This window comes from Vigna unguiculata, chromosome 3 (assembly GCF_004118075.2).
Source record: "Vigna unguiculata cultivar IT97K-499-35 chromosome 3, ASM411807v1, whole genome shotgun sequence".
In the NCBI taxonomy this organism is placed as follows: domain Eukaryota; kingdom Viridiplantae; phylum Streptophyta; class Magnoliopsida; order Fabales; family Fabaceae; genus Vigna; species Vigna unguiculata.
In genome coordinates, this window is record NC_040281.1 from 48,512,579 (window position 1) to 48,584,667 (window position 72,089).

Below are 72,089 nucleotides of genomic sequence, written 5' to 3' on the forward strand. Positions count from 1 at the left end.
TTTTAAATTTCTTTATTTAAATATTTTTTATAAAATAAATTAACTCATCTAAATATAATTTTAGATTACTTTTAACATCAAGGACAATTTGATAATCTTATTTTCATTTCAATTAAACTTAATTTTTAATTTATCACATTAATCAAATCAATCAAAAAATTTTGCAAACTTTACAGTAAACATTCGCTTAAGTCCACATTTTGATCTTGAAAGTTTAATGCAGATTTAATTGGGTTGCGGATTTATGAAATTTTAAGAGTCATAATACAATTTAAAATATTATGAGTCATATAATTATAATATGGAATATTATGCATGTTGGGAATTTATAGGGATTGTGAAAAGATGAGAGATATGATAGATATAAACAATATGTTACTGGACGAACTTATTATTTTATTTTATTTTATTCATATACTTTCTCTATATATAACAACTTTTTATTTTATTCATATACTCTTTCTCTATATATAACAAAATATAAAATATAAGTAATTGGTTTGCATGAAGTAGGAGTTGGCCCAACGCGATGTTATTTTCAAATCATTAGATAGTATTATCTATCTTAATGTTAATGAATGAGTTGACCAACGCGATGTCATCTTCAAATCATTAGATAATGTTATCTATCTTAATGTCAAAGAATGCACCCTTAACTTTTTATGTTTCATTATGTTTTAATTTTTAACAACATTAAAATATAATTATTTTATTATTTATTTTTTTTGTCAAATAAATTATCAATTACAAAATGAATAATACTTATGAATATTTTTATCTTCTAAATAAAGTAAAAGTGTAATAATAATTATTAAAATTAAAATTATGATTCATTTAATATTACAATTATTTATAAACTTTTACAAAATTCAATATTTATTAACTTATCTTAAATACTGTCCTTAACGCACCAGTTAGCGTAATGGATAACATGACCTATTTTTGAAACATGCAAGTGCTAACATTTTACATTACGTGAATTCCCAATGACAAAGTTGTATTCCCAACAATCCAATTTGAAGTTATATGAGAAATTGTTCCGATTGGATCCTGAAAAAATCTTCCGTGCTCATTAATCAACGGTCATCAATCGAGAACCTCCAATCTGGAAGATGTGAATAGCAATTCTGGATTCTGTTTTCAAAATGTGTAGTGATTTTTTTGATTTTGAAAATAATTTTCTAAAATATATATAAAAAAAGAAAAGGTTCTATAGTACCTATTTCAAAATGCACAAACAGTTTTCCTAGTAGATTAACAAAAGTTGAGGAATATTGGACTTAATATCAGATGAGGTGGACATGTTTTTAGGTATGAATGTTAGTGATGGAGTTTATCTGTGTCAAATACGACCCATCCAAAAATGAAATAATACAAAGGGATTATAATGATACCTTCACAGAATGAGGTAAAGTATATTTTTTATAATTATTTCATACATTTGAAAAAAGAATAGTATTTAATTATGTTGTAATCTAATTTTAAAAGTCTTTGCTACCCAAAATGACTTATTTATAGGAGTTCAAGGGATTTACTTTATGTTTGGCTTTGTTATTGTGATATGAAGTCAGATACATTAAATAGCAAATGATAAATAAATATGTATTGTAAAGTTGTGAAAAAGAGGATAAGTATAGAAGATACTAGTCTTTGCAAACAATAAGTAGTGAATTTAGGAGATGTGATTGTACATTTATACCGTGAAGAAAGGAACATGTGTATAATATAAAGTGTGATATTGAAGAACCAAAAGAGGTCTTAAAATTGAAATGTCACATCTAAAGAAATTTATTTGAGTGTAACATGCATATTCATTGTCTTAAATCCAATTATAGTTCAAAGGCATATATTTTTGGAAACACCTTAAATTAGTTAAATCATTAAATATAGTATTGTTGATCGATAGTATATGCCACACTAAAAGGTATAGGTTGTAGGATGAATTCTTTGTTGAATTAATCTTATTGGAATCTAAACATGAAAACAAATGTGTTTGTGCTCTTGAAAGACATGGAAGATTCTATTTTAGAGTTGTTTCACTCCGTGAAGTTTTGGTCACCGATAAAGATGCAACGTTAATAATGCAATTGTAATTGTGTTTCTTGGGGAACCTTCTATGTTACCTTTACATACACAAAAATGTCAATGTCAAAGCAAAGTGTAAGGTCGGTGAAATACTTAGAGGTGTCGGAGCAAGTGAAGGATGTGCGCGGAAAGACAACAGGGTGTACTTTGAAAGTACTCATATTATTAAAGAATGTATTTTGGCAAATGTAGATCTTTACACGTGTCCAATTCGATATATATCAAAAACATAGAAAATCACTTAAATGGCCTAGTTTTACTCCCGATGCATCTCATATGTTGACCTTAACTGGACTCGTGATAAATTGGAAACAAAATTATTGGAAATGCAATAAGTAAAACTCCTCTTAGTATAAGTCATGTAAAGGAAGAAGGAAGAATCTGTACAAAATATGTACGACTACGCACAAAATGTTTGGTGAAAATAATTCAAAGAGAGATTGTTTACTGATTTATTAGAATCTTGTTCAATACATAGAGTACAATGTTCCATTATAAAAAGAAAAAAGTAAAACATGATAAAACAGAATATTTGATAATAATAAAAAAGAATCAAATATATGATATTTTTATCAATATAATTAAAAGTAGAAGATATATAATATCTTTATCACCTCCTCTCAAGGTGAGCATGAAAATTGTAAAGTCTCAACTTGGAAGTAACAATCTGGAAAGCAGAAGGATGTAATGACTTAGTAAATATATCAGCAGATTGACTTGTAGAAGGAACATGGAGAAGATGGATAAGGCCATCAACAAGCTTTTGTCAAATAATGTGACAATCAAGTTTTATATGTTTGGTTCTTCCATGAAAAGTGGGATTCTTAGCAATGTGAATAACATAATTATTGTCACAAAAGGGCAGTGTAGGAAGTGGGAACAGAAAAATACAAATCCTGAAGAAGGTATTGAATCCATTATAGTTCACATGTCATGGATTTCAATGCACGATACTCAGCCTTAGAAGAAGACCGTGAAACAGTGGTTTGTTTCTTAGACTTCCAAACAACTAAAGAGGTGCCTAAGAAAACACAATATCTAGAAACAAAGCTTCAGGTAGTGGCACATGTTGCCCAATCAGAACAGAAAATGCCTGAATTTTAAGAGATGTGTTGGATTTGTACAAAACGTCATAGCCTAGCCATGAGCATGTTTTAAGTACCGAATGATCTGTAAAGCTTGTTGCATATGTGGTCACACAGAGAAGAAACAAACTAGTTGAGTTGTTGGACAGCAAAACTAATATCAGACTTGGTGTTAGTCAAGTAAAGTAATCATCCAATTAGATGCCGAAGGAAAATGGATCTAGTAGAAGAGCTCCCTCATCGGCATGAAGTTTGATAGAAGGATGAGATGGCGTTGGTGCAGGTTTACATCCAAGGATCCCTGCCTCTGAAATAAGATCCAAACAATATTTCATTTAGTTCAAAACTAATCCATCAAGAGAACCAGTAACTTCAAGGCCCAAAAAAATTATTTGAGAGGGTCAACTCAAGATCTTTAATATGAAATCTAGAATGAAAATGAGTTTTTATAGTATTAATTTCAGTAATGTTATTATCAGTGAGAACCACATCATCGACATAAACCAATAAATCAGTAATAACAAAGGTAGATTTCTTGAGACAAAGTAGTCAGTAGAGCTTTGTATGTAGCCAAGAAGAAATAACTCTAAAGTTAATTTTTTATTCTAATTATGACTGGCTTGTTTTAAACTATATAGAGACTTGTTAAGCTTACAAACAAGATTTGCCGGAGGAAGAGAAATACCATGTGGAGACTTCACATAGATCTTTTCATGTAACTCTCCATTGGGAGAAGTGTTGTCAACATCCAACTGATGAATAAACCAATCACTAGCAATGGTCAAGGCTAAAAGGATGTGTATAGTAGTAAGTTTGACAACAAGGGAGAAGGTTTCAAAATAATCAAGCTCCTCGGTTTGAGTAAAACCCTTAGTCATCAATTGTGCTTTAAAACTATCAATTGTGCCATTTGGTTTATGTTTGAGTTTGTAAACCCAGTGGCAACCAATTGGCTTGATGCTAGAAGGAGAGGGAACTAAAGTCCAAGTTTGGTTTATGTCAAGAGCATGTAAATCAGCATCCATAGCTTATTTCCAGCAATCATGTTGAACAACTTTTTTGAAGGAGAAAGGTTTCGTTTGGGCAAAAATATCATGACAAAAGGCAGTATGGTCAAGAGAACAATTATCATAAGAAATAAAAAAAATGCATTGGATAAGGTGTGGAAAAAGTAGAGCATGAAGTGGAAGCAACACCAATATAATATTGATCTAAGTATCGAGGTCTATTTTTCACTCTGTGAGAAGTTCTAAGACCAGGATCAATAACTTCAACATTATTAGAAACAAGACTAGTAGTAGGGTCCGTAGTAAGGTCATTGGCATGTGAAACAGGTAAAGCTGAAAAATCATACATGCTAATATCACAGGAATGAGAATCATCTATGATGCACCGATACTTAAACTTGGGTCACGTATCCGTGTTTGACATGTATCGTGTCCGATACTTTACCGATACTTATCAATGAAGTATCTAATTTATAAAGTCGTAGTACAATACAATAAAATCTTTGAATAATGACCAATTTTAGTGAAAAAGTAATTATTCACTATATAGTGACCAAATTGAGAACTAAAATGGTTCAAAACAATTATAATTGGTCTCTAAATTGATAATTAAAATAGTTTCAATTATGAATTGGTTTCTAAATTGGTCACTAACATTAGCTATCAGGTTTTGACTACCAAAATAATTAATCTCTAATTAGGAAATTTGGATTTACACAATAACAATCATATATTTATTTGTTTGTAAGAATTATTGTACACTTTTTCAATATTCATATATCACGTATCTATCACGTATCCTATTATTTTGAAAAAAAATGTATCAACGTATCAGATACTATCATATCCGATACATGTATCATATATGTGCATCATAGAGAATCATAAATAGGAGCAATAGAGTTATCAGATGACAAAGAGAATGAGTAAGAAAAAATATTTTCATGAAACATAACATTCCTAGTCACAAAAATAGACTTGGCGTGAAGACTATATAAAACATATCCTTTTGTTCCAGATTTATAACCAAGAAAAACACATTTTAAGTTTCGGAAATCCAATTTAGTTCGTCCAGTAGTGGCAGAACTAGCATAAGGCAGACAACTAAAAACTTTTAGATTAGAAAAATCGGGTTTAGTAGAATAGACCAATTTATAGGGAATTATTGAGAAAAGGAGTGTGTTTAAAAATAACAACTTTATAAATTGAATTATAAAATTTTAAATAAATATATTTATTTTAAATTGTTTTAAAATTTTATATTTAAATTTATAAAGTTTTTATTTTTAATATAACTCTAACATTTATCTATAAATTTTATATATATATATATATATATATATATATATATATATATATTTAAATAAATTTTAATGCAAAATATACATTTAAATAAACTTAATTTTGTAAATTTTATATTTAAATTTATAAAGCTTTTATTTTTAAAACAACTCTAACATTTATCTATAAATTATAGATATATAAATATTTAAAAAAAATTTAAATAAATATTAATGCAAAATATACATTTAAATAAACTTAATTTTGTTAAAAATACCAATTATAATAAAAATATCATTGTAAAATTTATATAAAAAACAAATTTGGTACTGGGATGAAATTAATTCAGTTTTGAAAAAATTTGGACCAAATTGAGACAAAATAACAGGGACTATATTGAGACTTTTCACATCCAATAGAGACATGTGGCACAAAGTCAGCTTGGCACGTGTCAATTTTTATTTTTTAAAAAATTATGAAAAAAAATTAAAATTAAAAAAAAAAAAAAAACACTTGCTGACACGTGGTACATAGTTAACCATGTTAGTATACTACTAAGGAAAAAATGATTTAACCAAAATTTTAATAATATCTTTGTCTTTTCTTGAAGGAATGTCAAAATAATAAACAATGTATAGTGGTTTTTAGGAATCTAATATGTTTATAACCATATAATTGTTCTTTGATGTTCCTATTTACTTGTATAAAATAGAATTATCCTTTAATTATCACATGTTAAAAAAAATTGAAATTAACCTCTTTCTGAAATGTTAGTTTAATTTAGCCCTCCAACTTTAAAAACGCGTGAATTTAGTCATTTTAACTCAATTTTGTTCAGTTTATGTGATGTTTCAAATACATTTCATGATAATATTTGATTTGTTTACACTGTTTGCACATTTTTGCTTCAATATTAGTTGAGAAACGTGTCTGAAACGTAAAATAAACTTAATAAATTCATGCATTTTTTAAGTTGAAAGACTAAATTGGACAAAAATTTTGAAGAATAACTAATTCCAATTTTCATTTACATAACTGTATATAAATTATAGTTTAATAGTATTTTTGTCCTTATATTTGTAGTTGTTGATGAGATTAAGGGACTATTATGGTCTTCAGTTTCAGGAAGGATATTGACGTCATACTAAAAAAATACGAGAAGGTGAATGATAAGTCATGGGTATGATCATCACAGGTTACCCTACTAAGATCAAATTTGAGATTCATATAACTCAAAACTTCACAAAACTCTCACAAAGAGAAAACTCAATATTTGGATAGAATTCTAACATATCAATTGAGGTCCTCCTAACTAGTGTCCTTAGAACACTAGTTAAGGATAATTAATATTGAATTTTACAAAAGTGCATAGTTAATATTAAATGAATCTTGACCTAATTATTATAAATGCAATTTTACTTTATTTAGAGGACAAAAATGTCCATAAGTGATACATCGTTATAATTAAAAATATATTTAAAGCACATCTATAAAAATTTAAAAAATAATTAAATAATAAAATAACTATATTTTAATATTGCTAAAATTTAAAATATAATTAAACATAAAAAATGAAAAATAATTTGAAGTAGTGGCAAAAGATATTATGAAGAAAGAGAACATTTTTTCACATGAAAGTGCAATATTTTCATCACAAAAAATTTTCAAAAAGACTATAAATTTCAAAGAATTGTTTTTTTTTTTTTGAAAAATTGAACACAATACCTTTCAAACGTTTCAAGATCCTTTCATTCTAGTAGAGGCCATAGAAAGTCTGAGATGTTTATTTTATATTAAAGATATTGTTCAGAAATTATAAAGAATACTTTTATCTTTAAATTAATTATTTTAATTTTCAAATGTAAAAATGATAAAATCAAATATCATTAATTATATCTTAATCAGTTACCGCCGATTAACATTCTCCTATCAATTATATTACAAGTATTTCCTTCTATAACATGAATTCCAACACGATTGTCTACATTCCAAATTAATTTTTAATAATTAATATTTAATACTCATTAATGCCGCATTATATGAATCATTATTTTATATATTTAATTAAAAAAATTACAAAGAAAATTCAAAACTCCCTTCAAATATCAGTAAGGATTTACTACTTTTATTTATATTTTACTTCCAATATTTTTTAAAAGATTTAAATGTGATTTTTTTAATTGATTTGCATTAACATCATTCTTCCCATTTCGTTCTTGAAATTGAAAAATAAAGACGTAAAAATAATGGTGACGGTATTAACAAATGTCAATTCATCATTTCTAAATAACGTGACGTTAATATAAGGGAAGAGATGTAAAATATTTAAAAATAAATAAATAACCACATTAAATAAAAAATATTGAATGAGTGTTACAAATATAAGACTAAAAATGCTATTAAACATAAATTGAAAAGAATATTTTTTCATGAAAAATGTTATTTTGTGATATGCATGCAAAAGACGTGAATCTTATTATTATTTTTTAAATATATAAAAAATAGAAAGTCTAGAAATATTTGGATAAGCATTTTTTTTTTAGAATTTTAGCTCCAAAAATTATTTTATTAAATTAACATCATATATATATATATATAATATACTTTTAGATAAAGATCATTGAATATTATACAAAAGTGAAAGTTGCTTCCACCAACAGTGCTTCTTTTTTATTAAATTACTCACATTAAATTCTGGAAATATTAAACCATAAGAAATATATATTTATTGTTTGGCTCAAAGTAAATATTGATGATGTAGATAGGAGTTGTTTTGATTTGCCTTCATGTATTAATATATTAATATGTGAGTAATTTTTCAACTTTTTTGAGATGCAAACTTTTATTTATACTGAATTTACGAGGACAATTTATATTTTAGAGCATGTTTAGAGTAATTTTTCTTATGTCATGTGATTTAGATAACGAGTGATTCCTTAAAGTCTATAAGAGTGATGTTATGAGATAGAACTTTATAAGGCTTAACATGACTTTGGTAAGGTGAAAGCTGCTTCTATCAACATTGCCTTTTTTTATTAAATGTAGTCAAATATTAAATCATAAAAACTATAAATATTTTATACATATTTAATGTTTGAAATAATATAAAAATAAAAGTGTTGAGTGTTAAAAAAGACTAAATAAAAGTAGTAGTATTATATATATTATAAGGCTATTTTAAGGAGAGAAATAATCAGAGATTGGAGCCTTGGAAGGTGGTATTCAGCCTCGGGAGGAGGTGTGGACCCTCACAAAATACTCTTCAGTTGGATTAAGTTTTAAGAAAATGATTTTTGACTACTAAATTTTGATAACTTTCTTTTACAATCTTAGGTGTTATCTTTTGAATGGTTTTTCATTTGTCTTTTTCTCATTTTTAATATTTCAAAACCACTTAGAAGATGATACCTCATGTTATAAAAGAAAATTGTTAAAATTTAATAGTCAAAATTCATTGTCATAAGTTTTAATCAAAGGTTGCACCTTTAGTTGATTCATAGTTAACAGAAGGGACAAGATAATCATGCAATCATAATTGGATACTGATATTTTAACTTATTTTTCTATTTATTTTTAACTCATTATTTCAATCACTTTTAATTTATCACATCATATCACAAAAAAATTAAAATAATTAATCTAAGAGTGATAAGTTAAAAGTAAATAAAAAAATGGGTTAAAATATCATTATCCAATTGATAATAAGCAGAAAGACATATAGGATGCACCTTTGCGATAAAGGAATTTGTGCATCATCAGTATGCTACCCAATATATGTTAAAAGGTCTTGTTAACAGTGCCCTAAAGACACTGGTTAAGATAATTAATATGCATTGAATTCTATAAGAAATACATAGATAAGTGTAATATTAAATTAAATCTGACCTAATCACCATTAATGTAATTTTATTTTATTTAAAAGACAAAAATGTCCATAATTGTTATATATGTGTTTCATATTTTATTTAATATTTATCGATAAAAATTAAAAATAATAAAATAACTATGTTTAATGTTGTTAAAAATTAAATATAAATTAAATTAACAGTACAACCATAAAAAATAGTGTTAAACATCTACAAAATTTATAAAAAACAAATGAAAATAAAATATTTTAGTAAAAATTTCAAAACTTTCAAAGTCATTCTTATGTATATCAATAGGTTATTGTCTAAAATTTTAAAAAGATATTTTTATCTTTATAAAATTTGTTATATATATTTATTAATTAATATATTTAATTATTTTAATTTTTAATATAAAAATAAAGAAATCGATAAAATTAATTATTCTTAAGTGATCATTCTCCTCCATTAAATGCTAATATGCTCCCCCAACATGTTCCGCACACTCTTCAATGTTTTTAAACTTCTCTCTTAGTTTATTCATAATGCATTCAATCACCTCAATATTATGTATAGAACAATTTACCCTTATGATTCGTAGGTCCAATTTCACAAATCTTGATTGGACAAGGATAAAACAACTCTTTCTCAGTTGGGCTAACATCCATAAATATATAATTACTCTTTAATATAATGTAATTAAATTTTTTCTCATGCATTGACACGTAATGAACATTCTTTTTTTGACAATCTTTACAAATATTCTTTTAAACATGTTATTTTGAGGGAGTATAATATTCAAAGGGAAGGAAAAGTAAGGCATAGAAGGTGAACACCAGTGGCGGAACTTGCTCGATTTTATGAGGATGCCAAAATATACTTAAAATTTATATATTTAATTATGGATCCGTAAGATTATTTAACTTAATAATAATTGAATCAATACTAAAATTTTTAGTTATATTTTGTTTTTAATGTAAATAATCATATCGTCAGCAAAAAAAATCATCTTCCATATTATTTTGCAGTCTTATTTTGATAATTTTTATTGTAGAAAATTATCTTTTTGATATAGTTGTAGAAACAAGAAGAGTTAAAATAAGACGAGACAGATTAAAAAATCAATGAAATAGATATAATTGACTTCCTATTTTTGTCAAAGATTGATTTTTTCTATTTTCTTCCTCACAGTAGCTTCCATTTTATCACTTTTAAATAATTAATTTATTCTTTTATTTCTTCATCAATATACTTATGTTTTAAAAAAAATACTAAAAGATAATTTATCATAATCTAAATAAAAATTGTGATATGTAATTAATAAAAGAAAAATATATGATAATCAAGTCACAATTAAAAACCAGTTATTAAAAAACACTTAGTGCATTGCTTTTTCTTGATATTTATAAAAATGAATATACCAAATGCTCGTGAGATAAAAAATAATATTAATTATTAAACTAATATTTCACTATCAATTGAGAAAAAAAGAATTACTTTTCTCTTCAATAATAGAAGAAAGCATACAAAAATGAGAGCACAAAATAATGAATTTGTGTTCAACTTTCTTTTTTTCTTCATAAACAAAAGAAAACAAAATAAGTAAAAGTCTAAAGTGGATACAATATGTGAGAAACTCAAAAAACAGTGAGAGACAAAATAAAAAATATCTTAATAAATTTATTTATTTTTTATTAAATTTAATTTTATGTTTTATTATTTATTAACATTAAATGTTATATTTTATAAAATAAATAAAAAGATACCTATTTTAATATTTATCAATTCCTAATATATATTTTTATTATTTAAAAAATTCCAAAACATTAAATTTCTTATACATAATTTAAAAAATTAAAAACAAAAAAAAATCATATAATATAAATCAAAAAAAATCAAAAACGTTGGGGGGGCCACGGCTCCCCCCCTCCCTTCCTAGGTCCGCCACTGGTGAACACCCTCTTCTTTGTTAGGTGATGTAAAGGAATGACAAGCATAAAATAGAGGGGATATTAAAAAATTTCATCCTACTAATGTCTAAGAAATTAGAGGGTAATGGATAACAAATTATCACTTTATCTTCATTATATTTATTTTTTATCTCTCCTAACCTCCAATAAAATTTTGATTTCAAATATTTGTTAATCATTTAATGAAATGGTAAAAAAAATGATTTTAATTTATTCTAGTCTTTCAATTTTGATATGTTTTTTTCATGCCATGTGAAAATATTATTATTTTTTAAATGTTTAGATAATTTAATTTATTAATATTTACCAATTTTAATTTTGTAACAAATAAATATATGTAATTTTATTTTTAATTTATTATTCATTTTTTATAAATATTTTTTTATTATTTTAGACAATCAATAGAAATTAAATAAATTATTCTAAATGATTTATATAACATTTTATATTATTTTTAAGATATTTTGATAATCTCATTTTTTATTTATTAAAAAAAATTCAATATGTCAAATCAATCACAATTTTTCACGAATTTCACTCTCTAATCCACTCTAAAACCACGCCCTAATTTTTTAAAAAGAACAACATCAACTTCACCCTCTAATCTTTGTACAACCACTCTTCGTCTCCTTCTAATCTTCTTCTAGAAACACATAGCCTTAATGTTTATATATAATGGTTTATATATGATGGAGAACGGTTAAATACTACAGTAGCTGTAATTATATAAATATGTTTGTAGTTTCAGTTTATACACTTATTTACTAGTAAAACAACATACAATAATATTATAATAATATTATGAGTAAATCTAATTCCACAAACACCTCATTAGTTTATCCTTTTCTTAATTTATGTTAATATCCCAAATTTATAAATAGTTTATAAAAAAAATTGAAAAAGTAAATATATTGTATTTTATTTATTTTTTATTCAATTTTGTTTTTAATTTGTTTATTTAAATATTTTTAATAAAATAAATCTAACTTATTTAAATATAATTTTAGATTATTTTTAACATCAAGGACAATTTTGTAATTTTGTTTTTCTTTCACTTGAACTTAATTTTTAATTTATCACCTCAATCAAAACATATTTTCACAAACTTTACTTTTAAATTCACTCACTTTCAACTCCAAATTTCTTAAAAAGAACAACACAAACTTCACCATCTAATCCACTCAAATACATCCTTTCTCTAGGGCTGGCTAAAATGAATCGAACTGCACTGCATTATTAAGATTACAGTGAACTACAAAATAGTTCACTGAACTGAACTAAACTGAAAATTAGTTTAAGCAAACTAAACTGAATTGTTTTTTGTTCTAAAAAATTGAACTAACCTGTGGTGAACTAAATTGCATTGTAGTATGAATTGAATTGAACTGTTATGACTAAACTGTGTTTCGAAATGCACTATTTTTGAAATGAACTACACTATTTTTGAACTGAATTGTACTAATTTTGGACCGAACTTCACTATTTTTTAGTACTATTTTTTAACCGAATTGCACTCATTTTGAACCGAATTACACAATTTTTAAATTGAATTATACTATTTTTTAACCGAATTGCACTAATTTTTTTAAGCCTAACTCAACCTCACAAAATCGACTTTTAAGGTGAGGATTGCACCCACTTATATATTGTGAATTGGCCTTATCTCTAGTCGATGTGGGATTTCTAACACTCCAAAAATTGATATTTTTATTTAAATTTAATTAAAAATATTTTACAATATTACGTCATATGAATAATGGAATACCCAACATTAAAATATTCATCAACAAATAAAAATATAAAAGTTTAAGATTGATTAAAGATTAAAAGGATACTGTTCGAAAATATATTTTTATGAATAAAATAAAATAAAAATATAATTAGTACTGTAAGACCCACTTTTCTGGTATTATGTTAAAGGGGAAGGGCCTTAACTTTTGGGCCTAAGGGCTGGCCCATAGGGTACCCAAAACCCATAAACCAGCCTTACTCCTCTCATTCTCTACACCTATCAGAAAAACAGCAGTCTCACTCTCTCTTCTCCTTCTAACAAAGCTCTGCTAGGGTTTGGCTCTCATTCTTCGTTGAGCTAAGAGAACTCCATTTATTACACTGTCAGTATTCCAGCTTGCAAATCAGTTCTTGAATCTGTAGTAATCCTCTAATGTTTGCTTGTACCTTCCGCTAGCATTCGTCCAGGTAAGGGAAGCTAGAACCCTCTTGTTTGGTGCGATGGTTGTTATCTTGCTTGTGATTCGTGATTTCCAAGCTTATATGTTGCTATGAATGTATGGTATGGTTGGCATCATTGTTTGAATGTGGAAATATGGCTGTTTCAGGATGAACAGTGGCGAGACCTAACACTCTCGCCCAGGCGAGACTTGCAGAGACAGACTCAGACTCGCTCTCGAGCTCTCGCTCAGGCGGAGAGCTTTCGTTTGAGCGAGACACCATCTAGGCTTGCCTGAGCGAGGACGAGTGGGGGTTTGAGATTTGTACTGTAGGCGTAGCTCAGGCGAGGAAGTCTTTCTTTTGGGCGAGGGACATGCTCGCCCGGGCGAGTAGCGGCTCGCTTAAGCGAGAATCCGCGAGCCTCGCAGGGTTCCCTAATGACAGTCTCGCCTAAGCGAGATCCTGTGGCTTGAGCGAGACTGGCACATGATTTCTTTATGCAACTGTACCTTTTATGTTGTTGGGGCCTTAATTGTATGTTTGGCTTGTTATGCTTTATCTTGGGTATGAACTGATGAATTGAGTGACCCTGTATGAATGAGATGGAAATTATGATTCATGAGTTTTGGCATGTTGTGAGCATGATGTTTGTATGTGATTGGTTCACAAAATTTAACATGATGAGTGGTTATGGAGTGGATATGAAATATGGAGGGATTCATGGAAAATGAATGATGTTCCTTGGCATGGTATTGGCATGATGTACGATTCTATTTTCATGGCTTTGGGAAGGATGAGTTGTGGTTGACTAAATATGAGATACGAATGAGGGATGATTACAAAGATTGATATGATATTGACATATGTGGTGAATATTTCATGATTGATTGGATATGTATAGTATGTGGTCAGTACGTAAATCCTTGGGATCTCTAGGTGAGACTCTAGGATAGTGCTTCAATGGTCGGGACATAATTCCATGGCCCCTGTTAGTGAGTGCCCATGGTGGTGCCCCATCTATATAATTTGGTAAGGATTCAAGGTAAGGATTGCATCCTGACACTCTAAGGGGTCAGTTAGTCTCACTTAGAGTGGATTGACTCCTGTGGTGGGAGTAGCAGGAGGCCTGAAATTCATTAAGGGCCAACCTTGTGTGTGAGGGAATTGATTCATTGCAACATTTGTAACACTTGTAACACATAGCTTGGGGGTGAACAGCTCGGGGGTGAGCAGAGGTATCCACCACAAGTGCGAGCATCCGCTAAATTCGACCAGATTATATGTAGCCGGATGAGTCGAGTCGAGTCTTAGTGTATTGATTTGAAGAGTCGTAACATGATTGGATGACATGTGTATAATTGACTGTGGAAGTATATCTGTTTGCATGACAAAACCACTTTTGGCTCTAGCTTACCCTTTTGTTTTTGTTGTGTGTCCTGCTGTGTGGTACTCTCTTTTGCGATGATCATTAACTTGTTGATGTGAGCAGATGCGAGGAACACCCGTAGGCAATAGGGAGGTGATGGTTCCGCTGCATAGCATGCATGGGCTGGTTTTTAGTTTCTTTATTGGGCTTTTCTTTAGGGCTAAGGCCCATGTACTTGTTTGTCCTTGGATCTACATACTTTCTTTGTAAACTTTTTATCCAGTTTTCTTTTGGACATCGTGGTGTGTCTTGGATTGTAAGGAGTTGAGTTTTAAACTCCAGGACTGCGCTATTATATTATCTTTTTGTAATGCTTCCTTTAATTTCGTATATTAAATTAAATAGGGTGTTACAAGTACCATATCCACGTATCTATTTTTCTAATTTTATATTTATTAAGATAGTTTAATCAAACATTTATAATTTAACAATTAATAATATAGTTAAAAAACTTTCGGTTGAGTTACTGATTTTAAGCTACTGGCTGATTGGTTGGCTTCCAGTTACCCTTTTAACATTTATCTGAACTTTATAACTAACTTTAACAGTTAAATAATGTATAATATAATGTAAATTATATTTTTTTTTTGAAACTTTTTTTCTATTTTTAAAACTACTTTTTCATTGCTGTTTTTTTTTGAGAAAATTTGTTTAGCTCCCTTTTCTTTATAGAGAAAACCTTAATTATTAAGGCCAAACTATTTTATTCTGTGCGTGTTTTCTATAACATTTTAGCATTCACTATTATGAAGATAATCTTGTTCGAGAAAATTTATCAGGAAGTGTAGTGCACAGTATAATGGAGAGAAGGGGATCGAAGAGAAGAAAAGAAAAATAAATGAAACAGTTGGGTGCAGTTACTAGTTACTTAATAGTTAACTGAAATAAGTTCAATTTTTACATTTTTATTATAATAGTTAAGTTATTTTTAGTTTATATATAATGCAATTAAATGTAGTTTATTGTAGTTAAGATAATTTTGTAAGATAATTTTGTTCAGTTTTGGCTCACTTTTCGAAATCAATAACACATCTTTACTAGTTTTGCAATTGACTAAAAAGTGATTGATAAATATTCTGAAAAGATATTAATTAAGGTATAATTAATGAATACTGAATTTTGTAAAAATTTACAAGTAAATGTAGTATTAAATAAATTATGATCTTACTAATTATTAATATAATTTTATTTTATTTTGAGGATAAAAGTACACATGAGTAAGTGTTACATATTATAATTGATAATTTATTTGATAAAAAAAGTTAAAAAATAATAACAATTAAATAATTATATTTTAATTGAAAATACATAAATATTATGATGAGAAAATAGGCCAAAAGAAAAAACATGAGAATGATAAATCATGACAATACTCTGATGATACCGATTATTACAGTAAAAATTAAATTTAAGCCTTGATAAAAAATTATCATTTATATAACCTCGAATTTGTAAAGTTATTTATCAAAATTAAAAGGGAAAGCCTCCACAAATTCATACTAGATAGAGCAAAGCAACTTCACCTTCCAAATCAACGCGTACTCTTTGGTGTAGAAAATCTTAACCATATAGTGGTTTTTAGAAACCTAATCTATTTATAACCATATAAAATTGTTCTCTGATGTTTCTATTTACTCATAAAATGGAATTATTCTTTAATTATCACACATGTTAAAAACATTGAAATAACCTCTTTTTTAAATTTTAGGTTTAATTTAGCTCTCTAACTTTAAAAATGCGTGAATTTAGTCATTTTAACCAAATTTTATAAAGTTTATGTGACGATTCAAACACGTTTTATGATAATATTTGATTTGTTTACACCGTTTGCATATTTTCACTTCAATATTAGTTGAGAAACGTGTTTGAAACGTAAAATAAACTTAATAAAATTTTGTTAATAAAACTAAATTCATGTATTTTTAAAGTTGAGATACTAAATTAAACAAAAAAAATTGAAGAATGACTAATTATAATTCCTATATAAATTAAAGGTTTAATAGTATTTTTGTCCTTTGTAGTAGTTGATGAGATTAAGGAACTGTTATGACCTTTAATTTGGGAAAGGATAACGCCACACGAAAACCAACTAATATGAGGAGGTAAGTAATAAGCTATGATGCACCCATACTTCAATTTGTATAATGTATTTGTGTCTGACATGTATCCGTATTCAATATTTTATAATAATTTACCGATACTTATCAATAAAATATCTAATACATAAACCAATAATGTTTTATAATGACAATAATTTATAAATTTTTATGTTGAAAATGTTTAATACATTTGATTTTAATTTGGATTTACTCAAGAATAATCATATATTTCACATGTTTTTTAAAAATAAATTATATATTTTTTAATATGCATATATTATGTATTATGTCTTATTATTTTCAAAATTAGCGTATCCAATACACATATTGTATCTATGCATCATAGGTAATAAGTCATGGGTACGATGGTCACAGATTACCCTACCCTACTAAGATCAAAATTGAGATTCGTATAACTCAAAACTTTACCATACTTTCACAAAGAAAACTCCAATATTTTGATAGAATTAATATATATCAAGTAGAGTCCTGCTAATCAGTGTCCTAAAAACATTGGTTAAGGATAATTAATATGAAGTTAATTGTAATATTAAATGAATCTTGACTTAATCATCATAAATCCAATTTTATTTTATTTAAAGGACAAAAATATCGATAAGTGATATGTAATTCTAACTAATAATGTACTCGATGTACACCTACAAAAAGTTAAAAAATAATAAAATAATAAAATAACTATATTTTAATATTGCTAAAAATTAAAATATAATTAAACTTAAAAAATGAAAATTAATTTGAAGGAGTAACAAAATATATTATGAAGATTTCCTTTTTTTACATGAAAGTGCAATATTTTCATTACAAAAGAATTTGAAAAATATTATAAATCTCAAAGAGATTTTTTTTTTTTTTTACAAAGATTAAACATGGTACCTTTCAAACATTTCAAGCTTTCACAAATAGACTTTTCAAGTATGAAAGAGAATTTAAAAAATATCTCAATAAATTTGTTTTTCTATTATATTTAATTTTATGTTTTATTAATATATATATATATACTACTAATTTTTTTTTTTTAAATTTAGGGGGACATGACACCTACACTAACACTAATTATGTGTTTGGATTAAAAGATGGATATAGAGAAGTAAATTTGAATGAATTTGAAAGAAATTGTGGTGAAGTTGTGATTGTTTGAATTGGATAAAAACTGAATGAATCGAATAGATTTAAAATGAAAATTTGTGAAAATTTATATGATGTGATGAATATGATATATTAAAAAATATTTATGATGAATAATATTAAATGTTTATCGAATTACCTTAAAGAAAAATTGTGGTATAATTATAAGAATATTGAGTGAAAAACAAATTAAAATAAAATTTAAGTTTTTATTTAAAATTGAAAAATGTTATGCATAATAAAAAAAAATATGGGTATGAAATTATTGATCTTTTAACCACCGGAGCTTGTGCAGAAAAGACAACAAAAAAAACGATGAATTTCTTGAATTTTTATATTTTCAGGGGACGATGTATGTGGTTGAAGCACCCAATTAACTAGCTTTGGCCCTATTCTCTACATTGTTGGAAACGATAGAAGAACAACCAAATTTGCATATCCACACTGCAATTCATTTCATCTCTCACCACAATCCCGCTCCTTACCTGCAAATCAGCCTTCGTGAATAACGCTTCACACCTGCAAATCAGTCTTCGTGAATAGTATTCGGCAGAAGCAAACAGAGACGACGTAAGATGCGCCTCTGCGGTAAACGAATCGGTGCATCATCAGTCTGCTGCCCAATATATGTTCAATGCGAATGCGCTCCCCAACATGTTCCGCACACTCTTCAATGTTTTCAAATTTATCTCCTGATTCAGGTTATTCATCATACATTCAATCACCTCAATATTATCGTATTATCCTGCACAACAATTTACCTATGTAATTCTTAGTTACAATCTCACACAACGTTCATTGGACCAGGATAAAACAACTCTCCCTCTGGGCTAATATGGATAAATATCAAAATATTTTTAATATAATGTAATTAAATTTTTTCTTATACACTGACACCTAATGAACTCTTTTTTGTTTGGACAATCTTTACAAATATTCTTTTAACGTTTATATACAATGGAGAATAGTTAGATATTACCGTAGCTGTAATTATATAAATTATATAAATATGTTTATGGTTTCAGTTTATGTACTTAGTTAATTGTAAAAGAATATAAAATAATTTTATGAGTAAATCTAATTCCACCATGTAACTAACACCTCATTTGTTAATATCAGAAAGGTACCTCTCTATTTATCACTTATATAAAAGGGTAATTGTGTGAAAGTTCAAGAATTTTTATTTTATAAAAATAACGGTATTATACCTGCACCAGATAGAAACTAAATGCAAATTTCATTTTAGCTATCAAAACAGTCATGTTCATGATATGTTCATGTAACATTGCATTAGAATTAGAACAAAAATTACATATATTAATGTTTAAAAGAAGAAAAACTTAAATACTTTATTGTTTCTTAATAACCAACAATTAATATTTATTTTAGTACATAAATATTTTTCTAATAAAAAATATCACAATTAAATCCTTACAATACACAACACTTCCATCAAAAGTGTTTTAAAAAAAGATATTTAATATAATTGAGAAAAATATGAAACTAAAATATTTAAATTATATTTAATTTTTATGTATATTGAGATGATTTATAAAAAAATAAAATTTAATCATTCAATATTAATGTACAATATTAGTAAATTGAAGTAGCGAAGTAAATTGAAGTAGCCGCTTATGTAATTTGATATGATGGATACCATGTTTTGATGTCAAAATCGAAAAATCCAATTGAAATTAAATTTAATCATATCATTAACAAAATTAAGATATTAGATAAAAAAAATCAGTTAATTAAGTTGAAATCACTTTTTTTAATAAAAGAAAATATAATATTAGAATTATTTTGCTTAAAGTAAAATCTCCAGCATGCATGTCCATTTAATAGGAAATTTATTTCTAATGTAAGAGATGGAATAATAGTTGTAACTATAATATAAATAGTAATGTTATTCAATATAGCTCAATAAATATTTTCTTAAATTAATGTATTAATAATTATGTTATTCAATATAGCTGCATGAATATTTTCTTAAATCAATGTATTAATAATTATAAACTATAATTACAGGAGATTTTAATAGTTATGGCAAGATACAAAATTTAAATTACAAATATTTATAATCACATATATTATATATAATATTAATTGTATAAAGATAACAACTGATATAATTAGTATAAAATAAATGCCAATATTTATGTATATAATATGTAATGTACATTATGTATTCAATGTAAAAGCAAACTTAACAACAATAATAAATAATAAAAATATAACAGATAGTTTAATTAATGTCCTAAGTTCTTTAATTATTTATTATTCATACAAAAGAGTTATATTTGACTGTTCATGATAAGATTAAACAAAGATAGAATTCAATTTTAGTTGGTGGTGAATGTAAATATTTATATGCTCAATTTATTATTTTAAATTTTGTTTTTATAATGAATATTAGTAAATTTACCCCTTTATATAATAATATATGGGAACAAAAGATCTTACATTTGCAATTTAAAATACACTGCAAATGATTTTAATTTTTTTTAATTATTTGTACAATAAAATCATTAGTTTATAAAAACTACTTTAAAAATATATCATGATAGTTAGAAATATAAAAAATAAAATTTATAGATAAGAATGATATTAAGATTATTGTATAGATAAGAATGACATAGATGATTGAGTCACTTAGGAAAAATACATCAATGCCTAATTAATGAAATAATTAAATAAAGTAACTGTTAAAATATATCATAATGACTGTTACATTAGTTTGAGTGATTCAAGTCAAACAAAAAGTAATAAATGCCTACTTTATCTCTCTCTTACTTTCTCTCTCTTCCTTCTATAAAAATACATGCTCACTCAACTAATGCTGCATAACCATTGCATTCTCTTCTTTTGAGTTGAGTGACGCTTGACTCATTCAGTCACTCACATCTCTCTTTGCATTCTCTCCTTTGCAACCATGAATGCTCTAGCCGCCACCAACCGCAACTTTCAACGTGCGGCTCGTATCCTCGGTTTGGATTCCAAGCTTGAGAAGAGTCTTCTCATACCCTTCAGAGAAATCAAGGTATTCAACCTTCATATGCTCCCTTTTATGGATTTTCACTCCTTTTGTTTGCATGGCTTGTTTTCTCACTCACCCTCATCAAAAAATTTATGATCTTTTCATGTTATTGTTTCTGGGATGTGTGGAGAAGGATTTACCTGTTGTTTGTGTCTGATCTTTTCAGGTTGAGTGCACGATTCCGAAAGATGATGGAACTCTGGTTTCCTACGTGGGATTCAGGATCCAACACGATAATGCTCGTGGTCCAATGAAAGGAGGGATTCGATATCATCCGGAGGTCTGAATATATCATGTTTTTTTGTGTTTTCTCATTGTTTTGAATTTGATTTTGTGTTTAATTGAACTTTTGATGTTATGATTTATCTTTAAAGTGTGCATTTTGGCCAAAAGTATTTCATTTGAGTCTATACTGGAGTCGACATGTAAAAAGATTAGGTTATTATTTTATGAAATTTGTGTTGAACTGCGCAGTTCTATTATTATTATTATTTTTTTGAAAGTGATCTCTGTTTTATTATAATTATTATTTATGTGAAAGTGACGATATAGAACTGTGAACTATTGTCATTTTCTCTCTATAATTTAATAGCCATTGCAAATCATTATTGAAAGTTTCCATTTCCAATTATTTACTATTGAAGATTAATTGATGGTGTTGATCATTAATTGATGCATACAGAATAATTATTGCACCTGTTACAGTAACTTTGTAATGAAATTCCAAAAGTGTGTTTCAAATGGTACCTTCCTTCCACATAATCCAATCATGAGATCCACACGGAATTCAATCAGACAGAAATTTGCATGTTGAATGTGACCTTTTCCGTGGAGATCTGCGGATTCCAATCACAACATACATGCAGCATTTCTCAACCTGACGGATATGGATATGTTGAATGTGAAAATTTCCGTGTAGATCTGCGGAATCCAATCACAAATTAAAAAAAAAAAAATACATGCAGCATTTCTCAACCTGACTGAACCACAAGCAATTACAATTCAAAACCTTGGCTTTATCTACTTTTTGTAATGCAATGGTTTTGTTCTGTTTGCTAAATCTACATGCTTCTTGAATTGTTCACATCTCATAATGAGATTGCATGAATGCCTTTGAAAAAGTTTTTCCTCCATCACAGCAGAACAAATTTTTTTGGAATACTAAATAAACACTGCATCAGAGTTCTGATCTACACTTTGGTAGACTAAAAGAGATGGCTGATCTACACAGTTCTTTTGATGATCATTTTTATCATTTTTGCATTTTGATGCCAGGTTGACCCAGATGAGGTGAATGCTCTAGCTCAGCTCATGACATGGAAGACAGCTGTAGCAGACATTCCCTATGGAGGAGCAAAAGGTGGGATTGGCTGCAACCCTAGAGATCTGAGTATCAGTGAGTTAGAACGTCTTACTCGGGTCTTCACTCAGAAGATTCATGATCTCATCGGTGTTCAAAGGGATGTTCCTGCCCCAGATATGGGAACTAATGCCCAGGTACTGATAATAACATTTTTACCACTGATTGTATTTTATAGTTTCATATATCTCTAACTATTTCACTGAAACAGACCATGGCATGGATCCTTGATGAGTATTCAAAGTTTCATGGTCATTCACCTGCAGTTGTGACTGGGAAGCCTATTGTAAGTCTCAAATGCACAATACCCTTAGGAACTGTAAATAAATTTGACATTAGAGTTATTAGGAGATTTGCTTTGAATGCTAATGTCATTTTTCTATAGGATCTTGGAGGATCATTGGGAAGGGAGGCTGCCACTGGTCTTGGAGTGGTTTTTGCAACTGAAGCCTTGTTTGCTGAATATGGGAAGTCCGTTGCTGATCACACATTTGTTATCCAGGTAATAATTTCCATTGCCATGGTATGATGATTAGTGTGTACATATGAATCTCAGCTTCAAGATCTATTTGATTTTAATGACACCAGGGCTTTGGAAATGTGGGCACATGGGCTGCTAAGTCTATTTATGAGAGAGGGGGAAAGGTGATTGCTATCAGTGATATCAGTGGTGCTATCAAAAACACAAATGGAATCGACATCCCTGCTCTGCTGAAATACAAGGATGAGGGCAATGGAACCCTGAAGGACTTTCCTGGTGCAGAAGTCATGGATCCAAATGAGTTGCTTGTTCATGAATGCGACGTGCTTATCCCTTGTGCACTGGGAGGAGTTCTAAATAGGTATGAAATTCTATGTTTGTTTTAACATTGATCCATTTAACACCAACTTAATCGTAGTATATTATTTTTGAAGGGAAAATGCTTCTGACGTGAAGGCAAAGTTTATAATAGAAGCAGCAAATCATCCCACTGACCCTGAAGCGGATGAGGTAAGTTGATTACCCCAGGCTATATACGTAGGTGATAATGTAAAGATGTAATGAGTGATTTTCTTTTTTGCAGATTTTGTCTAAGAAAGGAGTCATTATCTTACCTGACATCTATGCCAATGCTGGTGGAGTGACTGTGAGTTACTTTGAATGGGTTCAGGTAGATAGATTCAACTAAGTTTAAGTTTATTTTGACACTGTTTATTGTGTATCTATTTTAATGTTTAACTTCTTCTGCTTCTGTGGTGCTTGCAGAATATTCAAGGTTTCATGTGGGATGAGGAAAAGGTGAATCATGAGCTGAAGAAATACATGACCAGGTCTTTCCAAGACATCAAGGCAATGTGCAAGATTCATAACTGTGGCTTGCGAATGGGAGCATTCACTCTTGGAGTGAACCGTGTTGCTCGTGCTACTCTTCTCAGAGGTTGGGAAGCTTAGGATCTGCACCTGCAAGAGCAGGGTTTATGGCTGTAATTTCTTTAATCTAGGTTTAATCTAGGTTTAGTCAGTCGAGTTAAGGCATTAGAGACTTGCCAATAAAACATTATTCTCGCCATTTGGTCTGTCCAATGCGTATGGTGCTTGTCATTTGGTGTTGATGATGCCATAGTTACAGCCATATTTGTGTTTCAAATGTTCTAGTTGTTCTAGTTTGATGTATTAGTGGATTGCAGTTTTTGAATCTATTGCTTTTTTATTTTCAAATCTTAGTCATGGGCTCATCTTCCTTTACTTCCTGCACCGTATCTGTTGGGTATTGGGCTCCCTTCCTATGTGGAGAAAAGGCCCAAAATTTGAGAAGCCCATGTCTCACTTAAACCTAGTGGAGAGGAGGCTATAAAATAAAGAGAGAGGCAGAACAATAGAGTCAGAATACACTGAAAGCCCTAACACATAGAGGGAGAGGTAGAGGGAAAATTCTGTTCACGTTTTTCATAGAGCTGTCGCAGTAAATTCGGCGCTGCGGATTCGTTCACCGTTGGATCGGGCTGAAATTTTTACAGCAGGTTCGGAACTCATTGCTCTTCATTCTGACCGGTCGGATCTTTGATACGAGGTCTGAGTTGGGAGATATTAATTTCGCACTGCAGCAGTGATTTGTAGAGGTTTTCCCCTCTTGTTCTTCTCTATTTGAAAGCTTTGTTGTTTTGTTATTTGGTTGAGTGTTGGCACTAATTTGTGCTATTGATTGAGACTCTTTTGTACTCTTGTTGATCATAGTGAAGCTATTTCTTTGGTCTGGACGACTCGTGGTTTTTACCCTTGATTTGAGGGGTTTTCCACGTTAAAAATCTTGGTGCCTTTATTTGTGCTTTTGGTGGTTTATTATTGCTGCTCTTTGATTATTGCTCCTCATAGATTCTTGCAAGTTAGGGGAAATTATATCCGCTGCATTCTCTGGTATATTGTTTGTTATTGTTTTCCCCATCAGAGTGGCATCAGAGCTCTTGGTTGGGCTATATTTACTTGCTTGAATGATGGAGGCAAATGCAAAGATGATTACTTTGAATGGTACAAATTATCATTTGTGGAAGGGCAAGATGAAAGATTTATTATTTGTCAAGAAATTGCATCTTCCGGTCTTTGCTACACAGAAGCCAGATTCTATGTCTGAAGAAGAATGGGACTTTGAGCACCAACAGGTATGTGGTTTTATTCGGCAATATGTTGAAGATAATGTTTATAATCATATTGCTAATGAGACACATGCCAGAGCTTTGTGGGAGAAGATTGAGTCTTTGTATGCTTCTAAGTCGGGCAATAATAAATTGTATTTGTTAAATTGCTTGATGAATTTGAGGTACATGGAGAATTCTTCTATTTCTGATCACTTAAATGAGTTTCAAGGGCTCCTAGATCAATTGTCAGGAATGAGCATAAAGTTTGATGACGAAGTTATGGGATTATGGTTGCTTAATACTCTACCAGAGTCTTGGGAGGTATTTCGGGTTTCAATTACGAACTCTGCCTCGAATGGTGTTGTTTCTTTTCAGATGGCAAAGAGCGGTGCTCTTAATGAAGAGATGAGAAGGAAGGCACATGGTTCTTCATCTCAGTCTGAGATGCTTGTTACAGAAGCTAGGGGGAGAAGTCAGAAAAAGGAACATAAAGGTGGTAGAGAGAAGAGTAGGAGCAAGTCCAAGTCAAGATACAAGAATTTAGAGTGCCATTTTTAGAGTGCCATTTTTGTCATAAAACTGGACACATTCAGAAATACTGTTTTAAGTGGAAAAAGGAGAACAAAGACAAGAAGGGCAAACAGAGAGAGAATGATCATGATGATGATGATCGTGTCACTACTGCTACAGATGGTGATCTTGTTCTTCTTCGTAACTTTGAGTCTGTTAATCTTGTATCTGATGAGAGCATGTGGATTATTGATAGTGGTGCTACACTGCATGTTACACCTAGGAAGGAGTTCTTCACATCTTACACTTCTGGTGATTTTGGAGTGTTGAAGATGGGTAATGATGGTGAGTCTAAAGTGATTGGTGTTGGTGATGTTTGCCTGCAAACCAACATGGGAGTGCAGTTGTTGCTTAAAGGAGTCAAACATGCTCCAGATGTTCGTTTTAATTTAATCTCTGTGCAGTTGCTTGATGATTGTGGTTATGACAATCACTTTGGTTCTAGTAAATGGAAGCTCACTAAAGGTAACTTGGTTATGGCCAGAGGGGAGAGACAATCTAAATTGTATTGGACTAAAGCTTTGGTTGCTAAAGACAGTGTGAATGCTATGTATATGGAGGCATCTTTGTGGCACCGGAGGCTTGGTCATATAAGTGAGAAAGGGCTTAACTGCTTAGCTAAAAAGGATGTGCTTATGGGATTGAGAAATGCAGAATTGGAGAAATGTTCTCATTGCATGGCTGGTAAACAAACCAGAGTATCTTTTAAGAAGCATCCTCCCTCAAGGAAGTCAGAATTGCTTGAATTGGTGCATTCTGACGTTTGTGGCCCATTAAAGGTAAAGTCATTTAGTGGTGCACTTTACTTTGTTACTTTTATTGATGATTGTTCCAGGAAGCTATGGGTCTATGCTCTTCAGCGGAAAGGTCAAGTACTTGAAAAGTTCAAGGAATTTCATGCTATGGTTGAGAGGCAATCAGGTAAGAAGCTGAAATGCATCCGTAGTGATAATGGTGGTGAGTACCGTGGACCTTTTGATGTTTATTGCAGGCAGCATGGTATTAGACACGAGAAGACTCCTCCTAAAACTCCTCAGTTGAATGGTCTAGCGGAGAGGATGAACAGGACCTTGGCTGAAAGGGTTACATGTATGCTTTCAGAAGCAAAGTTGCCTAAGCACTTTTGGGGAGAGGCATTGCTTGCAGCTGTGCATGTTATTAATCTCAGTCCCGCAGTTGCTTTGAATATTGAGGTGCCAGACAAAATTTGGTTTGGTAAGAATGTTAGATATGATCATTTGCGTGTCTTTGGTTGCAGGGCATTTGTTCATGTTCCTAAGGATGAAAGATCCAAGTTAGATAAAAAGACAAGGCAATGTATCTTTATTGGCTATGGTGAGGATGAATTTGGCTACAGGTTTTATGATCCTGTTGAGAAGAAGCTTGTTAGAAGCCGTGATGTACAATTCATGGAAGATCAGACCATTGAAGACATTGATAAGGTGAAGAAGACCACACCCGAGAAAGACAGTAATCTCACTGATGGTAATCCGATGAGGTTGCCCACTCACAATTTGGAGAATGTTGAAACGGAAGCTCAAGACAATGAGCAACATGGTGATGTTGATGATCAACAGTTTGGAAGTGGAGTAGAGGTTCCAATTGATGATGCTCAAGAGGAACATGATGATGATGACGATCTTGGTGATATACCTGAATCACCTCAAGTCCAACTCAGGAGGTCTAATAGACAAAAACAACCTTCTACAAGGTATTCCTGTGATGAGTACATAACCTTGACTGACGGTGGAGAACCTGAGTGTTTTGAAGAGGCTTTGGATAGTGAAGAGAAGAAACAGTGGCTGGATGCAATGCAAGATGAGATGAAATCTTTGCATGATAATCACACTTACGACTTGGTGAAATTGCCTAAGGGCAAAAGGGCATTGGAAACTAGGTGGATTTTCAGGGTGAAACAAGATTCAAATTCTACACTTCCAAGGTACAAGGCCAGATTAGTGGTGAAAGGTTTCAGACAGAAAAAGGGTGTTGATTTCAATGAGATTTTCTCACCTGTGGTGAAAATGTCATCCATCAGAACTGTGCTAAGTTTAGCTGCTACTCTTGATTTGGAGGTTGAGCAGATGGATGTGAAGACAGCTTTCCTTCATGGTAATTTGGAGGAAGAGATATACATGAAGCAACCTGATGGTTTTCTTGTTAAAGGCAAGGAAGAATATGTGTGTAGACTAAGGAAGAGTCTATACGGTTTGAAGCAGGCTCCAAGGCAGTGGTATAAGAAGTTTGAGTCTTTTATGTGTGAGCAGGGTTACATGAAGACTACTTCTGATCATTGTGTCTTTGTTAAAAGTTTTTCTAATGATGACTTTATTATCCTGTTATTATATGTTGATGACATGCTTATTGTTGGAAAAGATATTTCCAAAATTGACAGGTTAAAGAAGACACTTGGCGAGTCTTTTGCCATGAAAGACTTGGGAGCTGCTAAAAGGATTCTTGGCATACATATCTCACGTGATAGGAGAGAAAAGAAGATTTATCTATCACAAGAGCAATACATTAGGAAGGTGTTGCAGAGATTCCAGATGGAAAATGCTAAAGCTGTGAGTACTCCTCTTGCTACTCATTTTAAACTGAGTGTTAAACAGAGTCCTTCAAATGAAGTTGAGAAGACCAATATGAGTAGAGTTCCTTATGCATCTGCGGTGGGCAGTTTGATGTATGCGATGGTGTGTACAAGACCAGATATTGCACATGCTGTTGGTACAGTTAGTCGATTTTTGTCAAACCCAGGTAGAGAGCATTGGAATGCTGTGAAATGGATTTTGAGGTATCTTCATGGTACAGTTGATATGAAGCTTTGTTTTGGAGGTGATAAACCTACTTTGATGGGTTACTCAGACTCAGATTTGGCTGGGGATATTGATTCCAGAAAGTCCACTTCGGGCTATTTGATAAAGTTTGCAGGGGGAGCTGTGGCTTGGCAATCAAGACTACAAAGGTGTGTAGCGTTGTCTACTACAGAAGCAGAGTTCATTGCTATTACTGAAGCATGCAAGGAGGTGTTATGGTTGAAGAAATTCTTGCAGGAGCTTGGTTTTAGGCAAGATAACTATTCATTGTTTGTTGATAGCCAAAGTGCTATCCATCTTGGTAAGAATCCAACTTTTCATTCTAGATCCAAACATATTGATGTGAGGTATCATTGGATACGTGATGCTTTGGATGCTAAGTTGTTGGAGTTGAAAAAGGTTCATACAGATGATAATGGTGCTGATATGATGACTAAAGCATTGCCAAGAGGAAAGTTTGAAGTTTGTTGTGAGATCGCCGGTTTGGCGGTTATCTCCACATAGTTGTGAGGGGGAGATTTGTTGGGTATTGGGCTCCCTTCCTATGTGGAGAAAAGGCCCAAAATTTGAGAAGCCCATGTCTCACTTAAACCTAGTGGAGAGGAGGCTATAAAATAAAGAGAGAGGCAGAACAATAGAGTCAGAATACACTGAAAGCCCTAACACATAGAGGGAGAGGTAGAGGGAAAATTCTGTTCACGTTTTTCATAGAGCTGTCGCAGTAAATTCGGCGCTGCGGATTCGTTCACCGTTGGATCGGGCTGAAATTTTTACAGCAGGTTCGGAACTCATTGCTCTTCATTCTGACCGGTCGGATCTTTGATACGAGGTCTGAGTTGGGAGATATTAATTTCGCACTGCAGCAGTGATTTGTAGAGGTTTTCCCCTCTTGTTCTTCTCTATTTGAAAGCTTTGTTGTTTTGTTATTTGGTTGAGTGTTGGCACTAATTTGTGCTATTGATTGAGACTCTTTTGTACTCTTGTTGATCATAGTGAAGCTATTTCTTTGGTCTGGACGACTCGTGGTTTTTACCCTTGATTTGAGGGGTTTTCCACGTTAAAAATCTTGGTGCCTTTATTTGTGCTTTTGGTGGTTTATTATTGCTGCTCTTTGATTATTGCTCCTCATAGATTCTTGCAAGTTAGGGGAAATTATATCCGCTGCATTCTCTGGTATATTGTTTGTTATTGTTTTCCCCATCAGTATCAAATTTCTCCCGGCATTCTATCGTTCCAGATTTTATTTTCCGAAACATACAAAAACAAATTTGGAAATATTTTGCGGGAGATAATCATCTCACTCCTGTTATGAAAATAATTTTCCGAAAGTGTTTAATGAGATGTGGCGAGAAATTTGATAGATGCAAGAACAATAGCCGTGAAAGTAACATCCACCATACGAAGATCGCCTCAGGGGGATTGCTCTCACATTAAAAATCAAGCCTTTTTTTGTTACTAAAGTAATGTAACCTTTTTTTTTTAATTTACTAAAATGGGTAACTTTTAAAAAAATTAAAGATATGGATAAATCGTGTCAAGATGATACAATTTTGTAAAAAAATGTATTAAACTGAACTTTAGTTGAGAGCGCTCTTAGAAGTAATGTAAAGATAGTACAATCTTGGTTAAGAGCATTTTAAACTGAAATCAAAATTGAACTAAAATCATGTAACCTTAACTAATAGATTTCTATCTCAAAAAAAATGTTCTGGATTAAAATTGTATTTCCCTAACATGATTTCTTTACGGTAAGATAACGCTAGACTTACCTATATCCATAACTTCTATAAGCTTCAATTCCTTGAATATTATGGCAAGTTTGGTTCAGTGATGGAACGATCATTTCTGAGGCGGAAATGTTCGGAAATTTTCACATCGTCCCTATGCTTACATTTTCTACTCAGTACTGGTCATGTAGGTCGATACGGCCTTACGGGTCATCGATGTTGTTTGTAGGTTATCTTCCATTTTAAATGTTTGGTAATGCGTAATTCTACTATTGCAATCACCCCCTGAACGAGCTGATATCATTGATACCTTTGTACACGTATCAATACTTGGGAGATTGCAACAAAAATGAAACTGAAAATGGTAAAAACAAAAGATAGAATTGCTACAAAGTTGTATTATTTTTGGAAGTTGATGGGTTCTTAATTAAGAAAAAAACAACTCCCGCATTGCAAACAAACAGAAACTATCTAGGTCATTTGGAGCTAGGACGAGAGAAGGATATGAAATACAATGTCTAATTCATATCCATGTCTGTTTTTTTTACTAGAAAGAGTAATAGAGAAGTGTATTAAGAGACATAAAGGGGGAGAACTACAAAACAGCAATTCCACTACTCATTCTTGGGAGTGCTTGAATTTTCGTCCTGCCAAGTTGCTTGCCATTGCTTGTCATATAAAGTAGTCTCATCAAATAGCTTCTTAAGGTTTTCAAGGTCCTCGTTCTTTCGGATCAGAAGAACTCCGACCACAGCCACGAACAGAAGAGTTTTGCAGAAGAAGTTTCCCATTTGATCCACTAGGCCAACTCCCGTCAAGCTATCAACCAGATATGCCATAAAGAATCCTACCATGGCGGCACGACCTGCACGATACTCAAAACAAGAATGTTAGTGTTTATTTGTATCTTACTGACATAAGAAATTATTCTTTAATTTCATTCTGGAATGCAAATCAAAACTCACCATTGAGTAGTTCAGCTTCAGGGAGATGGAACCTTTTCATCCATGCCCACCAGGGTATGATGGAGGTGTCAAAAACTACAGGATTTTCATTGCTGGATGATTCCGGGTTATCCTCAAGCCATTTCCTCCTTCTAGCCTCTGAAAATAATTACACCCACACGTTGATATATTTTTTAAGGGGAAAAAAATGAAACCAACCAGATATGAATCTGATCCAACATAAACTGAGTTACCCCTCTGTCACAAAATGAACCATGCTCTATCAACTGGAATACAGGAATGACATTGGATGCAGACCCATTGACTCCATTTTATTAGCAAACTGATTTCAATTGGGGAATAAACTTCAAGCCGACAAATGAAGGGAGGTCACAATTACATCGTAATGTAACACATCTACACTCTAAAAAATCCACCAAAAGGTATATCTTTTTTCTTGTCAACAAGAGATATGTACATAACGAAATCTACATCAGTTTGTACCAATTAGCAACATTTCCTGTGCAAAATGGTTACCTTAAATAACTGAAGAGGGGAAATTTTAGGCAGCGAAGAAACATATATGTATGAAGGTACAAAGGTTACAGGCACCAACCAAAACTTAATTTAGGAGCAAGAAAAAATTTAAAACATTACCATTACGAGCACAATGAGCAAGGGATAATAACATTACCAGCATCAATTACAGCATCCCAATCGGTAGCGCCATTTTTCTGAAACTGGGTCAAGTCCCATGTTCCAGAAACCCATCTCGGATCCACGAAACCACTTTGAACTTTCACCTCCTCAATCTGAACCGCAGCAGCAGGAGCAGGAGCAGGAGCAGGAGCAGCAGCAGCCCCATTGGTTCCAACAGAACTGTTCTCGAGCGGCGGGGGAGAAGACTCCGGCGCGGCCTGCTCCGGCGGCGGCTCGACGGCAGTCCCGACGCCGTTCTCAGGAGCAGCAGCAGCCTTCAATGAAGAGCTAGCAAGGGTCCTGGACCTGAGAGAGAATAAAAAGTGGGTCTTGTGGAAGAGACGGGGTTTGGGGTGCGACGAAGGAGTGGCTGAGAAATGGGTGGGAGGGGAAAAGGAAGCCATGGTGGTTGACATGCTTTGCATCTGCATTAATTTGGTTGGTATGTGAGTGTGAATTTGAGTGTGTGTGAGTGTGTGTGGTGGAGGAAATATCAGAACATGGTGGTTGAATGAGTTGATGAGTGGGTGGGTTTGAGTTTCTATTTCCGGCTGGGGCTATCCTCAGCCTTAGAAAGTATGGGCACAGCACACACACAAAAGTCACAAGGGGGAAGTATTGAAGTGAAAAAGGAAAAGAGGAAAAGGTACAGTGTTCAGGCCTCGCAACTCGTTTGTCCTTTTAGTCCATTCTTATCCAATCATCTCCCAGCACGCAAAATCTATGGATTACACCATCTTCAAACTTACAAAATGGCCCATCAATTGCTTCTTTTTTTTTCTTGAGTCCATCTAGAGTATGTCACAAAATGCTCAATTACACTATGTTCGACTTGATTTCAGAAGAGTAAGGATTTTAGGTGAGTAAATATTCATAGATTTTGAGGATGTTTAGAATTTTATGAGAAAATAGAGGAGTTAACTAGATTGAGTTGAGTTGAAACAGAGTAGTGGTAAAATTTAAGGTGATTCTTGGTAAATCTGATGCCGATAATGACAAATGAGAGAATCGAGTTTGTTTAATATTTTAAAGATTATTTTAATATTGGTATAAATAGAAGTTTCCATATTTTACCTGCTTTTATACATCTTTACATTTTACTCTTTTTCTTTTTAACCTCTGCATTCTGACTTCTTTTAATTTTGTTTATAACACTCTTTAACTTTTTTGGAAAATCGATGGATTTTAATACTGTACGCCTTTAAGGTGACTCAAAATTATTTAGTTGAGAAACAAAATTTCTTGTTTAGCATAACCACTTTACCAACAAGGAGTAATTATGTTTATGGTGTATATGAAAGGACAGGCCAAAAGTGCAAGCAATATGAAGTTTATCACCCAAAATAAAAAGTGAAAAAAAATCTATTAAATATTAAATTTTATAACCATATAGAGTACTAATTACACGTGTGATGCTCAATGATTTATGGTAAAACATCATTATTTATAGAATTGTCGATTTAATCCTTAATTCATGCGTCAATTCCAACTTAATTTTAAAATAAGGTTTTTTATAAAAAGCCTTAGCTCCATGAAGTGGGTTTGATGAAAGTGAATTTGCCTCATGCTTCAATTAGAAATGCACAAGTCCTTAAGATATTTTAAGGGTTAAATATGTTTTTATCCCTAAAGTTTCAATAAATTTTGAAATTAGTCCATCTTCGAAACTTTATACCAATTTAGTCCCTCCTTTTTAGAAATGTGTGGATTTAGTCCTTCTTATCAAATTTTGTTAAATTTATTTAATATTTTAAACGCATTTTATGATAATATTTAAGTTAACATTGAAGCGAAAATATGTCAAACGGTGTAAACAATTCAAATATTATCGTGAAATGTGCTTGAAACGTCAGATAAACTTAACAAAATTTTGTTAAAAAGACTAAATTCATGCATTTTTAAAGATGAATGACTAAATTGGTCAAAAGTTTTGAAAAGAGACTAATTTCAAATTTCACTAAAACTTGAGAGATCAAAAACATATTTAACCGTATTTTTAAATTATAAATTGACCCATACATATTTTACATATTGCACGGGTCAGACTTGTTCAACCTAAAGTGGTCATATCATGATTCTGGTCGAGATGGATCCAACTTGACATGACTCAAGATAAGCCCAAGTGGATTGAGCTTGAGGTGGATCCAAAATGGGCCAACTTGAGATGAGCCAAACTTGACTCGACCTTACACAAACTGTGAATTCAATTCAACTTGATATAACCGGAGCCTAACTATACTCAATCTAACATGAATTTAACTTAAGTTAACCTGATGTGGATTCAAATTGACTTGGCACAACATGGCCTAACATGGGTCTTACTCAACTCAGTCTAAGATGCGTCTGAGTTTCACCTGACTTAACACTGACCAACTTTGGCTGGACTCGACTTGGCCTAACATAAGCCTGACTTGACTCATCCTCAAGGGCGGATGTTTAATGGGGCAAGGAGGAGCCATGTCCCCCCTGTAAGACCCGAGAAATTAATTAATTAAATAATTAATTAATTAATAAATGCGGGTAAAAGGCGTCGTTGTGATAATTATTGTTGTTTAATATGGTGTGGAAAAGTACTAGCTCATGTAGTTGAGAGTACTTGATTGTGTGAGAGTACTTGGGTTTGAGTCCTATATATGCCAATTATGTGTGTTATTTTATTATTGCCTTTTTATAATATGTATGAGTATGGGGTTGATGATGTAAGTTGTTGTTTGATTGGAGGGTATCATCAAATGTGATTTGGCATAGTGGTGGTGCTTTGGCCTTATGAGTGGAAGGTCATGGGTTCAAACCTTGGTGGGTAAAGCATAAGCTTTAATTTTGCTAATTATTAGTGGTGGTATGAATGTGAAGGGGTAAAGAAAACCTAGCAGAAGGATAACCATTGGGTGGGTAATGTGTTGTGGGAGGAGGGTTTTGACCTTTCGGGTTATTGGTGATTGTATGTTCGAATGTGGTTGTCAATTTTGTGTGAAAAGTATTGTTCTGGGTGCTAATTGCCATTACAATAACATTGGTATCGATTGCATGTTTTGTGGTATGGTTTGACACTGTTTTGGGTAAAATCTGTGTGTGACAGTGAGGGAACTCTGCAAGTCTTGCCCAAGCGAGTCTATCTCGTCTAGGGGAGAGTTGGGGTCACGCTGCTCGCCCAGGCGACCTTGGTTTGATGTTGAGCGACTCAGTCCCGCTCAGGCGAGGAACAGCTCGCCTAAGTGAGGTCGCGAGGAAACTTGAGCGCTTTTGAGCACGATATCTCGCCCAGGCGAGAAGTATTGGTGTTTTGAGCGACTCTGTTTCGCTCAGGCGAGAGACATTCGCCTGAGCGAGGTTGCGATGTGAAATGACATGGTTAAGTGGTTCCTCGTCTAGGCGAGGGGAGCGTGTTGCTTTGAGCGATGGTGCAACTCGCCCAGGCGAGGGAATCTCGCCTAAGCGAGATAACATGTAATTGTGGTTGTTTAAAGCTTGCCTAGGCGAGGCGAACTAGCCTAAGCGAAGCAAAGGACTTAGCTTGGGCGAGGGGTTCCTAGTCTAAGCGAGCTTATGTGAATTATTGTGTTTCTATGTGTTTGCGAGCGTGTTTTGGATGTTTATCATAAGGATCAACTTGATATGCATGTGGTGTGATGTTTGGGCTTGATGGGCTAAGTCCAATAGGGGTCTAGGATGTGCTCGGAGGTTGGACACATGATGGGCATGGAACTGGTTGAGTTCCCGTCGGCTACTAATGAGTGAGGAGTCCTTAGTATGGTGATTGCATGTGTCGAGCGCACGATGGGCAAGGAACTGTAATGTTCTCGTCAGCTACTATTGGACGAGGAGTCCACAGTATGGTGATTGCATGTGTGCCAGGGTCCAAGTGTGAGACTTGGATGTTTATACTGTAGGCGAGGAGTCCGTAGGGCAGGACTATGAGCGAGATAGGCTCATAGGGTTGGACCACAAATGAGTTAGTTTCGTGGGAGCACAGGAAAGTCCCAAGACCTAGTTCATGCATATGACTCATGAAGGACTATGAGGTCATGGTTGGGTGATTTGGAAATTATGAGTTTGTACTTATATTGTTTTGGGTGGGAAAGCATATTTATTTCACATATATTTGTTTATGTTTTATTGTGCATAGCTCATCCTATCTGTGTGTGTATGGCGATGATCAAATAATTTGTTATCCGGGAGCAAATGATGTGACAGGTGAGCCAGGAGCTGCTTAGAGACGGAGAGCATGGGCCACTTGGGATTTTGAAAGAAACTCTATTGTTTTGTTTTTTATGTAAATATTTTCTGTTAAATTTTAATATCACTTGTAAATAACGCTATGGTACATTCGGATTATGTATGGTACTAATTATGATTTTAAATTTCCCGCGTTTTGGGGAAATAGTTATAATTAATGTGGTATTTATTTTAATTGAAAAACTTATTTATTTAAAATAAGCAATATTCCTTAGGCATGTTACACCCCCTAATTTTTATTTTTTTTTTAAATTATATATATATATATAATTAAAATTTTATTGAATTTTTTAAATCATAGGTAATATATTTTAGAAATTGATGAAAATTAAATGGTGTATTTAATGTTAATAGATAATAAAGAATAAAAATATTTAAGCTTAATTTCTGGTTTGATTTCTATTTTTGTAAAAAAAAATTGACACTAGGATTATATTAATCACATCAACAAAGCAAATCATTCATATTAAGAGTTTCAATTTTAATGAAAAAATCATCTACCCGTTTCAAAAAATTTAAGTAAAAGACAAAATTGCATTAGTTTTTCAAAAATTTGGGACCAAATTGAGACTAAAAGGATTGGAGGACCAACTTAACATTTTTAAACGGAAACATAAATCAAAAGAGTACTTAAACCAAATATTTATTAATATAATTTTTATTTCCCTTCTTATTTTTTCTTTTTAGTTTTTTCACAAATTGTAATAATCTCTCATTTCATATATTTTCTTTTTGTATTTTAAGAAAAAAAAGTTAGACACAAAATTATTTTTGCTTTCATTTCTCATTTATCCTCTTCCTTTCTTGTCTCTTGTCTCACTTGATAATGAAAACATTATTTTTTATCTCATTAGCTTTTTGTTTATTCATTTTGTATGAATATAGAAAAAAATGTATCATGTATTTTTTCATAATTGATTTTTAATTGTGACTTAACTATAATATATTTCTCTTTTAATAATTATGTGCCTCAATTTTTTTTATTAAATTATGATAAATTGTTTTTTAATATTATGTACAAAAAATATATATTGATAAAGAATAAAAGAATAAATTCATTATTAAAAAGTGATAAAAAAAAAAGGAAACTATTGATGAAAACAAGATATATTATACTTTTTCACATATTTTGAAACACTATAATCAAATTGTTTAGTAGAGAAGCAATTTTTTAAAGCATTATGCTAATGACGAAATATAATGTTCTTAAAATTATATTACTTTGGTCCCTTCAACATTTTTAGTCAAAATTCGCCACTGTTCATCCTGACATGAGTTCATTTTGACTTGTCTTAACATGAGCTCGGTTCAACTCAACACAACATATACCCTTTCAATTTTGACTTGATTGGACCTAACCAACCTACATAACTCAAGTCTGACTCCCCTTTATTCATATTAACTTAGGACCACCTCAAACAAACATGATTTTTATTTAGGTCAACTTGACTTAAGTACAATCTGACTTACATAACAAACAAGACTAATTTTAATTGTAACTAACTCATTCATTGAATAATAGATTGATGCAAGTATTAATGAACTAATGAATTCTTGTGTATCTTTTGCTAAGATAATAATGTTTAATATATTATCATCATTAAATAATAAAATGATACAAATATTAATAACCTAATCTAGTGAAAATATCGTAAGGTGTAATATCTTGTCATCAATATATTATTATTATTATTATTATTATTATTATTATTATTATTATTATTATTATTATTATTGGATGCTTGTGTATGCACGTGTGTGTGACCGTGTGAATTAACACATGCACTAAGTTTAAATATTCATATAATTATCACAATATTTAAGTTAATTTTAAAAAAATTATGTTGTATTTTTTTTTCTTAATTCTAACAATATCTAAAGATCAATGCATTCAACGTCTTGATCGATATTATAAAATATTGTTACCGCTAACAAAAATATGAATTTCTATAAATTTTGGTTGTTGGATTGGACAAATAAATGTGACAAATAAAAATCAATAAAAATTCAGCACATTTTAAAAACTTCTAATGTCTAATTGATGGAAGAGACTATTAGTTCGATTCAGTTTATAAAATGTGAAGGAATTCAATCTTTTTGATTGATTTAAAAAATATTTAGGATCAAATTTAGATGAAAAATAATCATAATCTTAAATAATTAAAGTATAATGATTATTTTTATATTATTATTATTATTATTATTATTATTATTATTATTATTATTATTATTATTATTATTATTATTATTATTATTATTATTATTATTATTATTATTATTATTATCGTTGTTGTCTTATTACAAATAAAGTGTTACCAATAATTTTGCATTAAGATTTTCTTATTAGTTGATATATTACATTTGAGACTTTTTATTTTATGATTGTTAAAGTATATTTCAAATGTTGTGGCATAATGTTAAATTGTTATTTGAAAATATATTTCGAAAATATTTATATCAATATTTATTCTAAAATATTGATTTTTTCATAAGTTAATATAATTTACATTTTGTTTATATTTGATAATAAGATAAAAATTAATGATTTTGAAACTTTGTAATGGACGATACCAACCAATTATCTTATAAAAATGTAGGACATTCAATGACATCAATAATGATATTGAACAGAATGTGAAAAAATAAAAAAAAACAAGTATCCCTTGTTAGATTTTTTAAATAAGACCTAAGAATAGTTATGTTCTAATTATGCATTGCATGATGATCATGTGACTCAACTTATGAAATGAATTAGTAAGGAATTTGATGTTATGTGATGTAAACAATGCATGTGTTTCTTTTGTTTGAAAAAATGAATTAAAATAAGTAGATCCTCTTTAATGACCAACAACACTAACCCCTCACTTTATATGAGAATACAAAAGGTTTAAAAAATGGTAGATTTAACGACAAAATTGGAGAGACGAGATCGTCAGGCTACCAACACCAACAACTCACCATAACATTTAGCCAACAAGGACAAGGGAGGTGTAGCCTTAGCTTCCGATAAAACTTTCATTATAAAATATATAGGCTATAGATAGAAAACATAGGGTGCAGAAAGAAATTAGCTAGTACATCCACAATAAAAAAATTGTCTAGACCGAAAACCAATAAGCTCAGGTAGTTTCTTCTTGCACCTTCATAACTTTCTTCTTGAAATTCCATACACTTTTTTCCCATTTTTCTCTTTCTAGATGGTATAATTGAAAAAAAATGACTTTATACCATCTGAAAACAAAAAATGACTTCTGAATTGTATAATCTAAAATTAAATGAAAAATGAATTTTGAATTAAAATTTGAAAATCATTTGATTTCCAAATTTTACAATTCAAAAAGGATAAAATGGAAGAAACAATTTCATGAGGGTGCAGGAAGGAAGCTATGGAGGTGCAGGAAGAACTTCTTCTGCTCAGTCCAAGGACATCCATTTAAAAGCCGTGACTTCCTTACATTACCATTATTTTCTTCTTTCACGTAGTGGCTCACTCACCATGGAGGTTGCCACAACTGCTTCTAGCTTCGCACTCAACAAGCCAATTATGGCATTGCCGTCGTCGTCTCGAACCGTAACCCCTATTCGAGCCATGAGCTCGTCGACCTCCTCCGTCAGGACATCTCTCTCCACCAATTTCATTGCTCCTCGTGCCTTAATCAGCAGCGCCTCTAGCCATTTCTCCGGCTTCAAGCTCCGACCTTCCTCCCTCAACCCGGCTTCATTTGGTGGCTCCAACGCCAAACGAGGCGTTGTCACTATGGTACTACCATTTTACCACCTTTCTTCATCCGCTTTTCACATTCGCGTTTGCTATGTTGGTTTCGAATTGGATAAGAGATTGGCGATTTGATGTCAACACCGTAATAACTTAGATTCTGATTTGGCGTGAATATTCACCGTTTATCTGTGCGTACTGCGATAATTTCGAGTGTGAATTTATAGGTTTAAGGGTTTAGTTTCTAATCAGCGTATGAGGTCGTAGGGTTTATAGTTTTTGTTTTGCTTATATAGGTGTGGAATTTGACTTTGACGGATATTGAGAAGGAGTGAGTAGGTTTTTATGACGACTAAGGTCGTTTTAGAACAGAGTTTTCAGGTCGCACATTAGGGATTTGAAATGTATCAATGAGTCCTTGTGGTCATCACTATCACAATCACGAACACCCAACAAAACAAAGCTGTTGGCAGAGAAGTCTCACTTTGTCGAAAATAGCCTTCTCTCGGAATCAGAAGAAAATATTTGTAGCCAATCCTTTTTTGACCACATGTTCTGTTTCATTTTTGAAACCAAATGTAGAATAGAACTCATATGTTATGTTCTATCTTGTTCTAGCATGTTCACAATGATGCCACCTTAATCCCTGAAGATACAGAAGTCCATAAAAGCCCAACACACCTTATCAAAGAAGATTGTTAAGATTATAAAAACAAATAGTAATATATTTGGCTTTTCCCATCGACTTTCTATATAAATAAACTAGTAACTACTCATTCTGCAAGCACAACGTTCATAATACAAGTCAAAGATGATTTTCAATTTTCAAAAATGGAAAACCCTAAACTACTGAATGCTATGAATCCAAAGATTGGCAAGCTGTAATTCTTTGTGCTTTCTGCTTAGTTTGCCCCCATTTATCACAGTTGGTAGCATGTTAGATCGATGCACTATTGGAGATTTTTTCTGCCTGAACTAGAAAAGGCATTCTTAAATAGCGAAGAGGCAATGATCCCTTCTAACATCTTGCGTTGCATGCCATTTTTAGATTTCTTTGTCACTTTCTCCTTATACTGATCTACTTGATAAGGGATAGGATTTATTTAGTGGATTCTCTTTGGTAGTCCGTGAACAGTTTCTTCAGAGTCTTTTTGATAGATATGTGGAGAGGACTGGGAGCTCTATTTTATTATTTTATTTGTTTTTGTTTGATGCTATATGTATAGAGCTGTCATTGTTTTTGTTTTTCATCTGTTGAAAAGAGACTCATATATGGTTATTGCTGTGCAGTGTGTGAAACAAACATTCCTTAACTACCCCGGTTCCTTATTTATGTATTATGTGAATAAATGGTATAACTTGTAATATACAATATTTCATAGCACATTGCGGCACAATATATGCCATCTTTATGCAGGTTTGTTGTTCTCTTTTTGTCTTTGGATAGGTTATTCCATATTCAAGTGGGAGTGCATGGGAACAACCTCCACCGGACTTGGCTTCTTACTTGTACAAAAACCGAATTGTTTATTTGGGCATGTCTCTTGTTCCATCTGTCACTGAGTTGATTCTAGCAGAATTTCTTTACCTTCAATATGAAGATGATGATAAGCCTATCTACCTCTACATAAACTCCACTGGGACAACCAAGGTAGGTGATATTTCTCTATTTTTTATTAAGCCTGTTTTCACCTGAGAAATACTTTCTCATAGCTTGATGTGTGATATCTAATTTATTTAATTTTAAAGCATTTCTCTTTTTACTAAGGTGCATATAGCAGGGCTTGGTTGATTTAGAGTCACGTGTTGTAACAGGGGTTGATAAAGGGAGGGAGGGGACTAGGGAGTGTGTGCATTAGAGCAGTGATAGTGAGGTAGATGAACCAGATTAAATTATGCAACTTCATTAGAAATATAATTGGGGTCATTGTGTTAATGCAATAATTTTTTAGAAACTATTATGGATATTATTTTCTAGTGTTGCACACCTTGATAAAAGTCATGCTTTTGGGGGTTTCCCTTTTCAAGTTATACCTACTTATGCATAATGTGCTAAGAAATTGCCACATTTTCTCAAATGTTATGTTTGCTTATTAATCTGAAACAAAGCAATGTAAATTTTGATAAGCACTACGTTGATGGCAATTACTTTACTAGCAATTATGGTGAACAGAGGTATTGATGAGTGTGTAGTCCATGTTCTCATTAGATTGTGATATAGTGCGCGGAAAAGGCAGCTCTAGAGCTAAGTCCAAACTAGCCTAACCAGGTTGCAAGCATTGGGCTGGAGGTGGGGGTTCTGGGTTTGGTTAAGACTATGCCCACGGTGAAGGATATCTAAAGCGTACTGATCTACTGAGCCTCACAGTTTTATGCACCATGGCTTGAGGATCTTTTGTGACAACCAAAAGTGTTAGAGCCATGAATTTGAGTAAAGGGGACCAATATTGAATCTGTAACATGTTGAAACTATCATCTTGAGACATGCTTGTCCTTTAAAAGAGAATAGGAAAGACTGAATTGTTCTGTTGTCTAAAATGTTAAAAATTGATACAAATATATAGATCCTAATGAGGTGACCCTAATTAAAGAAATAAGGACGCAAATGGGAAATTAAAACTGTACACAATCAACCCCCTACTTACTGTAATTGAAGTCACCATCCTACTTTATAAGCGTATCTAATCTTATCATATAGGGTGAGGCCATATCTACACTTGTCAACCTAGTTTTCATAGAAATTAAAGAATATTAACGTGTTTTGGAACTTCCGAGAAACTATTACTAATCATAACATTTTTTGGGTTCAGTGTAATGCTATTATGGAGATGCCTTGAAGATAGAAATCTGCCATAGACATAGATAATTTAATAATTATTTTATATAGCCTAGCTAAATGAAATTAATAAAATCAACACATTTTATTTCTTTCTGTATAATTAGCAGGGAGCTGCTCAGTTTTATGACAATATCATGTGCAACATCAAGAACCTAGTCTTATCCTACTATGAGGAGGCTGCATGAATCTATACGAACTGTTGAATGCTTTCATTTCTGACTACTAAATAACGGCAAATGATTTTCATTAGATTCTAAAATATGGTGCCACAATCTCCATGAAAATATTAATTTTCTTAATGGAATTTTGTTTTGTTCTTTCAGGGAGGTGAGAAGTTGGGTTATGAGACTGAGGCCTTTGCAATTTATGATGTGATGAGGTTATTATTGCTATTGTTTCTTTGATCATGCTATTTATTTTCCTTATCTCGCTTATTTTAGGCTCTTAAGTATATACTACAAAGGTGTCATTCAATGGGAAAAAATTTAACTGCTGTCTTTCTTCATTTTCTCTGCTCAAGTTATGGGTTGTAAGGTGGGGAAGTTTTTTAGTTAGCTGTGCCTATATTGGCACTGTGTTCAGATTTTAATAATTAGGAATCCATGAGTCCCTCTGTGGGTAGTAATCTGAATGGCAATAATACCCACAATTCGCATCCTTACCGTAGTGTTTTTTGATGGAAAGTGATTTTCTACAAGTTGTATCAAGGTTTTAAATTGGATCTAGATTTCTAAATTAATTCTTTTCCTAATCTGTGTTTTTCCTGTGGGCTCACTGCTCATAGGTGTACATATTTTAGAAATCATGTTTATTGTCTAGTTTCTATTTGCTTTCCCTTTTCTTTCGTGCCACTCTTCACTGCTGCCATCACAGTTCATTGCTGGCATTATTGTTTACGGTGAAGACATTCCAGCAAGCTTTTTCCTACGGGTGTTACTGTTCACTGTTGATGATTTTCTAGAAATCTTTTCAGTCCAATAATACCATTTATCAGCAAAGTTTTTCCAATGAGTGGTTCATACTGCTGTCTTTTTTTGGTGAGTACTATCTATGGTTGACCTTTTTGGGTCAGTGTTGTTTACTCTCAACATTTTTTGGCAAGTACTATTTACCATCAACTTTTTCCGGTGAGCACTATTTGTTGACATTTTTCTGCCGGGTAATGTTTAATGATTCCAGCAAGTATTACCGTCTTTTTCTTTTTTTTTTTTCGTTTGTGGAGATTTTTCCAGCTAGTGACTGCCACCAGTGGCATTAGCTTGTTGTGCAATGACCATTTTTTCTCTTTGACAGTCGCTATGTCCTCTGAGCATTTTTTTTCTCAACCATTGTTGGACTGTTTAAGTATTTTTTCTTTCTGACATCTACCATGTGCTTAGATTGTTTTTTGTCTTTTGACATCCTTAGGGTCCTCAGAGCAATTTTTTTCTTTCTGAGAGCTATCTTGTCTTCTACCCAGTTTTGCCCTCTGGCAGCCTGTGGCCTTTGTCCACTTCTAACAAGCTTGACTTCCATCTTGTGTGATACATATTTCCACCTTGAGGGAAATTCCTAAGTGATGCTTTATATGTATATATGTTCCTCAACTATGCTAATTGAAATACAAGAGGATTATATCTCATAAATGTGTACCATTTCCCTCTTCAATACGATTTGAAAGGACAATACATATTGAAGATTAACGAGGTGACCTTGACAGAGAGAAAGCCATGTCTAGTCTAGGGAACATCTACTAGCTTTGTTATTATTTACTTTGTCAGCTTTTACAACCTACTTGCTGACATGTTAACATAGTCTCTCGAGGGATCTTTATAATGACATTTGTAACAAGTTTATTTCATTTGATACATATGCTCCATAGCTCGAGGAGGAACGTTGGAGATATGATTTGATTATATTGAATAGGAAGATATGATATGATTTGACAAGGAAATATTTTACCGAATATTTATCATTATTTGGTATTGATTTTGTTTCATTATAAATAAGAATATTCATGCGTGTACCTAAAATATGAACTTTGTTATATTCTTTCCGAGCAATACCATCTTTGGTGACCTGTTTTTTTCACTAATCCTTTCAACATGATATGTTTACTTTTCTTGTAATTGTTATAACCTGAAGATGAAACATATTTCTTTTTATTCTATAGCTTTTTCCCAACTTGAAGAATTCCCCATATAATGTTTGTGTTTATATTTATAAATCTAGCTTAGTTGTTGTGATACAGGTATGTCAAGCCTCCTATTTTCACTCTTTGTGTTGGTAATGCTTGGGGAGAAGCAGCATTGCTTTTGGCTTCAGGTGCAAAGGGAAACCGCTCTGCTTTGCCATCATCAACGATAATGATAAGACAGGTTCACCATTTGTGACTATTACAAATGAAAAGGCTGTTTGGTTTCAGAAATTATTTCCTGTTCTCATTTTCTGTTTTTACTGTTGCCTATTTCCAAAAGTTCATCATTTCATGTTTGAAATTGTTGAAACAGAAAACAATAAAAAGTTGTTTTTCACCGTTTTCTATACCAATGATTTGAAAAGAGGAAATAAAGTTAAAATAAGGTGGTGTTTGGTAATTAAAAGTGAAATAAAAAATGAAAATATATACATTTTCGTAAAGAAACAACCCCTAACTATCCCCAATGCTTAAGCTGTTGGTGTGATCATTCTAGTTACTTAGTTTGTTGTATTTCTTTTGGGGATCTTTTATCCTAACATCTGAATTGTATTGTTTTTCAATTTGCAGCCAATTGCAAGGTTTCAAGGTCAAGCAACAGATGTTAACCTTGCAAGAAGAGAAGTCAATAATGTGAAGGCAGAATTGGTATGTGCTTCTATCTAATTTTATATAGCTAAGTTTTTAGTTGAAGTTATATATACTATCTGTGAAGATTTTTGGACCAGTGCATACTCTTGCATTTTTAGTCAATTTAGTTTATTTTTTTATCAGCTACTGAAATGTTAGTTTGTTGAGCAGTAGCCAAACATTTCTTGGTTCCCTTGAACCACAAAGCATGACATTATGAACTGTGTTGTATTTGGACATTTCAATGAACTTCTGCATAATTTTGATTTAATATGGATTCTTAAGAATGTATGCTTTACTGATCTTTAAGAAAAGCTGACTGAAAGATTATTGTAGCAACTCGTGCATGATGTTTGTTTTTTTTTAAAGGTTAAATTGTATGCAAAGCATATGGAAAAAACACCTGAGCAGATTGAGAATGATATTCAGCGTCCAAAGTATTTTAGCCCAAGTGAAGCTGTTGAGTATGGTATCATAGACAAGGTATTTGCCATTAGACATTTTCGTTTTATCATTTATTTTACTTGTTAAAAATAAAATTAACTGTCTTTTGCAGGTTATATACAATGATAGGGGGTCTGAGGATCGTGGAGTTGTTTCTGATCTTAAAAAGGCACGGCTTATTTGACATTTGGGATTTGAATTGCAATTTTCTCAGAGTTCAGGTAAAGCACATCTCAAGTTATTATTGTATCAAACAGTTGTTGCAACTTCAAAATTGATTTTATTTATTGTTATCTTAGACGATGATTAACTGTACCCTTTTTAGCAAGAACTCTTTTTTAGATCTTATGGTTCTTTGCTATTATTTTGATGGGTTGTTTGTGATGCTCAGAAATTAAATGCTCATAAATCTTGCATTGATAAATTAACTAATCACCCATGGTTATAATATTTTCCGTTTACAGTTGGCTTTACGCTTCTGGTGTTTGCCACCGCAAAACAAGTAATGGTCTGGCATTGTCTAATGATTGCGCCGACCACAATTTAGTGTTTCATGTTTTGTGTAGAAAGGAGCCAAGGAGCCCCAAAGCCCTTTGTTTGAACCTTTTTGGGAGTATAATGCTCTCAATTAGCTTTTCATTTTGATGAGCTAAATAGTAATCTTTGATTGACAGCGACATCCACAACCTCTGTAGTTTCTATTCTATTCTATTCCACTACTGAGTGGAAGCATAAAATTAAGGGAACGATTACTTTTTCATGTCCATACACCCGTGCGAAATGTTTTCTCCTCTTCCTACCCCTAAAATATTAGCAAATATATTGGACCGGATAAAGATCCTCTACAATAAAAGAATAACTGAATAAATATAAACCATAAAAATGCTTTATTTTACAACGAATAATTTGAAACATTAGATGTAATCTGTCGGATTTGAACTGCATGATGGTGCAGTTACTTCTGAAGAGAGAATCCTAATCCTAGGAGAAGGGACATGTATGGTCATGCTAAGGTTTCTGCTTGGGCTGTTTGGTATACTTGTTTATATCGTGCATTTGCATTACGAATATTTCATGAATTGCCATTAGAGTCAAGATTCAAGATTATGATTAAATTGGTGAATAGGCACTTTTGTATTTGGCCGGATTTAGTTTTATCTTGTTAGTTGGCTTGCTTCACAACACGCGTTGAAGACACATGTAAGGGAGACAAAGGAATACGGCACTCACATTTGCTGGTCCGTTGGTCTCTTAGTTATGTATTTTTTTTGCATTATCTAATTTAAGTGGCATGCCCCTTTGATGGAGTGTGTTGTCAAAATTGATGGCCATTATAGAGATTCGACTTTTTTGCTTTTTAAAACATGGTTCCATTTGTTTCCTTTTTTGGCATTTGGCATTGATTTTTGAGGGGGTAAAGAGTAAATACAGTACTTTACTATATAGCAAAAAATGTGATTGTTTTCCTTGTATTCTAATCAGAGGCAGTTTCTGCATGGTCTGGAGTATTTCTGATGAAACTTTCTTGCCTACAGGAATTTGTGTGGACTGGTATAGTTTTTGTGGATCCTTATTCTCTTGCATATGATGCTTTGTACTCTTAATAAATTATTTCTTGTAATGGAAGTAGATCAGCTGAAATGGAAGAAGACGAGCAGTGAAATTGGGCAACCATGCCAAGCAAGTAGCGGATGTTGTAGTATGAACTGTTAATACCATAGGACCATGTTTCCCTTACCCAACAATAGGCTGAAGGATCTACCACTACTTGTTTTCTAATATTTTATACACATGACTGTATTCTGGTTCATTCTAATTCAAAATGTTTGTCCGTCAGTACCAGCAGAACGAAACTCGATTACAGTTAATGCCAATGTTTAGCAATTTTGAAGAACGGTATCTCAACTTTTAGACTTAAGAAATTTGTGATGCCAAGAACCGGGGGTTTGAAGAGAGTTTGAATTTTTTACTGATTTTTCTCTGTTCTTCTGTTATGTCTTTAAAATATACTCATGGACATTAATTTTAAAATTTTAAAATATATTAAAATTCTTTTTAAAGTATTAAAACAATGTGTTTTTAATACTTAGTAGAGCATATTAAAAAAAAATTAGCAGAGAACTGGACTTGTTTGAAGATTTTTGAAAGATGTATTAATTAAGGTTGTATATTATGTATCAAGTTAATTTAATACATTATTTACTTAAATTTAGCTAATAGAACCATATATGACAATGCAAAGTGAAAGGATTTGATAAGAAATATTAAGTATACATAATAAAGTAACTAACATGAGAAACATTACGTGATAATAAATATTTCTTTTTCTAGTATGATTTATTCAATCTCAAAGGATAAAATTGACATTCAAACTATTGATCAAGATAGAAAAATAATTATCACTTATATTGATTGATAATAACGGATGAAATTTAAAAAATATTGATTTGTAATAAATTGTAAAAAAATAGTATCTTTTTTTTTCTCAATTCATGATTTTTCATATCCCTTTTTCTTTTACTATCTCCTAAGTTTTTCTTTTAATTTTTGAATTTTTACTTTATCCTCTCGAGATTTTTATCCCGCTCATATCCAGTCCGTTCTTTTTCACTAGACACTTCTTTTATCAACCTCTCAATTCTTAACATATATTTAGATTTCATTGTATTTAAAAATTGACGAAAAGAAACAAAAAGTGCAGACTAAAATAATTGGTTAAAGAAAGGAAAGGAGTGTAAGAAGAAAAAGGTTGAATTATTGAAAGCACTATCGTGATCCTGTTTGTAAGAGAAGTTGGTGTAAGGATTGAACACATGGATGGCTAGACTTGAGAACCACCTACTCCTCCAATTTACCTCTCTTTATGCTTTCAAATATAATTTCCTTCTTAGCTCATTTCCCTTTTCTACAAAATTATCTCCTCACCACTTTAACAAAACCCTATAAAACAGAATGACAAAACATCCTCTCCTAGCTATTTATGTTTTCTTTTTTTACTTCTTAAAACGATTTAACTTTTAAAATATAATAGATTTTGAACGAGCAAACGATTTTTAAATAATGTGGAATTGTTTTTGAAATGGATTTTCTTAAAAAAAATAAAAATAAAAATAAAAGGTAAGAGAATGAAAGAGAGTGAAATTTGGGGGTTTGGATTATCTGACTTTATAGTGGGAACATTCGAGTGCCTTTCTAATATTTTTGAATTTTCGAACTCTTGGGCAACCAGCGACGTACGTGTGCCCCGTTACTTTTTAGGTTAATTCAATGTTTAACGTTTTAAAAGTTTTTTTTTAAGTAGGTTAATGTTTTAAATTACACCTACATTTATTTAACCCGATTTATAAAGTAATATTATTTTTTAGTGTTATGGTTAATGTTTTAAATTACACCTACATTTATTTAACCCAATTTATAAAGTAATATTATTTTTTAGTGTTATGGTTAATGTTTTAAATTACACCTACATTTATTTAACCCGATTTATAAAGTAATATTTTTTTAGTGTTATGGTTAATGTTTTAAAGTTGTATTTAAATTTATTTGGTGGAATCTAGTTTTGGAAACAATGTTAGTTACGTGCTATCTTTTGCCATATTTTATTTATTTTATTCTATGTGATTAAGTACATTTTAATATGATCGACATTTTATTATTTTTAGCTTACAATAAGTTTTTTTACTCCTAAATTTTTTATATAAGAACGTTTAATTAGATATAAGTGTAACACGTAATTAGCGGCCTACTTAAAAACATTTCTGAACTTATAATTTCTAGTGGTTAAGTCTTCTAAAATAGTTAATGTTTTGTATCAACTTTTAGTTGGAACGGAACAACTAAAAATTTTCAATATTGTTCATTCTGATATTTTGAAAATTTTCAAATTGTAATTGAGAATTTGTTCATGGACAGTTCATGCTAATTTTTAGATACAAAGCTCAATAGGGGTGATTATTTGTATAATAATCAAAAGAAGTATAAGTTGTTCGTAATAATTTGTTTTGAAAATTTTTTTTGAAGGACTATATATATTGTGCATTTATTCAAAAGTTTCTTATGTATTTTATTGGTCATAAACATGTGTTTTAGTTTGGATGAAATATGATATTTTACGTTTATATCTGATTGTTTTTCATATTCACGATTTTTGTATTCCTTGTTGTTGGTATGGTTACAACTTTTATTGGTATTTCTAAAAAAATATTGGAAACAATTCCGTTCCTTATTTCTCTATTCAATTGTTAGGTTAAAATATTTTACTGATTTTGGTATTTGTTCGAAAATCTCAATTAGGTCTCCATATTTTTATTAGTCTTAATTGAATTTTTATTTTTGTAGATGTGTAATAATGAGATCATTTTTGTTAGTATTACACTAATATCATTAAATATGTGTCACATGTCAGTTTTTCATTCTTTTAATTTTTAATGTTGTGTCACGTATAAAGTTATTGTCTGAATCTGAATTTAGTCATTATATTTATTATTTTGATCAAATAAGTCACATCTTTTGTTTTAAATTGAGCAATTTGGTCTCATATTGGATACTTTAAAATACTTTAGTGATACCCAATGAAATGTCTAATAAATCAAACAATAGTACTTTTATTATGACAATAATTTGTAAGTTTTTTATGTTGATAATTTTAATACAGATGGTTTTAATTTGAATTCACACGATAACAATTATATATTTATTATGTTTTTAATAATTATTGTACATTTTTTAATATGTATATACCACGTATCGTATTTTATTCTTTTCAAAATAAAGTATCAGATACGTGTCATATCCGATACACGTATCATATCCATGCATCATAGGTTATAATGATATTTTTATTAAATATTTTTGACAATAAAATTTTATTTAAATTTATATTTTACATTAAAATTTATTTATTTTTTTAAAAATTTTACATATATTTATTTTAAATTTTTATAATTTTTTTTAAAAGTTTTACATTTGAATTAAAATTGTTATTTTTAAACAAACTCTAACATTTATGTAGAAACTAATGATATATAATGTTATACAAATATTCAAAATATAAATTTATAAATCTATATAAATTTGTATGCAATCATTTGAAATATAAATTCAAATAAAAATAATATTAAAATTTGATATAATAAAATATCAACACAAATATATTTTAAATTCTAAATTAAAATTTAAATAAAGTTTAATGTAAAATATAAATTTAAATAATTATTTAATAAAAGTATCAATTTTAATAAAAATATCAATATAATATTAAAAATTAAATGTAATCTTGATTTGGAGAGTGGTGAAATTGTTTAATTTAAATAAAAATTAAGACTAATGAAATCAAAACAACAAATACAAGACCAAATTGAGATTCAGACAATGACGTGATACGTCACATAATGTTGACTTGTCATATGATAAAATAAAATAATTTTTAATTTAAAAAAAAATTCAAAATTAGAAAAATAGACGAACCAACAAATGATATATATTTAACATTATTACTTTAATACTAATCAAAAGGACTTAATTATTGCACGTTTTAAAAAATGAAGACTTAAATCAATCAAAATATAAAAATGTAATTGAAATTTTTAAACAAATACAAAGTCCAACCAAATATTTTAACCCGATATTTATTTAGATTATGTATTACATTTGTTCATCTTTTACAACAGTGTAAACTTTTATATTAAGTGCACATTTTGAAACCCACCAACGACTATGATTTAGACAAGAAGAAAACATAATTTATCGTGTAAAAGTCAAACTAACTTTTTTTTTTAGTACACATGTCAAAATCTAAATTTGGCGATCGAAGGTGAGAGAACCAAACCAAAATTTGGGGAGGTGTTTTCTTTTTAGTTATTTTTCAATGCTAAATAATTTTTATACATAATGTTAGGAATTTTAATATGATTTTAAGTCTTATATCGATACAAATTAAAAAAAAATAAAGTGCCTTATAAAATATAATTTAACAAATTCAAGAACATAAACGAAACTTCTTGTATTTATATAATTTTATTATATAAAATTATTATTCTTTATTTTATTATTATTATAGATTAATATTAATTAATAAATTATATTATTTGTTAGTATCAATTACTGTAAAGTGTTATTAATTTTATGGATAATACATAATTTTGGGTTTCTGAGAATGGTTTCTGATGGATTGGATTGTTCAGGGAACAATATTTGATGAACTTGACTGTTTAGTAACTTGTTGAGAGCTCATCAATCTCTACTGATAAGAATATAAAACTGATACCCCATTAATTAGTTTTAATACAGGATGTAAAAACATATTTGTGAGTTACATTTTAGAAAAACCTACCAGAAAGATAACAATATCGGTCTTACACGCGTTTCAAGAACGACAAACAAATAAATCTTTCATTGATACTTGGTACATAATTATTTCTAGACACATACTTGAATATACTGTATTTTGTATTTTAGATTAATCTTTCCAACAATTGGTATTAAAGTCTAAATAAGATATAGATTATAATTGTTCAAATTTTTTCCAAAATGTGTATCCTAAAATTTATAATTGTTCACTCTCTATGCATGAAAAATTGGAGATCTTAAATTTCTCGTTTTGGATTCAAAAATTGATAGAGAGATTTTATTTTCGATTGTAATAGGATTGTATTGTCCATTTCTTGGTGCGAATTGTTCTGTATTTCAAACCTCATTTTTTGCCTCTTCATTTTTTTTATCGTTTTTTAGATATGTTTTCCTCCCCTTTTGGATTGATCATGTCAAAATTGGTTTGGGGCTTTAGACCATCGCAACACGGTGGTTTTAGATATGTTTTCCTATTATTATGATTCTAATTTTATTGGTTGTCTTGACGGCCTAAAATTTACTTCCGATTTTTGTTTTATGATGGCATAAGCAGTTATTTCTTGGAATGTTAAACAAACTCTTATAATTACTTCTACCATAGAGGCATAACATGTTGCTTGTTATGATTTCTAGCTTCCAAATTGTTAAAAGTATTTCTAAACCACTTGTGATATATTGTGACAATACTATTACTATGCATTTCTCTTAAAACAACAAAGTTCTAATTGCTCAAAGCATTTTGATATAAACTTTCTATTTGTTAGGGATAAAGTTTTGGATTTTCAATCTCAGATTGAACATACTGCTGCAAAGAATATGTACAAATCCATTAACTAAAGACTTAGGTATTGAAGTTTTTTAAAATCATGTAACTCATATAGGTGTTGTTAAGTCTTTTGATGTATTAAGTTAATGGAAATACGAAATTTACACTTTATATTATTATGGTTTTCGTGAGATGTAAAATTTATCAATAACATCATTTTCATTACATCTCTTTTAGCATATAAAAATATATGAACCATTTTGAGATCACATATTTATTATGTTTTGTTTTTATTTTTATTTATTATCCATTATTTATGGAATCTAAGCATATGACATGTAACCTATAGGATATGATCGTTGTGTTTCATGTTTATATTTCTTAATTAGTAATTGTGCTTGTGTTATAATTAATATAGTTAATTTATTTATTAATGTTATCCAAATGGTAAGATGTTGTATTTATATAATTTTATTATATAAAATTATTATTCTCTATTTTATTATTAGTTATTATTATTATGGATTAACATTAATCCATAAATTATACTATGAATAATACATAATTTTAGGTTTCTGATTATTGATAATGAGTTGGACTATTAATGGTGAATGGTCCGTTGGTATGCTAATAAGGATATAAAACAGATCATAAATCTTTTGTTAATACCGAATACATAATTCTTTTTAAACATTTGAAGATACTGTATTCTGTGATGTACATAATATGCAGAAATATAAAATGTGTAGAGGGACATCTCAGATTACCACTACTACTTCTTTGGCAGTTCTGCTTATACTTGGCACCAATAAAATCACTTATAACTTGACGGCAGGCACAAACAAAGCACCAAATTATTATTATTATTATTATTATTATTATTGTTAACTTTTTTCTTTTTAGCATTTTAGATTATTTGTTTTGACCTAAAGAAGCCCCTGGTAATTGAATTAGAATGCCAAATAATGAATATGTGGGTGGGTGCGTTACAACTAAGCCGGCTGCTACACATTTAAGTGGCTGCGGAATAATCATGAATCATCACTCTACTTCTTTCTAAGTTTCTCCATCTATTTTCTTACAATTTTTCTCATTTTTTTTTGTGTGAAAATTTCCATCTATATACTTATTCATACGATAATGTTGTAACTAATTTGAATGCTTGATGTCTTGTATTTTTTTTTTCCACCATGTTATAAGAATAAAGCATCTGTTACCTTTTTTTTTTTATTAAAGTCTTTCATTTTAATAATAACTTTTATGTATAAAACTCCACTAGTGATATGGGTCCAAAAAAATCTAGTTCTATTAGGATAAACATAAAACGAGTTTTAAATATTTTATAATGGGTATTTTTAGTTGAATTTCTACTATTTTTTTATTAAATATTTGTATCTTTTTAATTAATTTTTTGGTGTTTAATTTTTTCATTAATTAAATTCTATGATTGTTGTTTTATCTGATATTTTACATTTTTTTTCTCTTAAAAAATATGAGATTTTTTTGTTAATATAAATTAATGTTGAAGTAAGAAAATTTCATATAGAAATAAATAAACATGATAGGATAAAATAATAGTCACGTAATCTAATTAATAAAAAAGTTAATTAAATGGTAGGAACTCAGTTAAATATAATTGTAATTATATATTTCTCATAACTATAAATTTATATTTTCAATGTTTTATATAATTAAATTTCAAGTAAAATTTGATAAAAAAATATTCTTCATTAAAACAAAATAAATGATTAAAATAATAATAAACAAGTGCATCATTAAGTTAACAATAATAGACAATATAACATATAATAATAAAAAACCAATTGAACATTGACATTCGTTATTATTATTTTAAAAATAAAACAATAAAATAAAATTTTTATTTGGATAGATTATTTGGAAATGCTAATATGAATAACTTATTAAAATAAATGTTTAATTAAGTTTCAGGTCTCTATTAATTTTAAAATATAAAAAAAATTATTTAAATTAATATGACTCAAATACAAATTCTCAAAATTTATAATAAATTTAAACTATAATTAAGCCTAAAATAAATTTAAAATTATTGAAAAATTATTTTAAATGCAAACGAAATATTTTATAAACCCATCGCTTTAGAAGTTATATGAGATATTTCCAATTCAATTAATTTTAATATTTTATACGGACAAAAACTCATACAGAAAACTATTTCTATTGTAATTGACAGTTGTAAAGTTTTACCTAGATATTTAAATAATTATTTCCATTAACATGCAGTTAAGTGACTAATAGTGAAAATTGTTAAGAAGAACTGTAGATAAATAGGTGTCATAGCACTCATCTTTTTCCATTAAATTACAAAACATGAGGGTGTGACGTGTATAATGAATTGTAAACATACATGATTTTAAGTTGATTATGGTTTTGACCCTTTATATAGTTAGCCACATCACATTGCGTTTAATTTAACCAGATAAGCATCAAAATAATCTCATATTTTTCTAATCTCCAATATTTTTATATAAAGGAAAAGTAAAAATATATTGTTAAATTATTCATCCACTAACCAAAATGGTTGAAAAATACAACTCACTGTAAATTTAGCCTTCAGAATTAGCAACCATTCAAAGACGGGAAGAATACATATAATATATTAAAAAAGAGAAAATTTGGAGGTGGGGTGGAGGAGAGATTATCGATTGAAAAAGTAAGGATGAAGATTATTTTATCCCAAGATGTATATGTTATTAAGTAATACAAATTGGTACAAGTGGTTAGATATTGTTTGTTGTTTCTATCTTAAATTAATTCTTTAGGTAAGTATGCATCCGCAATTGTATGTTATTAATAGGATAGAGAGTGTCTTTATGTTTTATTTTATTTTCTAATGCCCGATTTAAGAAAAAAAGAGATTTGGAAATTTGATAATTATACATTCAATGTAAAAAAAAAGTTTATATCGTAAATTATATATATATATATATATATATATATATATATATATATATATATATATAATATTAAGAATTTTAACTTCTTTATTTTTATCATTTTTTACTCTCTCTCTCTCTATATATATATATATATATATATTTAAAAAAATATATTTTATATATTTAACATGTCTAAAATTTATGTATAATACAATAATTTTGACACCTCTATGATATTTTCTAAAAATTTGTCACAAGATGTGAGTTATGATAAAAGATTAACCAAAATCTTTTATTAAACTAAGTTGAAGATAACAAAATTAGTATGAAGCAAAATATTACTATTAAATATTTATTTGTCTAACTGATAAATGTGTTTAGGACCTTTTTTTTTCATAAAAGCAAGAGACAAATGAAAGATACGAAGAATTAACTTTTGGACCTTTTCAGCCATGACGATGCTGTGAAAACTTTAAAAAACTCCAAACTTGCTATATTATTTTTTTCTCATAAGATAAAAAGAAGATTTTGCCATGATGATAAAAAAAATGTCATTTTTTGGGAGCTTTTTAGATAGACTTGGATGTGGAGTTGACCTCCAAATTGTTATCTTTTATTCGAAATAAGTGGCTAATCTCTTATTTATTAGAATTAGACAAAGAACTATGACTAAGTATAAATTTTTTGTATTATATATATATATATATATATATATATATATATATATATATATATATATATATATATATATAAGAAATTTTTCAAATATGTAATATGTGGAATAATATGAGATATTCACATAGTCAATTATTTGTATAGACGTAGTCCATTTATCAATCAATTTGATAATTGTTGCATAAATATTGATACTATAATCTCATCTCATTAACAACAATTTATTATGGCAAATAGACTGAGATATCTATAAATTTCACACCTGCTCTGTGGTTTGAGTCATCAAATCTACTACATTATACCATCAAAGTTTAGAGGGTGAGAGTTTGAAATGAAAAAAACACATCATTCTCATAATATGACCGAATGTTGGTCCTTAATCCTTTTACCATTCGTTTTATCAGGGTAAATTTAAATAGGTCTTCCTTGTATTTGATATCGAACATAATATTATCGGGCGTTGGGTTGTCACTGAGACTATTGATGAGGTGACGCTAACCCAGTGTTGGGCATTGCAATTATGGTACAAAAGATCTCGAAGCATATGTATTATGGCCCTTGGAGACTTTGCCAAAATCTTTTTAGGAATTCGAGATTTGTTTTGTGTACTCATATAATGCAAAATGTTATCACTTGCTTATGACAATTGATCTCAATTTAGACCGTGGATGTGCAAATTATTGTGAGGTTGAAGATGAATTAAAAATACACCTTTAATTTTGTTAAATAATTAAGAGTATATAAATTTATTATATATATATATATATATTAACGTGTGAAATGTGAAATATAAATATTTTATGATGTGATGGTTGAGTAAGGCCTTCTGTTTGAATTACTGTATGAGTTGATTTAGGATCAAGAGGACTGACATCTGATTGTTCCTTTTAGACCGAAGAAAATAAAAAATTTAAATTTTAGAAAGGTTTTATACGTACTTATTTTGTTTGCATTATAAATAATGCTGATGCACATATTTATTTTAAATGTTTCAACAATAGATATATTTTTAATGAATTAGAGAGTGGTCACAACATCTCTAATTGATTAATATTTATAATCACATAATAAACATGAATTGTAATTAATTATACATGATATGATGAATTTTTACTCACATAAATTGTTTTACATTTGTATGATTAATTATGATGAAATATAAGATTATATTTCTCAACTTGCCCACAGGAATTGAGAAAAATATAGTCTAGTAGTTTTATCATTTGGCTAGATAGGAATAATTGACTTAGACTTTAGCCACAATCAAATTTTATGTCACTAGACTCATTCATTAAGATGCATAATCACATTGGTAAGACATAATAATATTATAATTTTATCATCTGGTGATGAGTCTAATTAAGTAAGACGTTATCCCACAAGCAAGTTTTATATTACTAGATTCATTCTTTAAGACATGTTTGCATTATAGTCTCAAATTATGATAATGAGTATGTACTATAAATTGTGACAATAATAAGGTTGAGGTATGTGCATTATTATGCTTATTTTATAAAATACCTCTTAATAAACACAATGACAATTATTGTAGGGGTGTGAGTCACAAACCATCTTTTGAGGGTTTACCTAGTGAGTGTGATGGTAGGACCGTCATTGTGGGACATGGAGAAGTCTCTAAGTGACACTCATGAAATAAGATACATGCACAAGACAATCAAGATATTGTATGTGTTATTTACTAAAATTCGGTTATGAGGGATATAACTCAAGACAATCAAGTATTTGCATTTTCTCGGATGGAAGTTTATAAGTACTAGGTGTAAGGCTCAAATCCGGAAGGTTCCTTACGCTGAACTACAATATTTTGTTTTAAAAGATAATTTTTTTTAATTATGTGGGATAGTTAAAAATATTTTAATATAATTTAAAAAATAAATAATTAAAATAAAATTCTTACTGTTACTCAAGTTTTCATGAACTTTTAATTTTATGGGGTTACTGTTATTAATTGTTACCGACTATCTTTTTTATTGCAATTCGCTCTTGTCCCTTTTCTACCTATAAATACTACCTAAGTGCATGGGAAAAGACACAACAAATACTGGAGTTATCTCAAAAGTCTTTTTTTTTTTCTTCTTCTCTGTACTATCTTCTTTTCTTCGCTGGCTGACTTGGGAGAGAAGCAAATATGATTTTGTTGTGGCTTATGCAATACAAACATTTTCTCTCTAAAAATAACTTTATGTGTGTCTCAACTCAGGCTATTTCTACTATTTTCCTCATTTATTTTTTATATATTATTGTTATAATAAATATTGAGTCTAATTACTATTCTTTGATTGATATATATATATATATATATATATATATATATATATATATATATATTAGTATTATTATTGTTCTAATAATTATTATTATATTATTCATAATTTTATTATCATTCATATTATTTGTTTAATAATTTTTTAACAATATATATATATATATGTTTGATTTTATTTTTGTTTAATTTTCATTGTATTAATTTTTTTTAAACTGTAAACCTAAAATTACAACCATATATTTCATATTAGACATGATATATTTGATTTCTTGTATCATTTGCTTTTGTAAATCTTGTGTTAATAATTTTTTTAGATTAAGGTTTACACTTTTATTACTAAAATTAGAGTTCAAGTAAATAATATATATTACGATCAAAATTGTATCGAAGTATAGGTGACTTTGACCTAAGGTTATAAAATAAAACTTTGATAATTTATTTATAGGCTTAAATACCTTTTTGGTTCTCATTTTCGTAGTGTTTGTTGTGGATGGTCCTCATTTTGACAAAATGTTTAGAATGATTCTCATTTTTACCGAATGTTTAAAATGGTCCTCATTTTCGCAATTCGTGTTTTATTTGGTCCTTTTCTGTAACGCCGTTTAAATCATTAACGGAACATTGTACATATGACACGGTTTGTATTAGGGTGTGTTACGTACGTGTACTATACAGATGTGGTAATTAGATATTTGGGGATAAATAAGTGAGCTAGGGTTTTGGTAAGGAATGTTTGGGTAGTTGGTGAGTTTTGGCAATCTTGTTCCTCCATTCCCAATTGATGCAATCTTCTTCTTCCTGCTATCCCATTATATAGGTATGTTATGGTCTCAATCTTCTTCCTTTACCTCTGGTTGTAATCGTTGGAGGCAACCGTGTTGTATCAATTCGTGCACTGTTGGTGGTTCAACGAGATATGGATTAACCCCGATTTGTAGCTGCGGAAAGATGACAGCTTTGAGGATGACAAGAACTCCAAAGAATATTGGTAGAAAATTTTGGGTACAATCTGTTTTTATTTTTGTGTTAATAATAAATTGGTTTTAATTTTTGGTTTATTGATTTACAAAATGGTGGTTCCAATAATGTGGGCTGCAACTTTTTCAAAGGGTGGATTTTATGAAAAGGATGTCATCATCATGACACAAATAAGGCAAATTAATGATTTGGAGAAGTCATTGAAGGTTGCTGAGAAGAGGCTGCAATTAGTAATAGGATTTATTTGTGTTGTTATTGTATTATTGTACGGTTATTGTGTGTAATTTTTGTTCAATCTATTTTGTACTATTGTTAAATGAAGAAATGAATTAGTTTGATTATGTTGATATTAGTCCCAACATGTTCAAAATGACATCTTAATCTGAGCATTAAAGTAAGTGATATTGATCTAAGCTTGGGAAAAATTAGATTGATTTAAGTCTGGAAGAAGTTAAATTCATAACATTAATTCATCCTCATCAAAATGCACTACACAATGTTTGGCAAAAGTGAAATTGAACGAAGTTTAAGGAAAGTCAAAATGCAGTACATCAATAATGAATTCTACATCAGAAATTCCAAAAAATAACTAAGACGTTTGTAGCTGCTATCATGGCCTCCTCCTAATCTGTAATTTCATCATAAATTGCTGAGATGGTTCTTCTCGTGTTGGTAGTGGTGCTGTTTGACTCTCCAATTCATTCCTTGGTGATTGAGTTGTTTGAGTTTCAGCAGTTGGTACATTCTCAACAATTTTAGCAGTTGGTGCATTCTCAGTAGTTTGGGCATCTGGTGCAGTATCAGCAGGTGTTGCAGTCTGCTCATCCACAGGCTTATCTGGGCAATTGTTCCTGTTATGTTCAATCAGATGACATATGCTACATTTTTTTCTATGACCTCCTTTGTTGATTTGTATGTTATCCTTTCTCAACTCCCACTCTTCCAACCTTCTTTTTCTTTCTTTCTTGGGTCTTTCTGGTAAGATCATCATATGTGGTGGATGGACGTCAGGGTAAGGAGTTCTTTCCCATAAGACTTCACCATTGATTGGAAAGATGTGATAGATTGATATATTTCTTCGTAGATGGATCTCCTGAAGCAGATTGGTATGAAACCCTAAACCCACTTAACTCGTTGATGATGATTAACTAGAAAATTGAAATGAAGAGAGTAACTGCAATCCAATGATGAAATGACAAGTATTAGCTGCTTCCTCTGCAAATCCGAGCTCAAGAAAGGCGAAAATGAAGAAATTTCCCTAATTGCAAAATTTCCCCTAAATTGAAAAATTAACGTTAATTAGCCATATGTACAGTACACATAACACATCCTAATACAAACTGTGTCACCTGTACAATGCTCCGTTAATGATTTAAACGACGTTACAAAAAAGGATCAAATAAAACACGAATTGCGAAAATGATGACCATTTTAAACATTCAGTAAAAAATGAAGACCATTTTAAACATTCTGTCAAAATGAGGACCATCCGCAACAAACACTACGAAAATTAGGACCAAAAAGGTATTTTAACCTTTATTTATATCTTCATCAAACCTTAAACTCTAAATCTTTCTAAGTTTATTTATAAAAGCTATAATAATTGTTCACCTTACTTGTATTAATGTTAAGATTATAGCTAGTTTATTTATATAAATTTTTAATTTAAAATTCTTAAATATTTATTATTAATATAAAGATATTGACACTAATATATATATATATATATATATATATATATATATATATATTTTCAAGATATAATAAATTCTTTGAAATAATACTTAGAAAAACAAAATTAATAAGTTTATTACATAAGACTAATATAATGTTAGATCGAAGTTTATCACTAAGTCATAAACTATGGTTATTAGTCAGGACATAACTCTTTTTATTTTAAAAGTGTAATAGTACAAACACTACGATTCGATTATGACTCGATACACTTGACCTCTGGCTCGGGACAATTAATGTCACATGCAACATATAAAACTCAAACAAGAAAAGAAGATATGAGAACTCGTGTGAAAGAAAACTTAAAAAACCTTTCATCAACATAAATCTGCCTTATAATAAAAAGGAAAAGTTGAACTTAGCTCTCTTGAAGTCATGTTAAATCACACTCCTCTAATTTTAAAATAGACATTCATGTTTTTAACAGAGTAATATATATTCATATCTTCTCTAATTTTTTTTAATGTAAATTAGCCTCCATATATATTTTAATTAAGTGAAGCTCATTTATTTTATTTTATTTTAAAATTTCAAATTAACTATAATTTAAATAAATAATTATAAAAATTAAAACTTTAATATTTATTTTTGTATTTTTAATGAGTACGTTATCTTTAAATAAAATAAGATTGACCAGTATCACTTAATTCAAAAAACAGAAAAGAAATTAATTTATTAAAGAAAAGATAAAATTCTATGAAAAAATTAAAATAAAATTTTATTTCATAAAAAAAATTAATGAGATGTGTGTCTATTTTAAAACAAGAGAAAGATGAAGTATGAGTATCATTTAACATAAAATCAGAAAATATGTGAAATCTTCCTAATAAAAGAAAAAAAAAAAGAAAACTAAGAATATAGGTGGATAAACTTCTTCCTTAGAAATTTTAAGAGAAAAAAAAATAGGAAGTACAAATTGAAACTAGTTTCTTCAAATTAATTTATGTATAAGCTAATTGGTAAAAGTTTTTAAATATGACTTATCTAAATTTTTTACACTTCGTATAAGTAAATTTTATAACTTGTAAAAATATTCGTTTTATTTTTCTCTTTAAGAACTTTTAGGTTAAAGTTTGTCAATGTGTAAGTCTAAACAACGAAGTAATAATAGCAAGTTAAATGAAACATAATTAAATAAAAATAGTATCCTTTTGAAATGTGAAACAAAATATACACTTTTCACTCTTACTTTCAGTTATTAAAGTATACATTTTGAAGACCAAGTTATGGTTTATGAATAAATATTTTTGTCCTGATTCTGCAAGTGCATGGACCTTCCCAGAATACTGTTACGAGAGAATGAAGTTCGGCATTTCAGCATTGAAATATGTATGAATAAGCTGATTCAATACATACACATCATTATCCAATCCATAGTCCTCAAGTGGGAGAAAAAGTGAACTATCACACCACTACTATAAATATCACCCCATATCTCTGCTTCCTATATCACAAACCATTCTATCATCATTTCTCCTTTCGATATGGAACTTAGTTTTAAGCACCAACTTGGCCTTCTTTCTGTTATGCTACTTCTACCTGCACTGTGTATATCACAGGACACTTTTACATGCTCCAGAGCAACATATTATGGCAGCCCTGATTGCTATGGGAATCCAAGTAACACCTTCTTCTACTTAGCTACCTCATTCCATCAACCACATTGGTTTGCATCTTTCAATAATCATCTTGCATGCTTTTCAATAATCATTAATTCATTATTATTTTCAGAGGGAGCTTGTGGCTTTGGTGAATATGGAAGAACGGTGAATGATGGAAGTGTGGCAGGAGTGTCAAGGCTATGGAGGAATGGAAGCGGTTGTGGAGCATGCTATCAGGTAATTTTCTTTCGCTTTTCAACAATCTTAACAGTTATTAGTAATAATAAAAAAAAAAGATTATTGATTTTTGTGCTAATGTAAAGAATGATGATTCAGGCCAGGTGCAAGATACCACAATATTGCGATGAAAATGGAGCATTCGTGGTGGCAACAGATTATGGTGAGGGAGACAGAACAGACTTCATCATGAGCCCACGCGCCTTCTCGAGATTGGGACGCAACGCAGATGCATCTGCAGAGTTGTTCAAATATGGTGTGGTGGATATTGAATACAGAAGGGTCCCGTGTAGTTATTCTGGCTACAATGTGGTGTTTAAGGTTCACGAACACAGCAGAAACCCTGACTACTTTGCTGTCGTGGTTCTCTATGTAGATGGAACATACGATGTCACTGCTGTCGAGTTGTTTCAGGTATATTTTGATCTCTAAGTACAACAATTTCTAAATAGAAAAGCTTTGTCTTTTCTGTACTAAAAAGCACAACTCTAAACTTGATCGATGAGATGATGCTAATTTTGCAGCAAGATTGCCAAGAATGGAAGCCATTGCGCAGGGCCTTTGGGGCAATGTTTGACTATAGCAACCCACCAAGTGGTGAAATGTACTTGAGGTTCCAAGTTAGTGGCAGTGCAGGGATTTATTGGGTTCAGTCCAGGAATGCTATCTCTAGTGATTGGACGGCCGGAGCAACATATGACACCATGGTGCAGCTTAATTAGGAACACAAAACCACTTCAAGATTCCAATTAGATAGGCTCTACTACTATTCAATTTGTTTCTGTTTAGTTACTGTCGTACTATATAAGAATGTTTGTGTCTACTGATGTATGTGTCTCTGCTCTTGGGGACTAAAATAAGTCGAATTCGTGTACTTTTCCATCTTAGATCACATGAATTTGGATAAAATAAATGTAGCATCTCCTTTCTCCTTTATTGCTATCTAATCTCTGATCTTTTATTTTCACTATTGGACCCTAATCACTGAGGTTTTAGGTGAAGGGAGATATACCGAGAAATTCAATATCAATGAGTCTTAAACAAGATCAAAATAACACTTTTCCAACTCAAAATTTTAAAAGTAAGTTTATTGTATTTTTATCAATCACTATACTTATTTTTATCTGGCATGAAACTTCAACTCAACTTAACCGATAAAAATGATGGCAAGAAGAACACGCAAATATTGGATATGTGCAAAAGATTGGGGGGTTATTTTGCGGGTAATGATTGCTTATTTACTTTGTGAATAAACTTGTACTTGCTTATTTGGATACGCCTCTGCTGCTTTATTTTGGATAGAATGTACCACTACAAAAAGAAAGTCAAAAACTAACGAATAGTCAATCGATTTGTGCCCACAGCTATACACGTATAAGCATCGTAAATATGATGTATTATGTAAACAGTAAGATATATATTGATTTTATACTATATCAACGGAATTTTTTTGGTTATAATGCCTCCCTGTATTATGGTTTGTATTGTTATGATAACTTAATAAAAGAGGGTTTTTAAACAATCTTTCCTAATGAACCACTATTTTTAGTCAATCATCTCTTAGACACCAATTTCATAAGTTATTATCATTTTTAAGTCACTATTCTAACTTGTTTTTTCTTGTAGTGTCAGGCATGTTAAAAAAATTCATATCCATAAGTATCCACAAATAAAAACTCGTAACGGGTAAGAAATAGATATTGCAAATAGATACTCGCAGGTAATGGGTACGAATATTTTTAATACCTGCATGTTAATGTACAAGAAATCAACTTATTATCTATGCCAATTTTTCGTAGGTAATGTTTTCTTTTCGTAGGTAATGCGATGTTATCTACGAATTACCTACGAAGCAAATTTCGTAGGTATTGAACTGGTAGGTAACTTTATTTACAAAAGGAAGACGTAGATAATTATCTACGAATAACCTACGAACATGATTATCTACGAAAATAATTGTGGATAATTTACAACTACAATTATCTATGAAATATTTCGTAGGTATCTTATCTACGAAAATTGTCGTGAGTAATTTATCTGCGACATTTTGCGTATATAATTTACCTATGAAAATCTTCGTAGAAAAACTATCGTAGGTAATTATTTCCAACATTCTGCATATGTAAATTACCTACGAAGATCTTCGTAGGTATCTTCGTAGGTAATTATCTACGACAACCTTCACAGGTAATTTACATACGAAGCTTTTCGTAGGTAACATTATAATATAAAAAATATATAAAAAATATAAAATAATTTTAATTTCTAAAAATTATCATTAAATATTTTAACATATATTGATTGATGTAAGGACTTACGTCTAAACTCTACGTGTAAACAATGCAGTAGACAATTTTGTCTACTTAATTATAGCTCATAAAAGATTCTAGAATTAGAAAATATAGTAGTTTTATATATCATAGACAAGAGAAGTGATGTCTAAACATAAAAGTTGGCCTCCAGCTGTAGATCCAACAAACATCCCAACATTCAAATAACACCTTCAAATATAACAACATAGTTTTCCAAAGGTTTAGCACCCGAGGCGAGTACGGGTATCATAGTATCCGTATCCGTGGATACCCATACCCGATATACTCTAATTTAAATTTAAGAAAATAAAAAAACATGATTAAAATATTAACATATTGATTTTGAATGAGTTATTTTTTTATCAATTAATTTAAAAAAAATCATTTCTTTGTAAATTGTCATTTAACACTATTTAAATGAGTTATTTGGACTTTGTTTAAAATTTATGAATGTTATATATTGTATTTTATTTGAATTTACGATTAAGATATATTATTAAATATTTTTTTTTTAAAATACCTACGGGTACATGTGGATATTAAAAAATTATGTGGGTACCTACATAATGGATACCTGACGAATATAAATATAGGTACAAGGATATTTATCCGACAGGTAGGGTATGAGGGAACTACTATCTATACCCTACCCATCTCGTTAACATCCATAATAATAAATCTCCAATGTTATCGATCACAGAAGAGCTATAGATATCCATTCTTGCCTACCCAAATTAAATTAAGAAAGTTTAGTAACATGTTTATTGGTGAACAAATCGAGAGAAGGAAAAAAAATGGTAGATAAGAAGAACAAGGAAAGTTAGAGTTTATTATGCAAGACTTATAACAACTGATCGGTTATAATAACAAATAGAAAATAGTAAAAGAAATTCAAATGAGGCTGATCAAGGTCACACTAATATACAAAAGGTCTTTTACTTTACTAAATTCACGTCTGATCTATAAAAATTAAACGTAAAAATCGATCAGTTTTGTGAATAATTTTATTTTTATGTATTTTTCATGATTTTTTATTTTAAAAGAGTTTATAAAAGACTAAAATACCAATTATTTTATAAAAAAAGTGTTAATATACTTTTAAAATTATTATAACCTATGTAGATTTAAAATTTTTTTATAAAAAATTATTTTCCTCAAACTTTTTGTTCTGTTCTTCATTTCTGAGTAGAGATGTCAAAATAGGTTTCAACCTGTGAGTCAACTCGGCTCACCACGGGTTCGAGCCGGGTTGGGTTGAGAAAAATTCAACTTTTTCAAAAGTGGGTTGAACTCAACTCAGCTCACTTAACCCACGGGTTAAACGGGTTCGAGCCGGGTTGAAGGTGGGTTGGCCCACTTAACCCACCAACATTTTTTTACAATTTTTTTAATTTTTTTTAATTTTCTTTTATTTTTTTTTAATTTTTTTTAAATAATTATTTACTACTCCTATTATATTTGTTCACAATTTCATATTTTTAAATGTTAGAATGTTGCTTAATTATATTTGAATTATTTGAATATTTAATTAATTTGATTGTCAAGTTATATATATGTTACTTTAATCTTTAACTATAATCTTTATAGTAAATTACTCAAGTAACCGTCTTATAAACAATTTTTTTCTAAATTAGCATGAAAAAAATGTATAGTTTTTTTTTATTTATATTTTGTTGAATAGCATGACAGAAAATTTGTAATATTAGTCATGCTTTCTTAGACTAATGGATACTTTCTTGGAAATAATTCTTCATATATTGGTGGTAAGCATGATCAAAACATTGGTTCTTGATTTTACTATGATTGTCATCTCATGGGTTACTTAAAAAATTATTTAAATATTTGAATACTACAAAAAATAAATAAATATTTTTTTTAGGTGGGTTGGTGAGCCAACCCACTTAACTCACCAACCCGTGGTGGGTTGAGCTGGGTTACAAAATTTCTGACTCACCAGAAAGTGAGCCGGGTTGGGTTCGCTCATTTTGAACCCGGCTCGTGGTGAGCCAACCCGTGTGAGCCGGATTGGCTCATTTTGACATGTCTATTTCTGAGATATATCTTTATTATACTTCCTCTTTGCCATCAAATTTGAATTGTTTATACCTATACAAAAAAGACACTAGTCTTTCACATTAAAGCTTGAACTTACTCTATATTAATTAAACAAATAAATTTTGTAGGTATTTCTCAAATGCATCCACACCCAATCTTTGGCTCAAACAATAAAATGATTGCCACATTAGCATATCTCATAACAACATTGCCACAACATGATTTTAATAATATCATAAAAAACAATAAAATGTTATATTATAAAAAGAGGATATTAAAAAAATTAGGGACTAAAATGTTGCATTCTATATCAGGTATCTTTTATACCTTTTCATTTTAACCAAGTCAATATTAGCCTGCGATAAAAAAAAAATGTTCATGTTGTACCTTTGCACCTTATAATATGTTCGAGTGACACCTGTGCCACGTCACAAAATTCGCTTCATCCAGTGCATATTCATGTAAAAAATAACCTTTTAGTACTAACAAATGATTTTCTTTTTTGTTATTATTAAATTTGTTAAAATGTCTCTTCCACTAATTTCTCTAAACATTATTCTGTACCAATCTTACTGCAACACCCATAACCTCGACAGTTAATTTCAAAAAGATCCAATTAAAAATAAATACAAATTCAAAAATATAATTAAAAACTCTCAAATAGTTTAAAATCTATGAAAAAATTTACAACGACTAACAGAAACAACTGCAATTATTAATCATAATAATAATAATAGATACTTGCCTTACACGTTAACATTGTCATAACCGACTAATTCTTCATACAATGAGATTTTCTATTTGACCTGATCCAGCACCATGCAATTACGATTTGATCGTTGGAACAAAAGAATAAATCTGTGGGTTCATTATAACAAAGTAAACTTGCACGTTATACATTTAAACATTTTCTTGGCAGTAGACCTTTAGTCATGAACAAACCCTAGTTGTATAGAAAAGAAATAATCAACCTAGTTGCGTGTGCGTCCTTTCATTATTATCTATTTATATTATAGCATTTAAACTATAATTTTATTATTTCATGCTTTTTTTATTTAGATTTTGTGTAGATGTAAAAAATATATGACTCTGCACCAAACAAGGAATACAAAGATTTAGTAGACTAATTACAATTAAGTTAAGTTATAATAGATATAAGTAAATGGCTTTTACGTACTATATCGCCCATGTAACATAAAAGAAAATTTTGGCTTTAGAAAAATATAAACATTTATCCTTTGTTCCAAGGGTGTGTATCCTTCAATTTAGTTTCTTATGGGGTTACATATAGTTTTTTTTTTTAAAAAAAAAAAAAAGATAGCGGGAAGGATAGGGTGGAGGAGGGAAAAGCCTTCGGAATGAGCTAAATTTGAATCTGTATCTGTATGGTGGAGAGACTTAAAAAGCATATGTATCACAAAAAATGAAGATAATTGATTTTGGAAAATTGGTTATGGGAGTAGTAAAACTTTTGGCATGACAAACGACTAAACGAGCAATGTTTAGCGTTGACATCAGTGGCAAATTTTGATCAACATGATTGGAGAAACCAAAATAATACACTAAAAATTTATATATTTAATTATTGTTACTAATACAATGAAAAATAAATATATAATTTAGTATAACGAGAACTAAAATAGAAATCACACGAGTTTTCATTGTATTGTTATAGTTTATAATGTTATTAATATATATAGATTGATTCAACAAGTCTTCACAAACTTACTTTCATTACATTGTTATGCGGTGAGCAAGAACTATCTTCAATGTAGTTGAGAAATGCACATTTTCTTCCTGCATTAACCTATTTTCATGATCTAAAACCTTTTTAATAAACACATCTGACCTAGGATGATAGCTTTGAACTAAATAGATAACATGTCAAACAATAAACTCCAACATTAGTCGTGGAATACTCTAGCTAAGAAGAAAATTTTTTAAACCAATTAGATTGAAATCTCCTTGGATGTTTTTCCTTTAAGGATAGTTTTCAAGTTGCATTTGATATGAACCTCATTTTAAATAAGTTCTTCTAATTTCATCTCTTTGGCTCATTGGATGTTCCCGTATTTGACAAAGTTTTGTTATGGATCACATTCCAAAGAATTAATATGAAACTCCTTACCTATAATTCTTTAAACCTTAAGAAAGGGCTCCTCTAATTGAAGAATTGGATCATTAGTATCATGTTTCAGAATATCTGAAAAGGTTGAATTTGTCCTGTATTCATCTTCACATGTAACTTCCTTTTATCACTTTTAAAAAATGAATCTATTCTTTTATTCTTCATCAATATACCTATTAAAAAATAAGACTAAAATATAATTTATCATAATCTAATAAAAAATTGAAAGACATAAAAATTAAATGAAAAATCAATGATAATCAAACCACAATTAAAATCCACTTATAGAAAAACACACAATACATGTACAATACATTTTTTTCTATGTTCATAAAATAAAAAATTAATATATAAGATCCTCAAAAAATAAATTAATAAATTAATATTTTACTTTCAAATCAGACAAAAATAATTACCTTATTTTTTGTCTTCAAAAATAAAAGAGAACACGTGAAAAATGAGAGAGAAAAAATATTTTTTTCAAAAACAATTATTAACATTAAATGTTATATTTTATTAAAAAATATAAAAATATTTAATTTAATTATTATTAATTTTTAATATATTACCTATAACTTAAAAAAAAAATTCAAAATTTTGGGGGCATGCCCCTGGTCTCCAGTACGATCCGCCACTGGTTGGCATAGACCATTTCTCAACTTAGACCAAACGAATGATACAATTAATAATATGGGCTCATGGAAGTAAAATACATAGGTATGATTATGAAGTTTGTAATAACAATACAAATGTCTAGGTGATCAGTCTATATGAATTCTTATACTGAAGATCTTTAATTTAAAATTAAATATTAATTCAAACACTAATTCATTGATAGTTAAAATCTTCTTAATTAATATTAAAGGCCGATTTAGAAAATTCACAAATCAATTATATTTCTTTTTATAACATGGAATTAAATATCAATACTTTTTAGTTTATAAATTTGTGTCTAAATAAGTTATTATAACAACTAATTATGATATCTAAAATTAGAGTTATTTAATAATTTTCTTCTAACCCGTGATGAAGATAAAAAAAATTTAAAATTATCTATATTCGTAAGAACAAAAGAAGTCAAAAAATCATATTATAATATGTTAATCACTTTGAAATCTTACAATCATGATTTTGAAATAATAAACTATAACGGGTCTGATGTGATGTATATAAACATATATAAAATAGTAAGATAATGATATTTTAATCTAACTTTTTTATTCACTTTTAACATATTACTTTAATCACTTTTAATCACATCACACCACTAAAGATATTATCTTATCTATATACATAAAACTCTTGTAGTTACTTCACACTTAAATAAAATGCCCCATGGCTTGGTTAATAAATTTAATTTTTAAGCTTGATTTTATTTTTAAATTACCTTTAAAATTATTAAAATTCATCATATCACTTCTCTCACAAAGTTATTGAATTGGGTTGAAAAGGGAGAGAGAATAAGTAAGGTGGTAAAATATGGATTTTTTATAATGATATAATTTTCATAAATTATCAAAATGGACAATTGTTAAAAATTTTACATATATGAACAAGTTGTGCTTGCATTACACAATTTTATTATGAAAAAATCGTGTCTGCATGACACAACTTTGAACTTTTAAAAGTAAAGTCATGTTGATCACACAATTTTTGATAGGAAGAGAAGTCATGTGGGTAAAATATGACTTATGATTAATTTTGTTTTAATTAGAATTGAAGTTGTGTAGGGTTGGCACGATTTCGGTGTATCCTAATTAGAGGTGGTCCTTTTAAGGGATCGAGGGGAGTCACGACTCTCCCAATATTTTTTTTATAAATTTATATATATTTTAAAAATATATTTATATATTATTATTTATGTTAATTTAGTTTAAAAAAGTTTTTTCAAAATCTGAAAGCTATGTTTTTTTCCTTTCTTGTTCTCTTTTATTTGGTTTCTCTTTTATCTTTACCCCTCTTTCTCATATCTTCTTTCTATCTCAATTTTTACCTTTAATCTTTCATTATTTTCAAAATCAAATTGCACCAAGACGAAATTAAGGACTTATAAGGAACATTTTGGACTGAACAGTCTCTTCTTTTGAGTAGGTTGATTTTTTACTTTTTTTTTCGAAACAATATGTTTTCC

At 30.0% G+C, this 72,089-nt stretch overlaps 4 protein-coding genes across 12 annotated transcripts; 3 read left to right on the forward strand and 1 right to left on the reverse strand.

Moving 5' to 3' along the window:
- The first annotated feature begins 20,948 nt into the window (after window positions 1-20,948).
- Window positions 20,949-24,161, forward strand: LOC114177135 (glutamate dehydrogenase 2). Of its 2 annotated transcripts, XM_028062386.1 has the most exons (9): window positions 20,949-21,156; window positions 21,320-21,433; window positions 22,429-22,650; window positions 22,725-22,799; window positions 22,899-23,015; window positions 23,102-23,355; window positions 23,429-23,504; window positions 23,578-23,664; window positions 23,760-24,161. In XM_028062386.1, the coding sequence occupies exons 1-9, from the start codon at window positions 21,049-21,051 to the stop codon at window positions 23,943-23,945; spliced, it is 1,239 nt and encodes a 412-aa protein (XP_027918187.1). In that variant the 5' UTR covers window positions 20,949-21,048; the 3' UTR covers window positions 23,946-24,161. The 2 variants fall into 2 exon arrangements, with proteins under 2 accessions (XP_027918187.1, XP_027918188.1); XM_028062387.1 differs by lacking the exons at window positions 20,949-21,156; window positions 21,320-21,433 and adding an exon at window positions 22,207-22,353.
- A 6,440-nt stretch (window positions 24,162-30,601) lies between these two features.
- LOC114179027 (light-harvesting complex-like protein 3 isotype 2, chloroplastic) lies at window positions 30,602-32,522 on the reverse strand. Its single transcript, XM_028065216.1, has 3 exons — window positions 31,875-32,522; window positions 31,202-31,339; window positions 30,602-31,101 (listed from the first exon to the last, which is right to left on the reverse strand). Exons 1-3 carry the CDS (start codon window positions 32,308-32,310, stop codon window positions 30,851-30,853), a joined length of 825 nt encoding a protein of 274 aa, XP_027921017.1. The 5' UTR covers window positions 32,311-32,522; the 3' UTR covers window positions 30,602-30,850.
- A 7,053-nt stretch (window positions 32,523-39,575) lies between these two features.
- LOC114178957 (ATP-dependent Clp protease proteolytic subunit-related protein 4, chloroplastic) lies at window positions 39,576-47,818 on the forward strand. Of its 8 annotated transcripts, none has more exons than XR_003603410.1 (9): window positions 39,576-39,875; window positions 41,278-41,481; window positions 42,993-43,048; window positions 44,900-45,026; window positions 45,416-45,493; window positions 45,845-45,958; window positions 46,032-46,140; window positions 47,402-47,470; window positions 47,550-47,818. XR_003603410.1 is itself a non-coding variant. In XM_028065114.1 (8 exons), exons 1-7 carry the CDS (start codon window positions 39,612-39,614, stop codon window positions 46,101-46,103), a joined length of 915 nt encoding a protein of 304 aa, XP_027920915.1. In that variant the 5' UTR covers window positions 39,576-39,611; the 3' UTR covers window positions 46,104-46,140; window positions 47,455-47,813. The 8 variants fall into 8 exon arrangements, 3 of the variants coding, with proteins under 3 accessions (XP_027920915.1, XP_027920916.1, XP_027920914.1); XR_003603411.1 differs by having other exon boundaries at window positions 47,547-47,813; XR_003603414.1 differs by having other exon boundaries at window positions 47,408-47,470; window positions 47,547-47,813.
- Window positions 47,819-63,055: 15,237 nt separating this feature from the next.
- On the forward strand, window positions 63,056-64,399 carry LOC114179186 (expansin-like B1). The gene is made up of 4 exons (XM_028065427.1): window positions 63,056-63,245; window positions 63,357-63,463; window positions 63,563-63,877; window positions 63,988-64,399. The coding sequence occupies exons 1-4, from the start codon at window positions 63,110-63,112 to the stop codon at window positions 64,183-64,185; spliced, it is 756 nt and encodes a 251-aa protein (XP_027921228.1). The 5' UTR covers window positions 63,056-63,109; the 3' UTR covers window positions 64,186-64,399.
- The last annotated feature ends 7,690 nt before the right edge of the window (window positions 64,400-72,089 follow it).

Bases quoted from the DNA above. Each gene is read 5' to 3' on its own strand.
- LOC114177135 (XM_028062386.1), top strand. From the start codon at position 21,049: ATGAATGCTCTAGCCGCCACCAACCGCAACTTTCAACGTGCGGCTCGT. The intron at 22,800-22,898 runs GTAAGTCTCAAA...ATTTTTCTATAG, and splicing joins TTGTGACTGGGAAGCCTATT to GATCTTGGAGGATCATTGGG. The intron at 23,356-23,428 runs GTATGAAATTCT...TTATTTTTGAAG, and splicing joins CTGGGAGGAGTTCTAAATAG to GGAAAATGCTTCTGACGTGA.
- LOC114179027 (XM_028065216.1), bottom strand. From the start codon at position 32,310: ATGCAGATGCAAAGCATGTCAACCACCATGGCTTCCTTTTCCCCTCCC. The intron at 31,340-31,874 runs GTAATGTTATTA...AATTATTTTCAG, and splicing joins GGATGCTGTAATTGATGCTG to AGGCTAGAAGGAGGAAATGG. The intron at 31,102-31,201 runs GTGAGTTTTGAT...AGTATCGTGCAG, and splicing joins TGAAGCTGAACTACTCAATG to GTCGTGCCGCCATGGTAGGA.
- LOC114178957 (XM_028065114.1), top strand. From the start codon at position 39,612: ATGGAGGTTGCCACAACTGCTTCTAGCTTCGCACTCAACAAGCCAATT. The intron at 41,482-42,992 runs GTAGGTGATATT...TTGTTCTTTCAG, and splicing joins ACTCCACTGGGACAACCAAG to GGAGGTGAGAAGTTGGGTTA. The intron at 45,494-45,844 runs GTATGTGCTTCT...TTTTTTTTAAAG, and splicing joins ATAATGTGAAGGCAGAATTG to GTTAAATTGTATGCAAAGCA.
- LOC114179186 (XM_028065427.1), top strand. From the start codon at position 63,110: ATGGAACTTAGTTTTAAGCACCAACTTGGCCTTCTTTCTGTTATGCTA. The intron at 63,464-63,562 runs GTAATTTTCTTT...ATGATGATTCAG, and splicing joins GTTGTGGAGCATGCTATCAG to GCCAGGTGCAAGATACCACA. The intron at 63,878-63,987 runs GTATATTTTGAT...CTAATTTTGCAG, and splicing joins CTGCTGTCGAGTTGTTTCAG to CAAGATTGCCAAGAATGGAA.